General features: G+C 48.2%; 3 protein-coding genes and 1 non-coding gene across 9 annotated transcripts in view; 2 read left to right on the top strand and 2 right to left on the bottom strand.

The window, feature by feature from the left end:
* Positions 1-265, bottom strand: part of Rxra (retinoid X receptor alpha) — a 188,166-nt gene extending 187,901 nt beyond the window's left edge. Inside the window, exon 1 of the mRNA XM_036184804.1 lies at positions 247-265. The gene's annotated coding sequence lies outside the window, so the exon portion shown is untranslated. The remainder of the gene's footprint in view (positions 1-246) is intronic.
* A 31,164-nt stretch (positions 266-31,429) lies between these two features.
* Positions 31,430-31,555, top strand: LOC118583312. Its single transcript, XR_004944896.1, has one exon. It is a non-coding gene; the product is annotated as a U6atac minor spliceosomal RNA (small nuclear RNA).
* Positions 31,556-35,626: 4,071 nt separating this feature from the next.
* LOC118581699 (transcription factor BTF3-like) lies at positions 35,627-36,166 on the top strand. The gene has a single exon (XM_036184159.1). It carries the CDS (start codon positions 35,689-35,691, stop codon positions 36,163-36,165), a length of 477 nt encoding a protein of 158 aa, XP_036040052.1. The 5' UTR covers positions 35,627-35,688; the 3' UTR covers position 36,166.
* A 406-nt stretch (positions 36,167-36,572) lies between these two features.
* Wdr5 (WD repeat domain 5) lies at positions 36,573-59,653 on the bottom strand. Of its 6 annotated transcripts, none has more exons than XM_036184154.1 (15): positions 59,551-59,653; positions 59,108-59,209; positions 55,922-56,006; positions 55,282-55,390; positions 54,936-55,009; positions 54,366-54,455; positions 54,128-54,217; positions 53,881-53,964; positions 49,032-49,087; positions 44,943-44,989; positions 41,066-41,141; positions 40,197-40,230; positions 39,789-39,863; positions 39,204-39,291; positions 36,573-38,312 (listed from the first exon to the last, which is right to left on the bottom strand). In XM_036184154.1, the coding sequence occupies exons 3-15, from the start codon at positions 56,000-56,002 to the stop codon at positions 38,212-38,214; spliced, it is 1,005 nt and encodes a 334-aa protein (XP_036040047.1). In that variant the 5' UTR covers positions 56,003-56,006; positions 59,108-59,209; positions 59,551-59,653; the 3' UTR covers positions 36,573-38,211. The 6 variants fall into 6 exon arrangements, with proteins under 6 accessions (XP_036040047.1, XP_036040046.1, XP_036040050.1 ...); XM_036184153.1 differs by having other exon boundaries at positions 55,922-56,089; XM_036184157.1 differs by lacking the exon at positions 59,108-59,209.
* Positions 59,654-63,913: the final 4,260 nt, after the last annotated feature.

A 63,913-nucleotide genomic window follows, 5' to 3' on the forward strand; every position in this document is an offset into this window, starting at 1 on the left:
GCTCCTTTGCCAGTGGCCCATTCACAGGCAGGGAGAGGGTGGGTTCGTCTGAGCAGGTTCTCAGAGCCCCTCATCTAGGCACATACCTTCCCATGTGCACACATCAGCATCACCCATGGAGCATCTGTCGCACCCCCAGTGCGTCACACAGGTATTCCCAAACCTTTCCTCCTCGGCCCTCAGAGGCCTGCCAGCCGTTTATACCCATCACTCAGGGGGAAATAATGTCATTTCTATAACACTCACCCTCTCCACAGAAGTGCTGTAACCGTGCAGAGATGACATTGCGGGCAGCTCCGCTTGTGTGAGTGATGTAATCTTGGGGCGTTGCCTAGCAACCCCAACAACGTTTGGGAGACTCTGATTCTTGAGTGGGGTAAAGTCACATTTACACAGTTCAGTTAATCAGCTTCCCGGCAACTCCGCCAGGATGATCTCATTTTATTCATGATTATTTTATGTGAAACGCGCTTTTAGCTCTAAGAGAACACAAAGATTTAATTCAACACCCGCTATTGCTCTATGTTTCCAGGGTGTCGTTAACACGGCGTCCATGCAGATAACCATGGCAACACATGGGTAATTAGTGTATATGACGGGAGGTATTAATACAGAGCCGGCAGGCTCCCAATCAGCCCGATTACCACGTGTCATTACTGCAGTAATTACCTGCACTAACACGCAAATTGAACTAAATGGTCAATTGAAGTAAAGTGAATGGCTTTTTATTCTAGTCCCTAAATAATGTGTCTGCTTGGCTGAGTAGTTCAAGGTAAATAAAACTCTTAAATTGATGGCCTCGCTGCCACCCCTCCCTGGGTGGGAGAACTAGGCTCTGAGGGTCCCCAAGGGTCCTCACAGTTTTAGCAGGAGGTAATGTTCCCTTCCTCCAGGCTCTGTACCACCTCTCCACAAGAGGAAACCCGCCTCCGCTGTCCATGCAGAGCTCTGGTCCTCATTAACTATCCTCAGCCAACCCGCAAGGGTATCTCAGTCACCCCCAAGGGAGGGCATGGAACTTTCCAGAATGAGGGTGGAGGGCAAAAGGCAATGGCCTTCCTCCCAGCGATGTTTCCTTGCTCCCCTCGGGTAGGTGGGGCAGAAGCGAATCTCTGGCTTCCTGTTACAGGATGTTGGGGAGGAAAGGTCAAAGGTCACCCTGCCTTTATTAACAGAGCGTTTCTGAAATTCCATAAACTTAGAAGATCTTCAAACAGGAAGTCACACTGGACCTCTCAGAGAAGCACGCACATTCCAAGTCTGAACGCTGATCCCTTCACAGGGGATGGGGGGGAGAGTGGGGACATCAGCCGGGGGCCCTGGTGAGGAGACAATGAAGTCAAGACACAGAAATGGGGTCTGAGCATGGCAGTTTAGTCCAAAGCTCGGAGTCTTTGGAGTCCTTAGGTTTCTTCCAATGGGCCTGTCCCTGGGGCCACCTTCAAGGCTGGCCTAGAGGCCTAGGCAAAAGGATACCTTGAAGGCAAAGACCGGGTACAGGCCTCTCTGAGGAACCCTGCTTAAGCTGGAACAGGGAGGGTGAGGGCGGCTAAAGAACAGAAGAGACCTAGAGGAATGGGCCTCTGTGTGTGGGGTGGGGTGGGGGCGATGACCAGGTGTCCTGCCACACGGAGTGTGCAAACTCCACCACAGCCCTGCTGCTTCCCAGGATTGCAGTGTAGAGGTCATGGAGGGAAGGTCCTGTCTCTACGAAGCACACTAAGGTCCTTAGCTCTCCGAGTGAGGGCCCATCTGCCAGAACTGAGGTGACAGAGGACCAGAAAGACGTGAAAGTCACTCCATTGCAAAGGGGGTCTGTGCACAATTCTCACCTCACGGTCCCTGCACAAGGCATTGTGCACGCACAGATCCGTGACACGCCAGAGGTTACAAGGGTACTTACAGCAGTACCATCCTCCCCACAAACCTCGCTAGCGTGGTAGGCACATCAGCCTACAGGCTTCAGGTTAAGACGAAAGTGAGCCTGGACCTAGGACATGCCTTATGATCGGTGGGGACTGTGACTAGGGAGACATACAACACAGGCTTATGAAAGAAGAGAACAGAAAAGCCAGCAGCCCTGGTTCTGCATGTGACATCTGGGGACACTGCAGCCTGAGTGGGTAGCCACTCAGAAGAAGACTAATACCACTTCCAAGCAAGAGGCCTGTGCCCACGGGACAGGTCCACTCTGTGCCCAGTATCACAGCACTGCAGAACGCAGTAGCTGTTGACGCCAGATGAGGGGCCCAGGAACTAGGCTGGTGTTACTGAATAAATGTCCCCCACAGGCCCATGTGTTGAACTCTTGATCCTCAGACGGTGGCAGTGTTTAGGGAGATTTGAAAACTTTCGCAGGTAGGGCCTTGCTGGAGAAAGGAGGTTACTAATGGGTATCATGTCTCTGGTGCCTCTCTGTCTCTCCACTGAGTTGCTCAGCTGAACAACTCTGCTCCACATGTTCCCACTGCCACAATGTCCTGCTCAACAGCACGGGGGCCAGGTGACCAGGGAGCAAACACTTGAAACTGTCAGTCCAAATAAACCATCCTCCCTTTGGTTGTTTCTAGCAAGGGTTTCTGTCACATGACCTGAAAGCCAATTAATAACAGTCAGGGAACACCGAACTCGATAGGGCTAGGCAGGGCAGGACACATAAAGCAGGTGGAGACAACTCCTCCAAACCAAAAAGAGAAAGAAAGATTTTAAAACAGGAGAAGAAACACCAGGATCTGGGAAGATGGCTTGGTAAAGTGACTGCCACATAAGCATGAGGACCTGAGTCCGGATCCCCTACATCTGTGTAAAAAGTTGGGTATGATGGTGTGTGTCCATAGATCCAGTTCTGGGGCATAGAGACAGGCAGATTCCTGCAGCTCATTGACCAGCCAGCCTAGCCAAATTGATGAGCTCTTAAAAAATAAGGTGGAAAGGGTTGCAGAGAGCTCAGCAGTTAAGGGCACTAACAGCTCTTTTATAGAGGACCCAGTTCAATTCCCACGAGGAGGCTCTAAACCACCTTAACTCCAGTTCCAAGGGATCCAAACATCTTCTGGCCTCTGTGAGCACTGGAATATACGTCGTGCACACACACACACATGCATATAGAATCTTCAAAAAAAATAAATCTTTTTTAAAAAATAAAATAAAGAGACTGGAAAGATGGCTCAGTAGTTAAGAGCACTGGCTTCTCTTCCAGAGGACTCAAGTTCAACTCCCAGCACCCACATGGCAACTTGCAAACATTTATAACTCCAGTTTGAGGGAATCAGACACCCTCTTCTGACCTCCTAAGACACTGCACATATATGGTACATACATAGACATAAGAGAGAGAGAGAGAGAGAGAGAGAGAGAGAGAGAGAGAGAGAGAGAATCCTTAACACAAGACCTGAGGGCTATATCACTCACCTGTAAATTCTACTTGTGGAAGGCTGGCCACAATTCTAATCTTGCCCTGACTTTTCCAGAACACAGATCAGACACACTCTTTGATTGTATTGTGAGAATGACATAGTTTTAAAATTAAACTAAAAATAAATGAGACTGTTAAAGCCAGAAGGTAAGCAAGGGGCCAACGACTCAACATTTAGTAATGCAGTCAGGAACAGAGCAGAGACAACATATACTTTGTGCCCCAGGGACTTTGTGTTCGCAGCCCTAGAAAAAAGAGTACCTACGTATAGAGACGTGAACACACTGATCAAAAGATGAGAGTGGGATTCAACAGTGAGAAGAGCGGCCATGGAGAGCTGGTTTTACATTAGAGGCACAGATTTTATTAAAAAAGAGATTGGTGTAAACAACGCAGGAAGGGAGCAAGAATCTTATCTCAAAATTGCTGGGGCACACACCTTTGAGCCCAGCACCCAGCAGGCAGAGGCAGTCGGATCTCTGTGAGTTCAAGGCCAGCCTGGTCTACATAATGACAGCCTGTTGTTGTTGATGATGATGATGATGCTGTGGCTGGTTTTAAGTAAGATCTAGAGGATGAGGAGGATGTTGCCAAGCGCAGTCTTCTGGTCATGAACTCACTGAGGCTGTACTTACCTCCACCAAACCTACCCAAGATAATGCCAACAGGATCGGTCAACATGCCAACAGGCAGCACTGGCTGCATTCTGGGAGGGAAAACAAGAACAAGGAGAGGGCTTGAAGAGGGGAGGGAGCCTGTTGGGGGGACGTCTGGTTGGTTGTTTAGGAGGAGTAAAGGGAGAAAGGGGTGGGACTAATTAATATCCACTGTTTACATGTATAAAATTCTCAGGGCTGGAGAGATGGCTGAGTGGTAAGAGCACTTGCTATTCTTTCAGAGGACCTGGGTTCTGTTCTCAGCACCCTCAGGGCAGCTGACATCCATCCCTCACTCTGGTTCCAGGTGGTCTAGTACCCACATCTGGCCTCGGCAGGAACCAGGCACTCAGGCAGTACACTTACATAAATGCAGGCAAGATATATAGGCACATAAATAATTTTTTATATCTTTAAAGAATCAATAAAAGATACTCTATTTAAAAAGAAAGATCTGAAGAAGCCATCTTTGGTGGGAGGATTTGAAAGCTTCCCCTCTGACCCCAGAAAGGAAGTATTTCACCTCGTACTGTGTCCCTTCAGCACTGCAGGAGCAGCTGTGGCCAGTGCAATAAGATAAGAAAAACAAATAAAAGGTGGAAAGACTCCCAAAAAAGCAGGGACAAAACTGTCATTTTCACAGGTGGCAGGATTGTATACATAGACCTGAAATAACCTACTGATCAATCATCAGAAATGCTGAGTATAGCAGAATGTTGAATGCAAAATCAATGCACAATGTCATATTTGTACGTAACAGGACTCAACAGTGAGCTGGAGAGAGGGTTCGGTAGTCCAGAGTGCTTACTGTTCCTTCAGGTGATTGAAGTTTGGTTCCTAGCACCCATGTTGGGTGGCTCACAACCACCTGTAACACCAACTCCAGGGGATCTGATGCCCTTTTCTGGCTTCCAGAGTGCCTACATACATGCAGCACACACTCACACAGACAAACATTCATAAAATAAAAAATAAAGTAAGTCTTTAAAATACAGAACTAAGCAAATAGACCTTTTTTTTTCAAGGTTAGGGCTAGGGATGTCAGTGGAGAAATGATTGTTAGCGGGCTTGGAGCCTTGGATTCGATCCTCGACATGAAAATATATATTAAAATGATACAACTTAGCACAATATCAAGATAGCTCAGCTTCCTAGAAGTAAATCTGATTGAAGACTCAGGAAAAGGTTTGGAACTTTATTAATCAGTGCCAATGAACACATGAGTGAATGGGGAACGTGTGTCATACTCACACTGCAGGAGGTTCAATACCATGCACATGTTTTTTCTAAGGTTTTTCTTTTTTTCATTATTATTTCATGTGCATAGTTTTTTGCCTGCATGTATGTCTGTGCACGATATGCATGCCTGGTGCCCAAGAAGGCCAAAAGAGAGGGCATCAGATTTCCTGGAACTAGAGTTACAATTATGAGCCTCCATGTGGGTGCTGAGAGTCAAACCAAGATCCTTTGGAAGAGCAGCCAGTGCTTTTAACACCTGAGCCATCTCTCCAGTGCCCCACCCCCCCCCCCATTTTTTAGACAAGGGCTTATATAGCCCAAGCTGGCCTCAAAATCACTATGTGGCCAAAGATGACCCTGAACTTCTTTATTTTATTATGAGGTGAAGGGAGGCATGAATACTACTCTGTGGAGGTCAGAGGACAGCTTTTGGGAATAGGTTCTCCTTCCACAGTGGGCTCCGGAGAGCAAACCTTAGCCTGCTAAGCCACATTGTTGGCCCAGCCTTGAACTTCTGACTCTCCTACCTTCACCTCTCAGGCACTGGCATTACAGGCATGCACCACTAGACCCGTTTTACAAGGTGCTGGGAAAAGAATGGAGGACTTTGAGCATGCACAGCAGCTGCTCTGCCCACTTAGCTACAGCCCCAATTAGCTCCCTTCTCCCCACTTCTTAAGGTGGCCATTAAGATCACTGGTCTCAGTAAATAGATAGATAGATAGATAAATTAGTGAGTGAGTGAGTGAGTGGGTGGGTGGGTGGGTGGATGGATGGATGGATGGATAGATAAGTGAGTGAGTGAGTGAGTGAGTGAGTGAGTGAGTGAGTGAGTGAGTGAGTGGGTGGGTGGGTGGGTGGATGGATGGATGGATGGATGGATGGATGGATGGATGGATAGATAGATAGATAGATAGATAGATAGATAGATAGATAGATAGATAGATGATAGATGGATAGATAGATGATAGATAGATAGATAGATAGATAGATCACTTGTCTCCTTTTAATACAATTATTTTCTTCTATGAACTTCCCTTCATTTTTTTTTAAGTGCCACCACAACATCACACATTATTAGACCTTAGTTTTCATTAGCGTGGAGTGTTTTGTCAATCTCTTGGTCTTAACCATTTCCCTCTACAAGCTGTGTGGTCTTAGGCAAATAAGATGGAGGGGTGTCTGGAGCTTCAAGCTGACTGAGGATACACACTGCCCTGGGCCAGTCAGCTCAGAGGAAAGCTGAATTCCACTTCATCAGACCACCCTGATATCCTCTTCAGCTCAGCCCTTCTCGCAATGTCCTACCAAGCATGGTATTAGGACCCCAACCTTCCTGCTTCTGAACCTTCTTCTTAGTGACCAAGAGCCCAAAGAAAGGAACTTTCACCTCTGAGGCTGTGTCCAATGGCCCAAGAAAACAATGGTGAAAATGGTAGAAGCTTCCAACGTCCATCAGTGACCAGGGGCTGGGACCTGCTAGTCACCACCAGACCGCATTAGCCAAGATCACCCAGCCATAAAGGTCGTAGGTGAAAGTGGATGTGCAGGTCTCATGTTACTGGTTGACTCACAGGGGTGCCCAGAGCTCAGAAAATGCTTGTTGAAGGATGAAGTGAAATGAGGGGACCTGGTGGGGGTGATCTGTGGCTCTGGGGCATAGCTCAGAACCTTCTCCCTGCAGATTCCCTACCCAGTTCCTTCCACCTAGAATGAAGGTTGGCTTTGTGCTACTGAACCAAGATGCAAAGAGGCTTTTATAGAGGAATGTCAAGTCCTGACTCCCAGTTTCACCCTACCACCTGCTGTGGCCTGGCCATGGGGGCTGGCTTCTGTGCCAAGCTCACCCCAGGGCCTCCTGCTCTTCCTGGTGCATGGGATGAAAGTACCAAAGGATGAGCAAATAGAGGGGACTTAGAGCTCACGATGACCATAGACACAGTCACTACCCTCAGCATCTACCCAGGCCCATTGCTTCAACAAGCTAGGACCGGGTTTGCCTTTCCCACAAACCCCCAGGGTGCCAGGCAGTGGTGGCACACTTCTTTAATCCCAGCACTCAGGAGGCAGAGCCAGGCAGACCTCTGTGAGTTCAAGGCCAGCCTGGTCTACAGAGCGAGATCCAGGACAGGCACCAAAACTACACAAAGAAACCCTGTCTTGAGAAAAACAAACCTGGGAGCTGCAGGTGCCATGCCAGGGTCCTGGCTTCAGGAAGTGGCTGACAGATTCCAATCCCTTCCACGCCCGTGCCAAGCCCTTTGTCCACTGCTCTCTCCTGCCCCCCTTCCTGCTACATTTGAAACGGGCCTTGTACTGTCTCTTATTGTCTCCAAAATGCAAAATTACTGGTGGCATCGTGTTCTTGTACCAAATTAGCCACACTTAACTCAAGTGCCTGCCACCGGCAGCTACTGCGAGTCTGGGCACGCCTGAACGCACTGCAGAAGCTGACTCACTCGATTCCACTTGAAACCCCAGGCAGCAGCATCTTGTCTTGGCTCTGCCCTGGCTCATCCCTGGCCCATCATCCCGAGCCCCAAGCTCTGCAATGTCTCACAGGGAAAGCAGTTCAAATTAAGGGAGTCTAAACACATAGGCGGGGCTCTGGGATCTCCACCTCTAGTCTCTTAAATGCCAGGTACCATAAATAAATAAATAAATAAATAAATAAATAAATAAATAAATAAATAAATAAATAAATAAATAAAGCAGAGTCCCAAGGAAGGGGTAGGCACTCAAACTCTGTCTGATGAGAATGGGGCTGTAAAGAACAGGGGAAAACAGGGAGGGGCTACTCCGGCTTCTACAGCTCACTTTCTCCGAAACTTGTTTCTGGTGACATGGTGACATGCTGAAGGAGAAGGACAGGGGAATCTCTCCAAGGATGTTCAGAAAAGGAGAGCACCATCCTCACTCCTTCCTTTGGCCATCCCTTTGCCTCCTCGCATCTCTGCAACTCACCTGCCTCCTGCCTCTAGATTTATTATTCAGGCTCTGATCTCCATGGCTCTCCACCCAGAGAACCCTGGGAATCTCTCCAAAACCTGTCTGACCAAAACCCTCTGGTTCCCACTCCTCCTGTGAACCTTTGAGTCTCTGCATTGGCATCTATACCCTCTCCATCTGCAGGGCTACCTCCCCTGGAAGCAAGACTGGATAGTGCCTACCGATAACAGGAGGCATGTCTGTATCCTTCATCAGCTCTGCAATGCCTCTCCCATTCAGTCTTAGCTTTGTTGGTTTTCTCATCTCTCTGGCAGGGAACATGCCTGTCCTCCCTGACTCAGGACACGGCTGATCAGTGAGTGTGTTACAACACAGCTTCCCACTCCCCACATCGCCCATTCTTGGACAGCTGAGCCTCACAACCCTGCTGAAGAGCCCAGGGATGTGGAAGCATCTGGTACACAGGACACAAGCTGGGAAGGAGCTAGGGCTCAGCCATATGTTCTGAAGGGTACTCCAGGGTGAGGCACCTCTCCTGATGTATGCTAGGCTTACACACCCCTGAGTGCAGGAAAAGCCCTGCCTCTAGAAGAATAGTGAGACCCTGAACTACAAGCTTGAGAGTCACAATCCTGCTGGGCATGCCTGGCATCCAACACACACTAGGTTCTCGGTAAGCACTTGCCCTGTCAGAAACCACATCACATCCTGAGGGACTGGAATCAGCCTTGGGAAGGGTACCAGAGAAGCCCTGAAGGAATCACCAGGTTCAGATGTGAGATCATGAAGGGAGCGTGCTGGAGTTTCCGGGAGACCAAGTGAGGCTCTTGTAGCTTGAGTTTGAGAGTACTGGAGAGCAATGGAAGACTTGAGGCATGGGAGGTAAAGAGCAAGTCAGATAGCTTCTGCAAACCCACTTCCCACCACCTATAAATCCCCAATACAAGGATACCCTCACCTGGACAGTCCAGCTCCAATTGAACCGACAGGTGGCTTCAGGAGCAGCAGTGATTCTGATTCTAGACATTCCAAGAACTGGGCAAGACCATACCACGTTTATAACTGTCCTATCCCTCCAGGACCCAGCTCCACTCAGGCTGCCCAATACGAGTCAACAGAGGGACCCAGGATTCTGCCCAGAGCTGAGCTGGTGACTAAGATGATGACAATTTCCCATTGTCTGGTTGCCCAGGTCCAAAGTCAGTTCCTTGGAGTCTGCTGACCTCTCCAGTTGGGGTACAGGAAAAAAAAAATGAAGCTTAGAACTCATTAGAATTGTGAGTTCTTCCTCTTCTTGAAGTCACCTCCAGTCCCAGCTGTGCTAGCTCCTGACCTGTAAATAAGAACTTTCCCAATGTCACAGATGTGCCATCAGATCTGAACAAAGGCTGAGCCTGGAGAGACCTGGACCTTTACTGCAGAGACAAAGCATGGTAGCAGAGCCACATCACCTGCTGATGATCATCCTCAAGCACCAGCAGGGGCCAGTCATGTGCAGAAGCTGTAGTCACAGACCTGGCAGGAACTCCAGAAGCTGTAGTCACAGACCTGGCAGGAACCCCAGAAGCTGCGGTCACAGACCTGACAGGAACCCCAGAAACTACGGTCACAGACCTGACGGGAACCCCAGAAGCTGTGGTCACAGACCTGATGGGAACCCCCTGCAGAAGGTGGTTCCTCGGGGCTAGAGAGATGGCTTAGAGGTTAAGAGCACTGATTGCTCTTCCAGAGGTCCTGAGTTCAATTCCCAGCAACCACATAGAGGCTCACAACCATCTGTAATAAAGGTCTGGTGCCCTCTTCTGGTTGGTCTCACATGCTGTATACATAATAAATAAATAAATCTTTATTAGAAGAAGAAGGAGGAGGAGGAGGAGGAGGAGGAGGAGGAGGAGGAGGAGAAGGTGGTTCCTTATCATCTCAGGCTGGGTGGCCACAGTGGAGAATTCAAGACGTTTGGACTCTATTACTGACACGAGGCTCACCCATCTCTTGTTTGTTGTGAGATGCATCAGCTGTTCACATGTTCTAGGCTGGGGCCTGTGAAGATGACTGTTGCCTGTCAGATGGAAGGAATCTAGAATCACCAGGGAGATGGGCTTCTGAGCATGCTTGCGGGGATTCTCTTGAATACATTAATTGATGTGGAAGGACCCATCTTCACATAGGTGGTGTCATTCCCTAGGCTAGGGTTCAAAGAAAGGGCTCAGAGCAGCAGCATGCATTCATCACTGTCTGCTTCCTGATTGTGGATTCAACATGACCAGCTGCAATAAGTTCCTACAGCCTTGGCTTCCTCACTGCAATGGACTGTACCTTGAACTGTGATCTCAAATAAACCCGTTCTCCTTTAAATTGCTTTTGTCAGAGCGTTTTAATACAGTAACAGAAAAAAAAATTTTTTTTTCAGGGTCCCCATGGCCCAGGTGAAATGTTTAGGGGTATGGAGGTAGCTGGGCTTCAGGATAAGGAGACAGGCAGCAGGATTCAGGGACACATATTGAAGGCACAAAGCCAAGGATGAAAGGGTGTGACCTCAGGGAAGGTCCTCAGGACCATGGTCAGTCCCTGTGTGCATCTCTATCTTGACAAACTCTCCTGCTCGGGTTCTCCTGGGCCCCGTGCCCATGAAGTGCCTGGTCTGAGCCTGCTTGATCATGCCTTGCTTTGTGCTGGAGAGGGAGGGAGGGGCAAAGCCAAAGAGCCTCATGCAGCCTCAGGGCCAGAAGCCAAGCTATCCCACAGCTGCTGCAGGGCCAGTAGTGACACCTGCCCCTCTACGGACACCCTCCTGACAGCCAGGAAAAATAAAGAGCCAATTAGCACGCATCTTCCAGAGATCCTGCTACAGATCTGCTGTGCCATAGTTGTGACTTTTCACACCCCCTGACTCTCCTCCACCTCTCTGTCCGCCTGTCAGTCTTGGCAGGGGGTCAGGGGATGCCACATAAGCTCCCCTCTTTTCCTCTGCCCTCTGTCTCCCTGTCACCAGTCTAACAGCAGCAGCTGAGAGGGCAGCCACAGCACACGGTCACAAATCTTCCATGCTATTCCCTCTCCTTTATTTACACCGGGCGCACAGTAGCAATTCAATCTGAAAAAGCACCGTGTTTTCAGAGGCGTGCGGCCCAAGAAATTGATGTTTGTGTTAATCAATCTTGTAGGAGCCTGCAGGGCTCAGAGAGGTGCCACACGAAAGATTTCCTCTATTGATTGATTGGAGCCCAAGTAGGGAGGGGTGGGGAGAAATCAACGCTCCCAGAGCCTGAAAGCTGGAGAGCTGGGTCAGAGTACCCTGAGAGCTCAGCCACACTCTGGGGGCCCCATAGTTTCTCCTCACTCAAAGTTGGGGCAGGTTGGCTGACAGGATTCCTGACTCCAAAGGTAGGTCTCTATGTCACCTGTTTCCCATCTAAGAGGCCCGGGGACAGCCCTACCTTGTGTCATAATCCTGCTGCCCATCTGGGTGGGTCTATGGCCTCCTGACGTTCCAAGCTCAGTCCTGAAAAGATCCTGCTCCCAGGCATCTGGTGATTGAGCTGTGGACAGAACAGCTGTGGGGCCTTGGTTGGGCTCCTCCACCATGGAAAGTCCCTGGGCACTGTCCTAGAGTCTGCCTGCTGGCTCTGCTGCAAGTGGGGGGGTGGCACACAGGCAATGAAGCCAGCTTGGTCACCTCTGTACTGGCAGCAAACCCAGAGACCTGGTCCCTTGCAGCAGGGGGCCTAGACTGGGACTCCATGGTTGGCTTTAGGAGTTTTTAATGACTCCTGCCTGGGTCCTGGGAAAAGCAAAGGGGGGACAAGGAGGGCAGGGGAGAGTTGACAGTGACACAGAAAGGCTAGACCATGCACCCATGCACCCATGCTCCATGCATCCATGCACCAATGTTCCATGCACCCATGCTCCATGCACCCATGCTCCCGTGCCAAATACTCAGCATTGTGTGTGTGTGTGTGTGTGTGTGTGTGTGTGTGTGTGTGTGTGTGTGTGCCCCGCGCGTGCACGCACAGGAGTGTAGAGGGGGGTGGTATACACTATGAGTGACCACAAAATCTAGCTGTAATCCATGATGGTCTCTGACTTATGAGGGGACCCCACTGTGTTCCCTAGACCCATGGTAGGGAGAGGAACCCAGAGCTCCCATAAGTGGCCACTCACCTACAGAAGGGCAGATCCAGGGCCTAAAACCAGGGCTCAGAACGCAGGGCTAACCCATCTGTTTCCAAAAACTGGGTTGGTGCCTTGGCACAAGCCTTGGCCCTGAGCAGGTGAACTGACTTCAGGGTGCTTAAGAGGCCAGCAGTCTGACCACTTGTCAGACAGACAGCTGGAGCATTACACCTTGCAGGGGTGGGGAAGGCCAGTGTCCAGAGCTTACAAGCAGTCCTCCCCTAGCTAGAGCATCTGCTCTGCGCCGCCCCCGCCCACCATCATAACACTGCGACAATCACAGAACACAAATGAGGCTCATGCCCACCATACCTTGGTCACCACTGACTAAACACCCACTGTGTGCCAAGGACTGAGTTCTCAGTAGCTAATATAATATAGAAAACAAGGACCATGTCCCAGGAGCAATGTCCAATCTCACAGGCCAAAAGCTGGAGACCAGAATGGCCGTGTCTCCTCAGTGGGAAGCTGAGTCCCTCTTGAGGACCCTGTCCCCAGAGATCTTACAGCATCCCTAGAACACTTTTGCAGGCCTGTGAGGCACCCCAGGCAGGAGAGGCACCTTCACACTTACTGTGGCCCCTCCCGGAGGCCCCTCACGATGCCTGTGTTCTGAGCACTCAGCAAAGGTACTCCACCACTCAGCAGACACTAGAGGAACTAGATTCTTAGCAATGGTCAAAGGCTACATTGAGCCTGCTAATTGGGTGACTTTTGCCCCATTTCCTCACACACAGACATATACACACTGTCATATCTTGTTGATTTTCCAACAAACAAACACGATTTCTGATTCTGTAACAGAATGTCCTGTTTAGGTCCACAGGAGCCAAAGGGGTGACCCTGAACCATTCACCACAGGACTCACTTCCAGGAAGAGGTCACTAGAGCCGGCGGAAGCCCCAAAGCACAGCGCTGTCTCAAAGAGCAGCTGCATTCACTGCAGCGCAACCACTGTGCCTTGCCCAGGCCTCCGCCTCCAACCTAGGCCACACACAACACAACCACCAGGCAAGAAAGAAGCCCTGACTGTGTAAATATAAAGATTGACCTATGGAGCTGGAAAGATGGGTTGAGTAGGCACCAGCATTGCTCATGAAGGTCATGAGAGGACACACCTGTAATCCTGACACTCGGAAGGCAGAGGCAAGTGAGTTCCAGGCCAGCCTGGTCTACATAGTAAGTTCCAAGACAGCCAGGGCTGCACCATAGTGACACCTTGTCTTCAAAAGACAGAAACAGGGTTGGGGATTTAGCTTAGAGGTAGAGCGTTTGCCTAGCAAGCGCAAGGCTCTGGGTTAGATCCTCAGCTCAAAAAAAAAAAAAAAAAAAAAGACAGAAACAAACAAATGAAAAAATTAAAAAGAATGAGGACTGCTCTTGTCCAGGACCCAAGTTAAGTTCCCAGGACCCACATTAGGTGGCTTCACTACTGCCTGTAACTCTAGGGGACCCAACACATTCTTATGGACTCCACAGGCACCTGCACTCAAGGACACACACACACACACACACACACACACACATACACACACACACACACACACAGCATACACATAATTGAAAACAAATCTAAAAGAAAAAAAGTTTGACATGTGGGGCTGGAGAGATGGCTCAATAGTTAAGAACACTTGTTCTTGCAGAGGACCTAGGTTCCATTCCCAGCATTCACATGGTGGCTCACAACTATCTGTAACTCCAGTTCAGGAAATTCAACACCTTCTTCTGACTTCTCCAGGCACCAGGCATGCATGTGGTTCACATACATACATAAAGGCAAAATACTCAAATGTATAAAATAAAATAAATCTTTTTTATTTTAATATGAGGGTGCTGGAGAGATAGTTCAGCAGTTAATAATAAACTGCTCTTCCAGAGGACCCATGTTTGGGTCAGACAGCTGACAACCACCTGCAACTCCTGCCCTGGGGAATTCAACACATTTTCTGGCACCTACAGGCATGTGTACATACTTACAAATGTACACAAAATTTTTTAAGTAAATTTTAAAATGTAAAATAAAATATTTAATAAAAGTTGCCATGGGCTGGAAAGATAGGTCAGTTGTAAAAGTACCCACTGTGCAAGTATAAGGACCTCCAGTGCCCACATAAAGAACGGATGGTGCACAGGAAGGCATGATGGTGCACGCTGCAGACCTGGGACTAGGGAGCTGGAAAGAGAGGGACCCTAGGAGCCTGGTGGCCAGCAAGGCCAGCCCAATGAGTGAGTGAGCTCCCAGGCCCCAGTGAGAGACCCTGTCTCAAAGATCAAGGTGGGCAACTGCTAAAGAATGATACCTCACATAAAAAAAAAAATGACATGAAAAACAAAAAATATAAATCAAGAAGCTAAGCCAACAAAGGAAAAGCAAACTGGAGGAAAGGAAAACAAAGCTTTCACAAGAGACAACAGAAAGAGATTTTATTGACATACCCGGAATTCCAACAAACACACACAGGAGGAGGCTCTCCTGCTGGAGGGAAAGCCCATCACAGGCATAGCTGCCCACAGCGTGTTTGTAATATTTATCGTCTCAAAGTGCAAAATGTAAAAAATGAGAGGACAAAGCCTGGGGGGGAAGGGCAGGGCAGGGGAGTGCGTGCCTATGGTCCCAGCACTCAGTAGGCTGAGGCGGGAAGATCTGTGAGTTTGAGCCCAGTCTTGGCAGCACAGTGAAAACAAAAACAAAAAAGTGGCTGATACCTCTTTACCCCCACCCAGTTGGCAATGCCTTTAGTCAATCTATAAAATCAGCAGGAAATGGTATCCAGTGTTGTGTCTGGGGAAAGAACTGTAGTCGTTACTGCTATTACCAAACACTGACAAGAAGCAACTTGAGGGAGGAAAGACACATTTTGACTAGAGTCGGTCAGCAGTGCCTCATGATGGTCAGCAGTGCCTCATGATGGTGAGGGCACGGTGTGTGTGTGTGGGGGGGGTGCTGCTTGCTCGCGCCTTGGTAGATCAGGAGGCATAGGAAGGACATGCTAGCACTAAGTTGGTTTTTCCCTTCTCCCTTTTAATTCAGTCTGGACCTCTAGCCCCATGGATGGTACCACCCACATTCACAGTTGGTCTTCCTTCCTCTGTTAAGCCGCTCTAGAAACACATCCCAGACACATGCAGAGGTGTGTCTCCTAGGTGATTCCAAACCCCGTCAAGCTGACAATGAAGTTAGTCATCACAAGTCCACCCCTTGTTGATACCCAATCGTATTACTCTTAAACAATAACAGTCCAATTTTGGTTCCCACACAAAACATGTTCAGTCCAACTTCAAAAGTCCCTATAGTCTTTGAGGGTGCCAATTTGCTTAAAAGTGCAGTTTCCTCTGGTACTCAAATTCTTAACTAAGAACTCAAATTAAATAATTTTTTAATTTTTTAAATATGTATGAATGTTTTGTCTGCATACATGTCTGTGCACTTCATACATGTCTGGTACCTTTGGAAGCCAGAGAAGGAAGGCACCATATTTTCTGGAACTGGAGGTACAGCATACAATAGAGTTACAGTTGGTTATGAGACATCACATCAGTGCTAGGAATTGAACCTGGGTCCTCTGCATGAGCTGCCAGTGCTCTTAACCACTGAGCCATATCTGCAGCCCAACTTATTGATTTTTATCTTGTAGTTTTGAGTGTTTTACCTTCATGTATGTATGTGTACATGCCTGGTGTCCATGAAGGTCAGAAGAGGGCATCTGATTCCCTGGATCAGATAGTTGTGAGGCACCATGTGGGTGCAGAAATAACAAGTACTCTACAGCCCTAAATTAAATTTTTGAAAAATGAGTTCTGGTTTTATTTGTTGATTTGTTTTTAACTTTTTATTGATTGTTTTCAGATTTCACATTATGCATCCTGATCCCACCCATCTCCCCACTGTCAACCCCCACCTGCCCTCTGCCCTTGCAACTTGCCCCTCAAAACAAAATTTAAAAATAAAACCAAAAACCAAACAAAACAACCAAGCCAAATAAAACAACAACAAACACAAAAGGAGAAGGATCTCATTGTGGGAGCTGTGGTATGACCCGTTGAGTCACACAGTCAACCCTTCAGTCCATTCATCTTTACTTGCAAGTGTTCATTGCCATGAGTCATTGGTCTGGCTCGAGGCCTCTGGCTTCTACACCATCCATAGTGGGCTCTCACTGGGGCTCCTCTTGGATATCCTGTTGTCCTGTGTCATGGGGATCCTGCAGTTTTGGATCTGTAGGTCTGTCCCCTTCATGTGTTCCAACAGTTCATAGATGAGATGGAGGTTGGGGTGGGTCAACTCATAGGCCTTGTTCTGGGCCTGGGTGGTAGCTGGGCTGGTCAGCCTGCCAGCTTTCCCCCGTTGTCACCAACCAGGTGAGCTCTCCAGCACTGCCTCAGCCAACCCAACGCAGCCTGCAGCAAGGAGCAGGGCCAGTTCTCCTGCTCTCAGGTCCTGGCATCTGGCTTATCCACACTCACACCAGCAGAGCCAGCTCCACTGTCTTGCACAGGCAAGGTTCAGCACCCTCCCCTCTATTGCCTCTCTCTCTCTCTCTCTCTCTCTCTCTCTCTCTCTCTCTCTCTCTCTCTCTCGGGCTGGGGCTGGGAGGGAGAGTCAGCTCTCCCCCCCTCATGTCCTCAGTGCCATCTCACCTGCGCCCCGAATAACAGGGTCAGCTCTAGTGTGCTGTCCAGGTGGGATGCAGGGCCCACTCTTCCATGTGCTTCAGTGGGTGAGGGACAAGGCTAGTTCTCCATCTCTCACGATCCTAGGGCAAACTCTCTTGCCTACCTCAGGTAGCAAGGGGTGGGAGAGAGAGGGCATCTTTCCTTCACCCATGCCACTACATGGTAGATGAGGAAGGCACAGGGTCAGCTCTGCTGTTCTCATGTCCTTGGGGATTGCTCATCTGCATCCCGACAACAAGCTCAGCTCTAGTGTGCTCCCCAGCTGAGATGCACACCATGATGAGGAGTGTGACCATCTTTCCTGATGGGGGGGGCAGTTCTTCTGCTGCAGTATCTATCAAGGGGCAAGAACAGCTATCCCATGACAAGTGAGGGGAGGGACCAGCTCAGCATGGCCCTTGGATTTCAACACACTTGGTTCCTATGACCCCCTGTGGTAACACATGCCATGGATATCAACACAGACCCCAACCACAGCAGGACCATGGACCCAGATGTGGCCCTCAGCAGTAGCCCAGGCCCGAGTGTCACCATGGTCCAGGTAGCAGCACAGGCCAACCAGATCAGTGTGGCCCTGGTAGCATCATGGCCCTCTGACAGCAGTGTGTTCTCAGGTGGCAGACTAGACCCAGGTATCTGCACAGCCCTTGGAGGTAACAGGGGCCATGGACATCAACTCAGGGTTTCTCTGTGTAGCTTTGCGCCTTTCCTGGAACTCACTTTGGAGACCAGGCTGGCCTCAAACTCACAAAGATCCACCTGCCTCTGCCTCCTGAGTGCTGGGATTAAAGGTGTGTGCCACCACTGCCCAGCGATTTATTTTTTTTATTTTATAGTTATTCATTTTTATGTGTATGACTGTTTTGCCTTCATATGTGTACATGCATCATGTGCATAAGAAAGTCAGAAGAGGGTATTGAATCCCCTGGAATTGGAGTTATAGATGGTTATGCACCACCATGAGGGTGCTGGAAGTTGAACCCAGGTCTTCTGCAAGAGCAACAAGTGCTCTTAACCACTGAGTCATCTCTCCAGCCCACCTCATTACTTTAGAGTTGAATTCCCCTCAAATGCTTATGACTTGGCCAGATTCTTTACCAAAATGTAACATAAAATGGCCTCCAGTCCAATTCCCAATAGCATCCTCTTTTCCCATTGAAAACCTGTGAGCCACACTTCCCTGTCCATGTTTCTGTATTGCTTGCTTTTCTCACGGTTGGGGCCTACAGCAGATGATCAGGCTCAGGGCTAGGGAATGAGCCCCTCGGTCTCATCCCACATAGAGATTCCAGAGTCCCAAGGCCATGGCCAGTGTGGTCTCCCACCAAATAGAGGCAGCTGCAAGGACTGTTCCTGGAAGACTGAGAGCTCACACAGAAGGACAAAGGAAACAGAGTCTCTGTCAGCCACACTGGCTGACCCTGCTAGGAGCCTTGGCAGCGCCTAGGACAGATGCTGGCCCTGTCCTGAAGAGAAGAGAGCTCACAGAAAGAACATCTGGGCTCAGGTGTTCCAGAGGACAGTCTCTACTGTCCCAGACCAGCCTGGACTCTCTACACTACAGAGGAGCCTGAGACCAAGTCCTTCTAGTGGATCATGGGGTGGTGGCTTTGCCTCTTTAAGACATTGTCTGTCATAAAATGAGTCCCCTGATGCTCAGCTGCAAGGAGAAGTGGGGGAACAAGCGGTCATATTCATCCCCACTTGAGGCATGGCTTTTGGCTAAGGAAGTTAGACCATTTCAACCTCCCTAGAGACCAATATACAGTGGGACTGCAAAGGGATGGCCTGGAAATGGTGCTTGTCCTCTGCATCCCTCAATCCATGCTCTAGTGGGCATGGCTCCTCATGGGGCAACCCTGCAGTTCATGGGACTTTGCAAATGTGAATGGGTCCAGGATCATGAAAAGAGATCAGTGTGGATTGAAGGCCCTAACTCAAAGGACAAGTGCCATTATAGGAGACACCCAGCATGCAGGGAAGCAAGAAGATGCCGTAAGAGGAGGAAAACAAAATTTATTGACACATTCTCAACCCCAGGAGTACAGGAGAGACAGGAAAGACCATCTTTCCAGGAGCCTTGGGGAGGGCCAGACCCCCCCACCCCCAAGCCTTGATATTGAACTCTGACTTTCAGAACAGGAAGAGAATACATTTGTAGTGAGCTGCTCAGCTGCAGTTTGTGGACCTTCAATGATGCAGTATCAGGCAGGATGCTCAGAGACCTGTATCTGCTCCAGGTAAAACAGGAACCCTGGGAGGACAGGGGAATCCATGACTGATATGTAAAATTAAATTAAATTAGAAATTTTTTTTTAAAAAAAGGGAAAAAAAAAACAGGAACCCAACCTAGATGTGGTGTTCCAAACTCAGGGCCTGGGCCCCGAGCTCCAGGTATCACTATCTGCTGACCTCCCCCGCAAAAAAATGGGTAGTTTAGGTGAGCAAAGCCAGGTACCTTCAGTTCAGGTTTCTGAGCACCCAAGTGTCCAACTGTTCCAGTAGGTGTCCTGGAACCTCATGTAGCTTGCAGCACATATAGTCTGTTGCTGGCTCTTCCCCTGTGGCTCAGTGAGTGTGGAGCTAGCAGGAAGCAGACATAAACAGGCAGGCCCCACTTCAACAGAATGGGACATAGCAGAGGCTACCAGGGACCACAGGACAAAGTCACTGTCACCTTGGGAGAACCTAGCTGACAAGGATTGGGGTGCTTGGGAAAACCCAAAAGGAACAGGGTGGCTAAGGGGCCTTCTTGGAGAGCTTCAGTCGAGAACTGCATGTGACTCTAGAGCAGTGGTTCTCAACATGTGGGTCAGGACTCCTTTGGGGTTGACTGACCCTTTCACAGGGGTCCCCCAAGACCATTGGAAAACACCGATATTTGCATTACAATTCATAACAGTAGCAAAATTACAGTTATGAAATAACAACGAAAATAATTTTATGGTGGGGGGTCACCACATGAGGAACTGTATTGAAGGGTCGCAGCATTAGGAAGGTTGAGAACCACTGGTCTAAACAGATGATAGAAATCTGATCCTGCCCCTGGATCTCAGCCTTCCTGCCTCTCCAGCACAGCTAGGTCGCCAGAGCTAGAAAGAAGTTATCTCCCTTTCTGTCCCCAGCCAATAGCCACTAACTCCACAAAAACAGCTGAATGAGAGAGAAACAGAGCGAGCCCCCTCATCCTCATCCAGGCTGCCTCTGGGTTCCACAAACAGAACAGGACACCAGGGTAGCCCAAGAAGGTTCTGGAAGAGCCTGGAGGGCAGATGACTTGCATCTGAGTCATGCCTGGTCTCAAGGGCCTGGGGCTCTGTCCCTCCCTCCTTCAGGCCCTTAGGACTCTCCCAGGGAGCTGGTAGTGGGATATTTATATATTGGAGGAAGGGCAGCCCCAGCTTGGTCCATGCAGAACTTCCGGTCCTCCAGCCAAGGGGCCAGAGCAGGATGGGAGCACTCCAGAGGCGGCTGGGTCAGGCACGAAAGGTCTCTGGACAAACGGCGACCCTGGGAATGCTGTGCCCCTCATCTGCCTGCACGTCCGGGGGTCAGTGGTTGTTTTATTAATAGAGGGCCCCAAGGAGAAGCCTCACCCCGCTGGATGGTCATTCACCTCCCTGTAGAAGCAGAAAAGCATCCAGGGCAGGCTGGACCAAAGACACAGGGGCATCCCCTGGAGGGAGCACAGGCTTGCTCCCTATCGGGGGCATCTCCCAGAGAGAGCCTAGCCTCGGTCACTCTCTGCTGTGAGAAACAAAAAGGTAATTTGCCAGATCTCTGGCTCCCTCAGACAGCAGCTACCCCTAAATAGACACCAGTCTCACTGAGACACAGGACAAACAACACATAGCCTGCAGAGTCACATAGTAACACAAAGTCAGCATAGCCTGGGCAATGGTCTATCTACAAGACACTGGCATAGTCACAGGTGTCCACAGACAAGGTCCTGTTAAGCCACCTCAACTGGTCATTCACACAAAAATCTCTAGCCTAGCCCTTTGTCCCCTGCAGGGACTCAGCTGAGCCTTCAAAACCACTGGTTGGTTGTATCTTTCCAGAGCCACTCACAAGAAACAGACAACCATGTTTACAGAGATACAAACTGTGTCCCTCAGAAAATCTGGTGACTGGACTGGGCTCTTTGGTTCACATCTCTTTGGTTTCCATCTGTCTCCTGGGTGGCATGAAAAACATACGGTGTACCCGTTATTTTCCTTGTTGCTATATAACTAAACACCTGACAAATGCAATATAAGGAAGTATTTGGGGGGCTCACAGTTTGAGGGTGCAATCCATCACAGTGGGGACAACGCGGCAACAGGAGCGTGAGGCAGCTGGTCACGTGGCATCCATACTGAGAAAGCAGAGAGAGAGACAGATGATGGTGCTCAGCTCACTTTCCCCTTTTTATTCAGTCTCAGACCACAGCCCATGAGACAGTGCTGACCACTTTCAGGGTGGGTCTTCCTACCTGGATTAACATCATCTAGAAGATTCCTCACTGACATGCCTAGAGGTTTGTGTCATAGATGACACTAGATCCTGTCAAGCTGACAGTCAGTCATCATCCATGGGAACTGCATGCGTGCACAACACAGATGCAATGGGATGTGACTGGTCTTACTGGGTGACAGCACTTACTGGGAACCCAAGCCACAAGTCCAGGGCATCTCCTAACATCTCAGGGACCTCTAGGGATGTAGACCCCAGTTTGGGTCATGCATGTCAACCAAAGTGCTAGAAAAGGATCAGAAGACTCCGAAAGTAGCTGGTGTCACCTCCCCTCCACCCTGTGAGCATTCCAAGCCTTGATTTCTCCATCTAGAAAATAGGACAGCCATAGCTGGCCCTCCTGAGCCTGCCCTAGAGCCAAGCCCTAAGGTCCACATTATGTAGCTTATGTAGCTCTCTGATCAAGTCCCCTTGGGAAAGAAACTGAAGCATAGTCTGAGTAGGCAACTTGTCCCAGGCAGAGAGAAGAGAGAGTCAACAAATGCAGTTCTGCCCAAGGCCAGACTGAGGCTTGGAGGCTGGGAGCAAAAGTTCCTTTGCCCAGGACGCAGGCAGGACCCAGGACCAGGTTGGCTTTTCCAGAGTCTCTGCACCCTGAGTGGTGCAAGCCCGCCCCCAAGTGGAGACTGATGGAATTTCTGGAGACCAATAGAAGGGTACAGCAGCCCACAAGCCACCACCAGACAGGGGCGACCCGATTCTAAAAGCCACTGTTCAGTGTGACAGCCTTGCAGTGGCCTTGAAGCTGACCCTCTGGGCTCCAGTGGCCGTCCTGAAGGGCTGTGACAGCACAAGGAAGGAATCAGATCATCAAGGCCTCCATTTGGAGAGGGTGTGAGTGGCTCCTTAGGGTCTGCCCTGCTCCTAGGAATGTCACCCTGGCTTGAGCCTCTCAGGAGCTCTGCAAAGTCCCGAGGTTGGCTGGTGGTAGAGGGCTGTGAGGTGGAGGCTGGGCTCTCCTCTCTCTGCTTCACCTGTGCAAACCACAGACACTGCCAGGAATCTCGTCTCCTGGAGAAATCCTCTGAGCTTAACTACACCAGCAGCCTCTCCTTGAGGAGGATGATTCCCACTGCTCCAGCCTGGGGACCCAGCCTCCTTGGCAGGTGCAGAGAGCTTCAAGTTAGGAGGAGCAGGTACAGCCAGGCCATCTGCACAGCCTGGAGAGGGAGGTGGCCCCAACTACCTCCCTCCAAGCCCACATTGCCCTCAAATTTCCCTCCAGTTACCTGAGTCCTGATTCACTGACCTTCCTCCAGATCAAGAACAGAAATTGCATTTGAGATCTGAGAAATTCAGACTCTCTAAAGTATGGAGGTAAGTGTTGTAATAGGCTGGAAGAGCTTTCTCGTCTGAATGATCCAGGCCCCGTGTGCTGATTTGAAAGAAAATGGCCCCCAAGGGGAGTGGCACTATTAGATGTGGCTTCTTTGTTGGAATAAGTGTGGCCTTGTTGGAGGAAGTGTGTTACTGTGGGGTGGGCTTTGAGGTTTCATATAAACTCAAGCCACGCCCAGTGTCTCAGTTTACTTCCTGTTGCTTGTGGATCCAGCACCATGTCTACCTGCACGCTGCCACATCCCACCAGGATGATAATGAACTAACCTCTGAAACTGTAAGTCAGCCTCAATTAAATGTTTTCCTTTATACGAGTTGTTGTGGTCATGATGCCTCTTCACAGCAATAGAAACCCTAAGACATCCCATCTATACCTTGAATCCAAAGCACCATAAACATGTGGGATAACTGTCAGAGGAATCAAACTGGATAGATTGGATTGGTTGGTTGATAAAAATAAGCAGAGATTATAGACTCATCTTCGTAGCTCAGGGGCCATAGAGTTGTTAAAGATGATCCAACAGTTTGACTGGTTTCCTGAAACGTGGCCCAGAAGGTGAGTGACGCTAAAGTTGAAGCCCAGGACTGCTCTGGTGACAAAGTGTAGCAGTTTGAATGTAACTGTCCCCATAGACTCATAGAGAATGGCACTCTTGGGAGGTGTGGCTTTGCTGGAGTAGGTATGGCCTTGTCGGAGGAAGTGTGTCACTGTGGAAGTAGACTTTGAGGTCTCACATATGCTCAAGCCATACCCAATGTCCCAGATAACTTCCTGTTGCCTGTGAGATCAAGATGTAGATCCTTCTCCACTCTCCGCTCCTTCACCAGCACCATTTCTGCCTGCATGCTGCCATGTCCCACCATGATAATAGACTAAACCTCTGAAACTGTAAGCCACCCAATTAAATATTTTCTTTTATAAGAGTTGCCATATGCCGGGCAGTGGTGGCACACACCTTTAATCCCAGCACTCGGGAGGCAGAAGCAGGTGGATCTCTGTGAGTTGGAGGCCAGCCTGGTCTTCAGAGTAAGATTCAGGACAGGCACCAAAACTACAGAGAAACCGTCTTGAAAAGCCAAAAAAAAAAAAAAGAGTTGCCACAATCATGGTGTCTCGTCACAGCAATAGAAACTCTAAGACACAGAGGAAAGTGTCCAGGGGCTCAGTGATATTGGAATGTTACACTAGATTTATCTGTTCACCCATGCTGGGTGGTCCAGAGGACACTGCTCTTACCATGACTGTGAGAAGTCATTTTTCCAGGGGATCTCTAGCATCAGTGGGGAACACTGTGTTCTTTCCCCATATGTCAAAATCACAATGTGGAACCATTGCCATGCTGGGGCCCATAGCTGCAATACGGATAATTGGATGGGCATAAGGATCAATAACAATATAACATGGGTGTGGTGACAATAAGGACAGCAAAATCAGACAGTAGTAAAAATGATCTGACTCTGGGAGATTTGGGGTTAATTGACAGACGTGTCCTGAGAGGAGAAATAGATGGGCAGTCTACATGTTATTTGATTGAGAAAAAGCTTCAAAGTCAAGTGAACAGAAGTCTAACTCAGTTAGGTAAGAGAGTTGTAACTTCTCAACTAATTGCCTAATTTGAACCGATCTATAAGCCCAGAGGTCTTGATGGCACTAATGTCTTAAATTCCTTTTGATCTTTTTAAAAAAATCTTTAAAAACATTTTTCACATTTACTTTTTTTGGGGCATACATCTGCTGTGGCCTGCATTCATGTGGAAGTCAGACAACAACCTGTGGGAGTCATTTCTTTCTTCCCAACATGCTGGGCCCAAGGATCCAGCTCAGGTCATCAGGTTCAGAGGCAAGAACCTTTACCCAGAGTCATCTTGCTGGGTGTGGTGGTTTGAATAAAAATGGCCCCAACAGGCTCATAGGGAGTGGCACTATTTGAAAGGACTGGGAGTTGTGGCCTTGTTAGAGGAAATGTGTCACATGGGGGGTGGACTTTGAGGTTTCAAAAGCCCCAAACCAGGCCCACTGGCTTTCTTTCTCTTTCTGATGCCTTCAGATCCAGATGTGGAACTCTCAACTGCTCCAGCACCATGTCTGCCTGCATGCTGCCATGCTCCTCACAATGATAATAATGGAATAAACTTCTGAAACTGTATGCAAGCCCCATTAAATGTTTTCCTTTATAAGAGTTGCTATGGTCATGGAGTCTCTTCACAGCAATAGAACACTAACACTGAAGCTGGTACCAAGGGGTGAGATATTGCTGTGACAGGCCATGCTGCTTGTTGGTGGAATGTTGTGGACTTTGAGACTTTGGATTAGGAAAGTAGATGAATGCTTTAAGCGGAGCCTAATGAGCCATGCTACTAGGAGCATGGAAGACAGTGGTGCTGGGAGCAATGTAAACTATAGTGGCCCATCTCAAGATGTTTCAGAGAAGAATAATATTATTTAGTGGCATAGAGACCATTCTTGTGATATTTTGGCAAAGAATGTAGCTGCTTTTTTGCCCTTGTCCTTAAAAATCTGACTGAAGGGTTGGGAGTTTAGCTCAGTGGTAGAGCACTTGCCTAGCAAGCACAAGGCCCTAAGTTTGATCCTCAGCTAAAAATTAAAAAAAAAAAAAAATCTGACTGAAGTTAGAAGAGTTTTGGATTAATGGTGTGGGCAGTGGAGATTTCGAGACAGCCAAGTATTTGACTGTACCACTTGATTATTAATGGTCTGATGCAGATCTATAACGAAAGGGGCAAACTGAGTAAGGAAAAACACAAAATGTACAATTTAAGGAGAAAAGGAATACTAGGAAATAAAGTAGAGCTAAGTCCAGTGTTCAAGGAGATAAAGAGTGTAAAGAAAAGTCTGATGCTAAATGGACTAAGGGAGTGGTGACCTCAGAGTAAGACTCTACCTAGCTAAGCTCCCAACCGGTGTAAAGGAGTTCAAGAAAAGCTTAAGTGCCAGGCAGTGGTGGCGCACACCTTTAATCCCAGCACTTGGAGGCAGAGGCAGGCAGATCTCTGTGAATTTGAGGCCAGCCTGGTATACAAAGGGAGTTCCAGAGCAGCCAGAACTGTTACACAGAGAAACCCTGTCTCAAAAAAATAAAAATAAATAAAAAGAAAGAAAGAAAGAAAAGCTTAAGCAGTAGAGGAAAACATTGAAAACAGACAGAAAGCTTATGCACATGTCATTGAATGAGGGGGCCAAGTTCCGGCCCCAGCAAGCAGCAGAATTTGGAGGCTTCAGCCACATAGTTCTGGCTTTAGAGTCAAGAATACAAGAAAGGGGTTGTGGAATCTCCCTCTATAGCTAAGGAAAGCTGCTGTGTGTCAGGGCATTCCCTACAAGGAAGACCAGAGAGATTGCTGAATGAAACTGTGGAGGTGAAGCCTGGATTCATTAGAGACCCCAAAATGTTAGTCATCAGAGTCATGGGATATCTTCTGAGGAGAGCTGCAGACTGGGTGTGGAACCAGGCCAAGAGAAAAAAGTGTTCTGAGGTTAATAAAGCTGAAAAGAGAGATCTGAAGAGCACTTTGACATCAGACATGGGGATGCAAAATTTGGAGTTTGCCCAACTGGTTTTCAGTCTTGCTTTGGTCCAGCATTTCCTCACTATGCTCCATTTCCTCCCTTTTGGAATGGCGATGTATATTCTGTACCATTGTGTGTTAGAAGCATGTGATCTTCCTTTTTATTTTGATTTTACAGGGGGTTACAGTTAAGGGATTTCCTTTAGTCTCAGAAGAGACTCTTGAGACTGAAAGACTATGGGGACTATAAAAGCCCTACACTTTCATTTTTTGAGACAGGGTCTCTTACTGAACCTGGTGATCACTATTTCAGCTAGGGTATCTGGTCAATGAGGTACAGGGACCTGCCTGTCTCTACTACAACCCCACCTCCACTGTCTCCAGCTCTGGGGTTACATATGTGCCACAAGACCTGGCTTTTATGTGGGTGCTAGGGATCCAAACCTGTTCCTCATGTTTGCACAGTATCTTACCACTGAGCATCTCCAGTTTGCTTCTGAGTGACTCTCTTTATCTGTTTTTCTTTTTCTCACCAGATCTTGATTGCTTTAGCACTTTACAAACTCAATTTGTATACTGACTGATGTCACTTAGGTCCATAAGAGCCTCTTCTATCTTATAACGATCATGACCACCAGAGGCTCAGCAAAGCCACAAAAGCATAACACTAATACCAAGGTTCCTGATGAATTCACTTCCTTCACAACTGGGCTGGTGAACAGGGCATTGCACCACACTCAGGCCCACCTTGTTCTTCCCAGGAGTCCAAGTCTTGGATCCTAGGAGGGGCTCTGTAGCACAGATGTAATTTCCATTCTCTTCCCCTCATGCACAAGCTGAACTTAGATGGTGCCCTGGTTTGCTTTCTGTTGCTGTGATAACACACCCTGACCAAAAGCAACTTAGGGGAGAAAGGGTTTACTTCAGCCAGTGGTTCCAGGTTACAGTCCATCATCAAGAGGAAATCACATCACATCCATACATGAATTTGAATAAATGAATGTACCCATGCTGCCTGCTTGCTGCTCATACCCAGCTAGCTTTCTTCATTTATATACAGTTTGTGGGTGTGTGTGTGTGGGTGTGTGGGTGGGTGAGTGTGTGTGTGTGTGTTTGCATGTGCTTGCTACTCCTGCAAAGGAGCCTGGTTCAATACCTAGCATCCACATGGCACCTCAGAAGTATTTTAACTCTAGTTCCAAGGGATCAGACACTCTCTTCTGGTCTCTGCATGTGTGCTGTACATATATATACACGAAGGCAAAACACTCATACACATAAAATTAAAAAATAATAGAAAAATTTGAAAATACAGGACATTCCACTAACTGTGAATCTCAGGTAAACAGTTTAGTTTTAGTGAAATGTGTCCTGTGAAATATTTAGGACATACACTTGTGTAGTGGGTAGCCGTTCCAGCTTTGATCTGGAAGTTCCAACTCCCATTGAGGCTTTGGTAACAGTCACACCTACAAGGCAGGGCCAAGAGAGGACCCTGAAGACCCAAGATCCAGATGTGCCAGTTCTCTTGGTTCCTGGACCCTGGATGCTAGAGGTAGACGGAGCAGAGTTCTCCAGAGAACACCACCGGACTGCGCTACACCTTTCCCAGACCCTGTAGCCTATCCCTTCATTTGTAAGTTAACCCATAAAATAAACCTCCCTTTAAATTACATGTAATAGTAAAATCTGAAAATACAGGACATTCTATTAACTGTGAATCTCAGGTAAACAGTTTAGTTTTAGTGAAATGTGTCCTGTGAAATGTTTAGGGCACACACTTGTCTTACTGTTGTGGGATATTTGTACACTGTGTGAAAATGTATTGCTGTGATTGGTGTAATAAAAAGCTGAATGGCCAACAGCTAGGCAGGAGATATGGGCAGAACTTCCAGGCACAGAAAGAGGAAGTAGGAAGTATTCGAGGCACAGGTAGACACCAAAAAGACATGGAAGAAGTTGGACATAGAGAATGAAAGAAAGGTAAAAGGCCATGAGGCAGCAGGGTGGTAGTGGCGCACACCTGTAATCCCAGCACTCGGGAGGCAGAGGCAGGTGGATCTCTGTGAGTTCGAGGCCAGCCTGGTCTACAGAGCTAGTCCAGGACAGGCTCCAAAGCTACAGAGAAACCCTGTCTCAAAAAACCAAAAGAAAAAAGCCATGAGGCAAAATGTAGGTTAATATAAATGGGTTAAGTTATAAGAGCTAGTGGGACACGCTTAAGCTAAGGCCAAGTTTTCATAATTAATAAGAAATCTCCATGTCATTATTTGTGAGCTGGAGGCCTAAAGAAAAATCTATCTACATCTGACATTCCAGTTTAGTTGTGTATGTTGTATTCCATCTAGCAATTGCACCATGATTCCAAGTAGGAAAGAACTCAGGCCTGGATCAGCACCACAGCTAGAAGGGAACCCACACCAACTCCTCTGTCCCCAGTACCTGGGAGTGGGTTAGCTTAGTCCCATCAAACCGCTTTAATGACAATTTTCCAGGTGCCTGAATCCCATATGACAAGTTCCCCCCTCCTTCAGTTTCTGGTCAGTGAGATGACCTGAACATTTTTGGCTTCTAGAACTTTCTCTGTATGTAGTCCCTGACATACTCAGGAGCCACCGATCCAGAAGTGATCTTTCTAATTGTCCATCTTCCTGCCCCAGACTCTAGGCACATGGGGGAAAAAAAAGCCAACTCAACCTGTATCCCAGCCCAGCCTGCTGGCATCAAGCACTTTCTCATTGTTTCTAATGCCCTAGGAATCAGTGAAGATTTGTCATGGCATAGTTCATGGCAAGGACCTCCGTGAAGGAAGTCCTATGCTAGCCAGACATATATTAAACAAGCCCTTTGGGCCTTCCTGTGAGTAGGTGCTAGGTTTAGCCCTGCAGTATGGTAGACAACAGGACAGAGGAGTTTTCTCACAGCCCAAGGCCCAGAGGTTCCAGCAAAGTACCCTCTGTTAATGAAGCCAACCAAGAGCCTCCCTGTTTCTCTCAGGTTCTGCAGGTTGTCCAAGAAAGAACTGTGGCCTAGTCGGCCCTCCCAGCTTGGTCTCGACCCTGTGAAGCCCCTCTAGCCATCTTCCCTTACCCTGAGGCACTTTAGCTTTGTCCCCAGATGGGGAAATGACATCCACCTGCACCAGAGGCAGAGTCAAGTCACAGTGGAAGGAAGCACAGAGGGCTGGCAAGAGGAAATCAGTGGGTAGAGGCATCTGGTGACCCCATGATAGAACTAGCTCTGAAAAGGTGTCCCCTGACCTCTCTACAGGTGTGCCATGGCACATGAACACACATGCATGCACACACACAAAGTAAATGTCTTTGTTTTTGCTTTGTTTTTAAAGTTTAAGAGGCCTGGTCTAGTGTTCCTGTGGAGCCAGATGCCCCTTCCTCCTACCATGCTCAATGAACTTGAAAACCCACAAGGTGGATGGAGCCTTGCTAGTGCCAAACCAAACTTGCCAATTCATTCTCCCAGCTCCAGGCAATACTAGGCCTTCCAATGCCCCGAAAACTCAGCCAAGATCACCCAAGATGCCACTTCTGCCTCAGATCCCACCTCCGGGAAGTTAACCCAGTCTTCTCCCAGATCCTGGGCCATGCTCTCTCATACAGGCAATCTGCAGTATGACTTGCTCTTCCCTTCTGTGATCAGTTTTCCATCTGTAACCAACGAGCTTAAATGATAGACTGTGGGACATGGTGGTGCAAGCCTTTCATCCCACCAATGGGGAGGCATAGACAGAGTTCAAGGCCAGCCTGGTCTTTATAGCAAGTTCCACAACAGCCAGGGCTGTGTAGAGACCCTCTCTAAATAAATAAGGCTAGTTAATCCAGATGCGATATACACAACACTCCCTGCCCTTCTTCCCCCTCCAATACCTAGCTGAACTGATTCCTCCAGTGCCTGGACATGAACCTGCCCTGACAAATTACGTCCTGTTTGTTTCTGAGACCCGTCTCCTTTACCTGGACTAAGCTGACCTAGAACTCAGTCTTCCTACCAGCACTTCCCAGCTACTGAGAGTGCCATGCACCGCACATGCCCAGCTAACTACTTAAGGCTGTTGACGAAAAAGCACTCCTGGGAACACACAGCCCAAAAGACGCAAAGTAAGCATAGCAGATACATACAGCAGGGTCCTTCACTGTTTGTGCACTTATGTGCACACGTGTGCACTAGGCCATGCGTTTGTAAAAATGTGCATGACACTCGTGCACGCGTGGACATGCCTGTCCCTGTATAGACACGTGTACATTCGTACCACGGTGTTTTTACGAAAGAGGGCTGGTGCCACCAGGCTGTTCTGGCTCCATGGATTCTTCTATGAACGGGACTTAACCAAGGACTCATGGGCGTGGGCACAAAAGCAGGGAACGCCACCATGGCATAGGATAGCCATTCCCTTCCTCATATACTGGGCGCCGGCAGACACGCAGCCAGCGGTCACTATGCATGCGCGGATGGCAGAGTAACGCGGAGCATGCGCAGACACGTTGCACCACTTCCCCGCCGCCAGAGCGCCCATCGCCCGGCATCCGGAAATCCGTGGAGGATTATCGGACGCTCGTCCTCTGATTCGTTCCGACCATTTCCACTTCCTGCCGTCGGTGAGCGTGTCCCCGTTGGATGGGCGCCAGACCTGTTTTGTTTCCGGGGGAATCTGTTTTTCTGAAGAACGTCACAACTTCCGGTACTCTCTTCGGCCTTTGATTGGCTAGTTTTATGAATAATTAAAGCATAGTTGGGATAAAATGGATAATTTTTTTCTATCATTGGATTCTCCTACCATTGAATAAAGTTAAATTATCAGGCAGATGAATAGAATTAGAGTCCCTCTCCAGTAACACTTCTTTGTGGGCTATAAAGAAAAATCACCATTATCAAAAAGTGTTAGGAATATTAGCCTATAAATACTGTTGTGCACAGAAGCAGGTTTGTGTTGTATGAAAGGAGAGAAGGTTAGCACTCCCCTTGACAAGGATGGAAGAGGCCCTTGGGCCTAACAACACACATACGGTTAAGGCATTGCCACCTACTTCGTGGCATCTAACCACTGTTTTTTTGTGTGTGTCTGGTTTTTGGTTTTGGTTTTGTTTTGGTTTTGTCCGTGTGTAAGATTTGGAGAAGCTCAAGGCTGCAGAGGACGTACTTTTGTACATCCTACAGTCTTGCTCGAAACTTCTGATTATCATCCTTGGCTCTCTGAACCATGTATGTGTACATGCCTGGGACAAGTGGGACTACTTCAAAGGGGCCGTTTCAGTCTGAAGCCTAGAGGGCTGCCAGGTTTGGTAACTCAACTTCCCATCTGCTGAGAGCTTTTTGCTCATCACCTTCAGATACTGGGGCTTTCCTGGTAGAATTCTTGCACTTAATGCTCAAACAGCAAATAGACCCCAAGTGCTGCTCCAGACATGGAGGTGGCTGTGCCTGGGAGCTCCTGTGGGCTCTCCCAAAGCAGGCTGTACCAGGAGGTGGTATCCACACTGGCTTCCTTAAATTGACTGTGGCACCTAACTCGCGCATTCTGTGTATTTAGTAACAGTGTGTACATGTCTATGTGTGTACTGCGTTTGTGCTGAGGTGCATACCCATTTGAACTATATGCTCATATGATGTGTACACAAAGCACAAAATTTACCTCAGTGGTAGAGTGCTTGCCTAGCAAGCGCAAGGCTCTGGGTTCGATCCTCAGCTTAAAAAAAAAAAAAAAAATTTAAGGTATTAAGACAGCTGAGCCCGGCGGCGGCGCCCGCCTGTAATCCCAGCACTCAGGAGGCAGAGGCAGGTGGATCTCTGTGGGTTCAAGGCCAGCCTGGTCTACAGAGCGAGTTCCAGGACAGACTCCAAAGCTACAGAGAAACCCTGTCTCAAAAAAAAAAAAAAAGTGAAATCCCATACTTGTCTTGATCTCAAAAACAAATTTGAGAAAGACCTGTGACATTTATGAAGTAGGGACAGGAAGGTGCAACATACTGCTCTCTCCACTCTACACGGTTGAAAGCTTCTAATAGTCTTGCCTTGTCTCTGGTAGGCAAGGTCACATGTAGCCCAGGCTGATCTTGAACTTTATGGTGCTGAGGGTGGTCTTGAACTCCTGACCCTCCTACCTCCAATTCCTAAATGCTGGGATTACAGGTTTAACACCACCACATCCAATGATTAAGTTTTTGGTTTCTTTAAGGGGGTAGGGGAAGTGTGTGAAAACCAGTGCTTATCAAGATAAAGTCTACCACTAATCTCCATATGCACTCCTAAGATGCTCTGGCTCTGCGATCTAGGCAGGCCTTAAACTTTACACCCCCTTCTGCCTCAGTGACTGGAGTAAGTTCATTATAGTCCTGCACCACACCTGCCCCTCACTTGTTTGTAATGGATATACTTCAAAACATTTCTCAAGATGCTAGTGTAGAGCATTGTCTTTGCATCCATTACTTTGAAATTAACATAAATATGCAATCTTTTAAATTTTTTAAAAGATTATATATTATATAACATATTATATATTGTATATATTATATAAAAAGGTTATTTTAGCTTTTAAAATATAATTTTTATTTTTATATTTTATTTTGTTTGATAGTCTTGTTTTACATTTTATAAAATCTTTGACAAATAATTCACACAGTATACAATTTGCCTTGTTTGCACAATTTGATAGACTTTATTTAGTCCAGCATTCTCAAAGGCCCATGACACCATCACCACTTTCTAGTTTAGAACATCGCTGTCTTCAATTTCATACACACATATAATGTATAGTGATTACATTCCACCTTTTTTTTTTTTTTAAGATTTATTTATTTATTACACATACAGTGTTCTGTCTACATGCCAGAAGAGGGCACCAGATCTCATTACAGATGGTTGTGAGCCACCATGTGGTTGCTGGGGATTGAACTCGGGACCTCTGTAAGAACAGCCAGTGCTCTTAACCTCTGAGCCACCTCTCCAGCCTTTTTTTTTTCCAGAGCTAAGGACGGAACCCAGGGCCTTGAGCTTGCTAGGCAAGCGCTCTACCACTAAGCTAAATCCCCAACCCTCCACCTTATTTTTTTAAATGAACATAATATTTGCAATTGTAACCTTTTTTTATTAAAACATAAAAACAGGTTATAATTCAAAAGTCCAGGGTTTTTTGAAACAGGAAAATATTTTCTCTGTAGAAAATAGTAAAAATGATAACATTTCCCAATAAGCCCTTTTAAGCCAAATGATAGCTGAATTATACATACAAATATTAATTAGATTCTGGGATACAGAAGAAACCTATCTTCACCTATTCAGAGAGCTATGTTTACTTAAGTTGTGTGATTCCTATTCATCTTCCCCTTCAGAGTTTGATTTATGGCAGCCATTTTTCTACAGGCTAATCCATAATCTAAAAAGATTTTAGCCTTCCCTCCTCAAAGTACTGCCAGCATTTTCTTTCATCAGCTTGATATGGTACAAATTCTTATCCTAATAGTGAAATGTTTCACTAAAGCTTGCCCAGTGATTGGGCAAAACCAAAACTTCTTATTAGCCACAGTCATCCTAGGGTCCCCCCTGCTAGGCAGCCTCCCTGGACCTGTGGGTTGCAGTCTGATAGACAAAAACAAAAACCACAAAGGAGTTTCAAAGCGCAGAATCACCCTGGGGACGACTGGCCCACCCACAAAGTGGTCAGATCAGCAGCCCTCCTTGCAAAGGTAGTTCATTTGGCCTGCTCAGGCACCTGCTGTGGGTAGAACGGCCAGACAGACATATGGGAAGTTGGACTCAGGGCCACATTTGCTCTAAATGGTATTGCTGAAACCAAAGGGAGAACACAGCTCTTGTCCAAATGGAGGGTGTAAACCTTTAAGGCATTGTGCCAGGAGCAACTTCTCTTGGAGGTGCTTACAGAGGGTGGAGGGACTACAGAACAGAGAATAGAGGAAGGCAGTTCCAAATACCATCTAAGGCCATGTGACCAGCTACAGAAATGAGGAGTATAACTGACGTGAGTGCCTCTGTTCTATTTTGTTCAGAATGTGTGTTTTCTTTCAATTTCCTTATCATATGTTGTAACACCAATTAAGAGAATATTAGTGGCTATCATACGTACGTTTGAGATACTAAAAGGACACTCCCCCAAGGACGTTACCACTATTCTAAATTTGTGTTTGGGTTGTACAAGGGTTATATCATGTTAGGTGTAATTATGACCTGATTAGATATATAATGTGTCTACAATTGTACATGGGAGTTGTTGCTGTGATTGTTGTAATAAAAAGCTGAACAGCCAATAGCTAGGCAGGAGGTATAGGTGGGATTTCCAGGGAGAGAAAGGAAGAGGAGGAGTCAAGGTATGCAGGAGACAGAGAGGAAAGAGGAGGTGCAAGATGGAAGAGGTAAAGCCATGTGATAGAATACAGACTAATATAAATGGGATAAGTTATAAGAGCTAGTAAGGAACGAGCCTAAGCTATAGGCCAAGCTTTCATAAGTCTGTTTCATTATTTGGGAGCTGGCTGGTAGGACACAAAAAGACTGGTTACATTCACTGGCATTGGAACCTATTTCTTCAGGACTCCAGCATATATAGAAGACCACCCGGCTTCGTGGGACTGAGCAGCTACTAGATTCTTAGGCTTTCCTTTCACAACTAGCCATTGTTGGACTGTAGCCTGTCATTCCAATAAACTTCCATATATGTATGTGTGAAATTCACTCCCTAAATTCTGTGACTCTAGAGATCCCTAATACAGACTGTGTCTCACTATATATCCCAGGCTGATCTTCAATATATCTGGTGTTGTGATTACAGGGTGACTCTTACTTCAGACTTCCAGAGTTCACTATCTAAATGCTTACCACATTCTTTGTGCATTCCCAGCAGCTTCCTGCTTCTCTTGGTGATCTTTGGAACTCATTAACTTAATAAAGCATGCATCACCTTGCCTGGTTAAAAATTTAAGAAATTCTTTTTTCAAGACAGAGTTTCTCTGTGTGGCTCTGGCTATCCTGGAACTTGCTCTGCAAACCAAGCTGATCTCAAACTCTGCCTGCCTCTGCCTCCCGAGTGCTGGGATTAAAGGTGTGTGCCACCACTGTCCAGCTATGAAATTCTTATAGAGCCCCACTGTGTGTGCCTTATCTCAGCTGGTCTGCCCAAGACCCCCTCAGCGCAAACCCTAGTCCCCCGCGCGGCCCCACTTCCACTCCGACAAGATGAAAGAAACGATCATGAACCAGGAGAAACTGGCCAAACTTCAGGCACAAGTGCGCATTGGTGGGAAAGGACCTGCTCGCAGAAAGAAGGTGGTTCCCAGAACAGCCACAGCAGATGGTAAAAAACTGCAGTTCTCCTTAAAGAAGTTAGGAGTGAACAATAGCTCTGGTATTGAAGAGGTGAACATGTTTACAAACCAAGGAACAGTGATCCGTTTTAACAACCCTAAAGTCCAGGCGTCTCTGGCAGCAGAGACATGTCTTCACCACGCTGAGACAAAGCAGCTCACAGAAATGCTTCCCAGCATCCTAAACCAGCTTGGAGAGAACAGTCTGACTAGTTTAAGGAGACTGGCTGAAGCTCTGCCCAAACAATCCGTGGACGGAAAAGCACCACTTGCTACTGGAGAGGAGGAGGATGAAGTCCCAGATCTGGCGGAGAATTTTGATGAGGCATCTAAGAACGAGGCAAACTGAACTGAGGCAACTTCTGAAGAAGATGACGCCTGCAGCAGTTACAGGAGCTGCTGTTTGATATCATGACTGCTTTTTAAAATGCTTTTGTTTATGGATCTCATAAAACCTAGATCACTAATTTTTTAAGCCCTAGCCCCTTGGACACCGCAGCTCTTTCAGTTTTTGCTTATTAAACACAATTCATTCTTTGCAGCAAATTAAGCTAGGAATAAAGTTTGGAAAGGGGTTAATAAAATACTTTGCCTATTTAAAAAAGAAAACGAATTCTTATAGATAGAAGTGTCAGCAAAGTGGCTCAGCAAGTAACAGGACTTGGCACCAAGCCTAGTGAAGAGCCTCATCCCCAGCATGCAACATCTCTATTACACAAAATACACTCCTGTAAAAGAAGTTACATGGGACAAAACTACAAGACATGAAAATCTTTTATTTCCAAAAAGAGAATGTATTTTTACATAAATCTACAACAGAGTTCAACTGTAGAAAAAATAAACTATACTTGGGGATACTGCGCTCAGCATGGCAAGCAAGCTCCCTCCCTCAGGAGGGGCTGCACACCAGGCTACAGTTGGAAGGACCTCAACACCCCTCCAGAAACCCCACAGCAACATGCCCACAATGCTGACCAGAACCCAGGCACATCTACCCAACAGATGCCATGGGCCCCAGGACCCATGTCAGTGACAAGCCACCCTCTTTAATCCCATGTGCACATCGTCTCCCCAAAGCAGGGGACAGGAGTGTGTAGGAAGTACCTTTTCCAACATCTTTTAGGATTCTTGTCAGGATGGAGTGGCCAACAAAGGGCTGTCTGGACCATGGGCTGAGGACAGGCCCTCAGCAAAGACAAAGCAGAGTAACCACAGACCAGGACAACCTGGGTTCATAGAGACCTGTTGGTTATGCAGGCTGCAGCAGCCAGAGCAAACCCAGAACCTCTCCAGAGCCCATGCCTGTGCCTAGCAGCCTCACCCACCCATCTGGACCAGAAATAACCATAAAGCCTCTGCACCGTTACCATGGCAGGCCACCCTGGGTATAGCCAGCAGTTGTTAAAATGCTGTGCAGCTCTGAGCCTGGCCATCACCTCTTCCTAGTCTTGGTCACGTGGAAGCCAGGGCAATAGAGGATCCATTTGGGGCAGCGACTGTGTGGCTGGTGGGTTTAGTAGCCAAGGGAGGAGGCTGTACTTGCTGGGATAAGCACCACAATAAACCCCTCCCTCCTATAGAGGTGACCCTGAGCCTCACCCAGAATGGAGAGGACCAGAACCATCCTACATGATGCCTGTCCAAGATTTCCACTTTTTCAACTGAAGGTCTTCATCCCATCATGGGGAAAGAAGAGGCACAGCAAGGAGCCAACTTCCCAGAGACCTTTCCAAACCCTGCCCTGGGGGAACTTTCTAAAAGCCAGGTGCAGATGAACTCCCATCTGAACTCAGGCCACAGAGGATCCAAACCCACCTTTTATTACAGTGTGTGTAGCTTACTGAGTGACACCAGTGAGACAAGAGGACACTGCAACCACAGAGAGGTAGGTCAGCGTTGACCTATGAACTCCAAAAATACAAGGGACTTGACACGGATACAACTTCAAACCTTTCTGTTTCCAGCAAGCCCTGGAAACACACGGGTACTATTACAGGAAGGGAAGTGAACAAGCAGGCCACGGCTGGAGGCAGGGATGGGAGTGGGGTACAGGTCCTGCTCCAGTGTGCACTGGGCGATACAATACCAAAATGATACAGAACAATTACTGGGGAAAACAACAACCCATGACGAGTTGAACTCACTCTTGTAATAAAAAATTAAAAATCTGCTGCCTCTGAGCACAGAACAGACCAGGAATTCCCCAGGCAGGGACAGAATTGGCAAGAAATGTCACAGTGGCTATCAAGACTCGGTAGTGTGCACTCCCCTGACCCGACATCTTCAGAGAGGAGGTGCACCAGGCCTGTCACCCTAGCCTGGCCCCACACCTCTGCCCCACGTGTGTTTCTTGCCAATCCAGGCGGCTTCCTGAAGTCGGTTATGGAGCCAGGACTCAGCAGTCACTCTTCCACAGTTTGATTGTTTTGTCATTCTCTAGCGCTGCTGAGGCAATGATGTTCTCCGTCGGGTGACAAGCCGTGGAAATCACAACATCTGAAAAAGAGTCTGGTGCTACTCCAGGAGCAGCACATGCCTGCTGGCTCAGGAGCACAGGGAGCACCCCAGGGTTTGGGGGCAGTGCTCAGAATGCCAGGAACACTAACACGCACCACAGCCTTCGTCTGCTGGGCACAGGAAACTTAGTGGGTATCCAGCGGGGTCCTCATTCCTGTCTACTGCCCTCCTCACTGGTCCCAGGGCTGACTACTCCCATTGCCTCCTACCACCAACACAAACTTCATGAGGTTGCTCTCCCTGAGCAAGAGGTAACCATATACCTGGGCTGGGCATGTGAGGGCCACTAACTCTGCCTTCCCTGAGTGCTCAGGAATCACAGGAAATGTAACCAAGCCACAGATGAGGGCAACTGCTCTGTCAGAAACAAGAGCTGCAGAGGGGCACATGCTATCCCTGCCCCCACACAGATAATGGACAGGCAGGAACAGCTAGAACAAGCAGGTGAGGTTACCCCAGAGCTAGACCTCAACCTCAGAATCAGGTGCTGGACTCAAAGCTGAGCATCCCTGAAAGGTGATGGGCCCTCTAGGAAACACAGCTCACCGTGTAGCTTAGACACTTTTCATATTCACTTTTGGGTCGCAGTGCCAGCAGCTGTCAGGCTCCACATGCCTGGTCTCCAGTGAGGAATACAAGCTACATTCCCAGGAGGCCTGGATCTGAGTCAACATCTATAACCAACCAGGCCCAGGACCCCAGACGAGAGCCCTTCGTGCTGCTTCCAAGCTAGTCGAATGCCCTCTTAGGCCTGCAGGGCTGGGATGGCAGGCAGAACAGAGTAGCAATGCCTGCCTGTGTGCCCCTAAATTGCAGAGACAAACCAAGCATTCGGAGGACTGAGAGACTCCCCTGGGTGGCTCCACCCACCTGTGTGACCCTGCAACTTCTGCACAATCTCCTTGGTTTGCAGATTCCAGATATACACCAGGTTGTCTTCAGAACCAGACACGATCCACTGCAGCAGCACAGCAGCAAGGACAGGCAAGACACCAGTAAGTTATGTGCTGAGTAGGCAGCGACAGGCAAGCTGCCTGGCACCACTCTGACCCCTCGTGCCTTCAACTCGGGGACATGCCAAATGCCCCCCATGCCACCCCTATCCAGTCACCACTTGCTCTTAGACCTTCAACCGATTCAAGTGCAAGACACCACAGTTCCATCCAGGAGGGGATGTATGGGTTTGCTCCATAGGCTCAGGGAAGCTTCATAAAGACATGAAGCCGGACTGGAGAGATGGCTCACAGGTTAAGAGCAATGACTGCTCTTCCAGAGGTCCTGAGTTCAATTCCCAGCACCCACATGGTGGCTCACAACCATTTACAATGACCAGGTGCCCTCTTCTGGCACGCAGTCATACATGCTGTATACTTTAAAAAGGCATGAAGCCACCTGTGATGGGTGGCTTCTCAGGAGAGAGCTGGCAGGGTAAGAGCAGCTCAGTGGAAGACTCACCTTCCCACCTGTTACGGAGAAGTTGGCAAATATGCAGTACTTCTCATTCTTGTGGCCAGTGTACGTCTTCAGGCACTGAAAAGGTGGGTGTGCATTGTTAGCTCTGTGGTCCTCTTTCATTCCAGAGGATTCCAAGTTCTGGGCACACATATCCAACTATTGCCTAAATATATTCTGAAAATACTCTAGACACATACAATGACAAAGCCATAGGCCCCAACTTTGACCTGCAGACTAGCCATTCATACAACACCATGTCTTTAAAGGCAGTTGTACCAAACTTGCTTATCAAAAGAAGATGGCTCTTAGTCTCTCCTGCTTCAACTTCTGGGTCTGCTGCACCAACCACCCTCAACCTGTTACCTGGGCTGGTACACAGGCCAGGCCATCCGAGTGCCTGAAGCTCACCTTCCCCTTGCTGTAGTCCCACAGCTTCAGCGTGCTGAAAGAGAAAGAGGGGGAGTGAGGGCAGCCCATCTTTGGCCATTCCCAGCCTCTGATGCCCAACAACCATGGGTGTCAGGATAGAGGATCCTTTAGTCCATCACGTTCAGCCACTCCATGACACACAAGACAAACATAAGGAACCTAGTACTTGTAGTTTCAGAGACAGACTGAAGAGGTTGTGGGCTATCTTCCCAAAACCAGTGGCTGGCCACAAGCAGAATGTGGAAAACCTCATTGGCTCCAGAAACATCCAGGACAAACTTCAAGGTAAGCATCTCCTGCTTGTCCTTGGGACAGAGGTTCATGCTGACCATGGGGAGAAGTGGTAGGCTAATCAGGATAATGCCAATCAAGCAGCTCTCAGAAGGGTGACCAGGCAGGGTTCCTTTAAGACTTTATACAGTGTGCCAGCTTAAATGAACACCTAGAAAGGGGTCAGCATGTGTGACAGTGAGATTCTGCTACATGAAGGTGCTCAGAGACTGAACTGCCTTAAAGCCAGCCTCACCTGTGTGAAGCCATGGGCTCCAGCCCTGCACTGAAGTCAAACAAGGCAAAAGTCAAGATCTCAGAGACCCAGGAAGGCCTTCAGAGGTCACCAGTCCTGTGTAGGAAATCTTTGGCCTGCCTTGCAGAAACAGCCTAGACCTCAAATCCTTCTCATATCGCAACAGGCTGGAGTGGACAGTCAGCCTTTCTTCAGCCCCTCAGCCCACAGTCCAGGGCCGAGCTCTAATGCACAAATGTAAAAGCCCTTAACTAGGCTACTGGAAGAAGACAACACAATAGGAGAGGAACTCCACCAATGAAGGCCGTGGTAAAGCACTCACTTGTCCAAAGTTGCAGCCAGGATGTATTTGCCATTTGGAGAGAACTTCACGAAGGACACTGGAGGATTGTCATCATCTACACAGAACAAAGACAGGCTGACTCTTGGCAGAGTAGAGAGGCACGACAGCTCCCTGTCACCCATGCAGTTGTGAGGCCCCTGCCACCTATACTATTACCATTACCTTGAAGGCCCTCCAAAGCCTGACATTCCATCTCCCATCACCTTCCTGGTCATTCACATTAATGATTCACCCCAGTGCCCTGCCAATACAAGGCTTCACCACTTGTGAAAGGAGACCCAAAGCTCCCCAGCAGAGGACCCCCCCTGGAGAAAGCTGCCTGGCCTAGGGTAGTCCTATAGAGACACATTCCCATTCTGCAGTCAAGCAAGCCCTCCTTTCATGATGGTCACGCCTCTGCCTGCTGAAGACCAGGCTGCTGACTTTAGCCTTAGCATTTGGTAAGGAGAGGTGGGGGGACTGCTGCACTGCTGAAGAGCCAGGCCTCCTAGAATTGCCCACATAAATAAAAGCTGCTTTCCAGGGCACAACAATGCCATATCCTCCTTCACAGTAGAAGGGTGAGAAGGGTGTGTCCTGGGGTGTGCCTGCCTGGCCAGCCAAGGAAGCCTACCAGGCCCTAAGATGTGCATACAAAGACTTCTGCATCCTGACACATGCATTACCACAGGGGGTTCGCAGGGAGACTGGTTCCTTGGGACTGGTCACACACACTGAAAGGGACACGAGAGAGTGAGGCCAGATGAGGCCATTAATTGAGTCTCAGTCAACATGGAATAGTACCTGTGCTCCTTACCCAGGTCACCTCTGAAACAGATCCCTGCAGAAACATCACTGACCTGCGCTGAGTAAGTCTATTCATAATCTTATTTTCTCTAGCCAAGCGGTGATAGCACACGCCTTTAATCCCAGCACTGGGGTGGTAGAGGCAGGCAATCTCTGAGTTTGAGGCCAGCCTGGTCTACAGAATAAGTTCCAGGACAGCCAGGCCTACACAGAAAAAGTCTTGAAATACACCCCCTGCCAAAGAAAAGAACCAGTTTCAAAACCTGAAGAGACATGGGGAAAAGAAACAGACCTTAGGCCAAACAGGCCTGCCTATCTCAGTCTAGGGCTTACCACCCAGATTTAAATCCTGGCCCTATACCTGGCTGCCCACCACAGACCAAAGTTTAGCCAACAAGTAATATAAAACAAAGCATTCTACGAGTTTCAAAACCCAGGGCTATTAATACATGGGGAGGTGCTCAGTCTTACTGCAACTTGATATGCCATGTTTTATTGATACTCATAGGAGACCTGCCCTTTCCTGTATGGGGACAGAAGGGGAGGGTGGGGTAGAGAATAGGAGAGAGAGACTGGGAGGAGAGGACTAGGGGAAGGGGAAAGGCTGCAGCCAGGATGTAAAATAAATTTAAAACAAACAAACAAACAAAAAAATCTTGGGGGCTGGAGAGATGGCTCAGAGGTTAATAGCACTGACTGCTCTTCCAGAGGTCCTGAGTTCAATTCCCAGCACCCACATGGTGGCTCACAACCATCTGTAATGAGATCTGGTGTCCTCTTCTGGTGTGCAGACATACATACAAACAGAACACTGTATACATAATAAATAAATCTTTAAAAAAAAAAAAAAATCTTGGAAAACAAAAACAAAAACCCAGGGCTGGTAATACAGCTCAAACAACTTGCTGCACAGGCCTGATAACCTGAGTTCAGACCCCACAGGAGGAAAAGAGATCGAACTCCTGAAAGCTGTACCCTGACCTCCACATATGTGCCACAAAACACACATGTGTTGCAGGTGTGTACTGGGGGGTGCATGGGTTGCGGGCACACAATACAGGTTTTTGTTTGTTTGTTTGTTTGTTTGTTTGTTTGTTTTAAGCACAGAATTTGCTGGGCATAGTATTGCACACCTTTAATCCCAGCACTCCAGAAGCAGGTGGATCTCTATGAGTTCACAACCAGCTTGGTCTACAAAGCAAGCTCTAGGCCAGCCAGAGGTATACAGTTGAGACCCTGTCACAAAACCAAAACAAACAAGCCCACAATCCCACAAAACCAAACCGAATTTAACTGTTCCCTAGGGCAACTGCTGAAGGTAAGTGAGTGCAGTAACTCTAGCATTCTCCACCCTGTGGCAACTTCTTCAAGCTGCCTATGATGGCTGCACCGAAAGTGGATGTGTACCTGCCTACCCTACATCATCCCAACAGTTCAGTACAGCAACCACCTCCTGGTATGTCATGTTCATACACCCAGTATTTTAAACCACCTCAAGTTTTAAACCACAGGAGGCTCTTTCTTTTCTTTCCGCTCTCTCCACCTTGGCGCGGTCCTTCTCTCCCTTTCTCTCTCTCTCTTTCTTTCTCTCTCTCTCCCTCCCTCCCTCCCTCTCTCAATAAAGCTCTAGAATGGTTTTAAAAAAAACCCACAGGAGGAGGTACACAAGTCACATGCAAACGCTGCATCATCTCAAATAAAGGACCTTGGGATCTATAAGGTCCCTCTCCCACAGATACCAAAGGACGATTGGGCTTGCTATGCAGCTTTCCAGCTAGCTGACCTCTGTACCTAAGATGTTACCCTATGAACTAAGGATGATACCCTTGCCCACAGGGTAGCAGCCGGTTACACAAGCACTAGGTTTGTTACAGTATCTGCTGCATGACTTAGAACCAGAGAGGTCCCTGGGAGATGGCTGGGAGTGGCAGGGATAGGACAGCCTTACTACCTGACATCTGTGACTGCTCTGAGAAATCAGGAAGCCAAGGTTGTTCCCACACAGCAAGAAAAGCATAAAAGCCATTATGCCAGGGTGAGCTGTGTCCTCAAACTCATGAAGTCCACCTAGAGCTACAGCAAAGGGCTGTTTTGGAAAGATCACACATGTGATAGTAGTGGTGGGGTGTTAAACGTGAGCATGTCATTAAGAAGTTGAAGCCGGGCGGTGGTGGTGCACGCCTTTAATCCCAGCACTAGGTGGATCTCTGTGAGTTTGAGGCCAACCTGGTCTACCAAGTGAGTTCCAGGAAACACACAAATCTACACAGAGAAACCCTGTCTCGAAAAACCAAAAAAAAGTTGAGCACAGAGAAAGACAAGGGTGTACATGGCATCTGCAGGCCAGAGATGTCAGGAGAAGCCATCCTGCCAATGCTTGTTGCTTGGCCACCTAACTCCAACTGAGAATGAGCTCCTGACTTCTCTGCCAATTCAGGCATTCTATCCTAGCAATCCAGAAGGCCAGAATGGCCACATTAGTTTTCCTAACAGCCTAGGGAGGTAGCAACTCATCACAACAGCCTAGCTACCCCTAAAACCAGACTGGCAAAGAATGGCCTGCCCAACCTTCACATTGCTGACCTAAAGTTCTGAACTCCAGCCGAGCCAAATAACACCCCACCCACCCCACCCACCTGTGAGCTCAGACCTGTCCTGCTCCCAACACTCTGCCCACCCTGCAGTACCCTAGTAGGTGAGCATGTATTCCCAACTCCAGGGAAGAAGGGGCCAGGGGCAGGCTAAGGCTGATGAGCACAGGTGGAAAGTGCAGGGCCCCAAATAGCTATGAAGGACATTATTCAACAATGTAAAGCACTCCTAGGATCCCATGTGAGCACGAGAGATTTGGTGGTGGGAGGCAAGTTCCATGGGCAGCTTTATTAGTTAGTAAGGATGACAGGGTGGACATACCATGAGTCCTCCAGAACAAGGAGGTCCAGGACAGAAGGGAAAGATGACGTCTTGAAAACAGATACTCTATAAGGACCACCAGGACATGGCAGGCTGGGGAAAGCCTGCCCCACCCTCTTCCACCCACATCCCCCACTAGACAGAACGGAGCACTCACCGATGAGCGTCTTCAGACACTGGCCAGAGGCAGTGTCCCAGATGCGGCTGTCAAGCAAGAATATAATATGTGAGCATGCAGACTGCTGTGAGTACTGTCACCAATCACACTGAGCTCTGGGAGGGCACTTCTCCCAGTTCCCACAGCACTGCACTGCATACAACAATTACTCTGTCTCTAGAGACTGAGTAAAAACTACATGTGCACACATGGGTGGGCTTCCCCTGACCCAGATTGTCTCCCAACCTGGCATAAAGGACACCTGTCCTCCAGGCAGGATTACAGAGAAACCCTGCCTCAAAAACAAAAAACAATACAAAAAACAAAACAACAACAAAAAAAAGCCAAGCAGTAGTGGTATACTTCTTTAATCCCAACAGAGGCAGGTAGACCAGGTAGATCTTTTTTTTTTATTATTTAGTTTTTTGAGACAGGGTTTCTCTGTGTAGCTTTGCACCTTTCCTGGAACTCACTTGGTAGCCCAGGCTGGCCTCAAACTCACAGAAATCCACCTGGCTCTGCCTCCCGAGTGCTGGGATTAAAGGCATGTGCCACCACCGCCTGGCTGGCAGGTAGATCTTTGAGGCTAACCTGGTCTACAGAATGAATTCTGGGACAGCCAGGGCTACACAGAGAAGAAACCCTGTCTTGAAAAACCAAAACCAAACAAAAAAAAGATGCCCGTCCTCTCTACATTCTAATTTAAGGGCCACCAATGGCTAGTGTGTCCCACAGAGGGCTGAGTTACTACAAAATAAAGACTGTAGCATTTCCTAGATATCCCCACAGGTTTATGACAAGGAACTTGTTCAGAGATCCCCATCCCAGAGAGGATATGCCAGGCTGACATGGTTCCAGATACGAAGTTCTATGACTTTTGCTAACAATCCACACACTTCTTCAGCAGACCCCTGAGCAGGGACACCGGCTCTTTGCCAGGCTTCTTCCCAATCAGATCCCCCATGCTGTCACTGCATCTAAATCTTACCCAGGCCAGGCCCCATATACCATTCCCCAAAGTGAAGCAATCCCCAACACATCCACATCCAGCCCCTCCACATCTCAAGGTTTCCACTCTTGGGACAACCTGGTCTGATCTCAGCACATGCCCAGTGATACTTCTCTGCAGACACTTCTTTATTTTTTGATCCTCATCCCCAGATGACAGACATAAGCTGCCACTACTGGAATCCTCTGTGGATTTCTTTTCTTTTTTGCTATATTCTCACTACGTACCTCTACCTGGCCTTGAACTCACAAAGATCTGCCTCTTCAGTGCTGGGATTAAAGGCTCAAAGGCATGCACTACCCACTGGCCTCTTTTAAACTCACTTTTGTACAATAGCAAAAATATTCTAAGGGACTGAAACCCAACCGCCTACTGGCACACAGGCTCAGAGTGACTGATGGTGACTTGTAACTCCATCCTGAACTCCCCAGGGTGTGTGCTCAAGCAGTCTCATTCTCCATTGCTCCTCCCCTCTCTTACCAAAGCATTCCTAAATATCCTAGCATTTAGTTGTCAACAGAGCTCTTTTTCCATCATCTTCCTGGTTAACTCCAGGCAAAAAAAAAAAAAAAAAAGTCACCTTAAAACCTGACAAATATGTAATAATCCCACACATCAGACAGCAAGCGCTGAGGTTCCGAAGAGGATGGGCAACGCAGCTGACTCAGAAGGGGGATCCTGGTCTGTCATTACTAGCTGAGGGACAACTGTCAAGTATTTATGCTTACCTACACTTCCCAAGTGACAAATGAGGATGGCAAGAATTTGATATGGCAAGAGAAGAAGGACCACATAGGTGGCTTTTATTTGTAAGTATTTGCATTTCAGTCCCAGGGCTGCAAAATGAGACCCTGTCTCTAATAAACTAACTAATCGATTAATTTTAAGATCCCAGGACCCCAAGAGTAATCTCAGACTATTAACCACTTCCTCTGGCTCTCTTTAGGGTGGCTGCCTCCATCACACATCTCCAGGGTCCACTTAGGAAAAGAGGGGTCAAGCGCAGTGCACTGCTGGTGCTCCTGTCCTCTCCGAACTCAGGGCACCACCTCCCTATTGCTCATGTTGCTCATCTTTACTTTTGAGTCCTAAGTTTTAGCTCTTTACCTATCAAACATGCCTTTCACAACTGGTTCCTGCTTCTCTGCACTACACCACTTTTTCCATCTTCTTTTCTGACAGGGTCTCACCATGCAGCACTAACTGTCTTCAAATCCTCAACTGTACTGGCTTCTGCTCCCAGAGTGCTGGGATGAGGGTGTGCTGCTTTCAACTTTCCAAGCTCCTTCTTGCCAGTTTCTTCAATAAACTGTTTCTAACTTTTTGGAAAGTTTCTTAAAGCCAAGTCTACACATGGTCTGAAGCCTATCCCAGGCTATAGGCCACACTGTTGAGCACCAAAGGCTGGTCAACATACTCAGGTGCCAGAAGGGCAGGACACTTGGGAGTACAGGGGCTGTGTGCCCCCAGACTTCTCTCCAGCATCACTGCCACCTGGTATTATTCTCTGTGGCAAACAGAAGAATGGTCTCAAGTGGATTGTAGTTTTTACTTTGGCCACTAGTGACAAGCACAGGGCCTGAGACGGGGGACTTTGTGCTATAGCACACCTGGGTAACCACAGCCCCAAATGCTATTACCACCTGGGCAGAGTAAGGTACACCCTGCCAGACAACAGCCAGGGCTCAGGTATTTATCTCCCATTAGCATATCCAGCCCCATGATGAGGCTGCGTGCTGGTTGCAGACTAGCCCTGGAGCTCCACAACCAATCCACACTCACAGACCTGTGGTTCTCCTGTTATCATCTCCCCAACCTCCCGTGCTCTGGACTCATTCTGGAAAATTCAAGTTTCAAGTGTGTTTCCACCTGAGGTCTCATGGTGCCACTATGCCAATGACAGTGACAGCAGAGTAACACACACTGGACTGGCAAAACTGAAACAAGTTGTAATGAACTGATCTTTCTTTGGAAAAAACTGTCTTTTTGCTAAAGTCTGTGCCACCCCAACGAGAAAGAAAATGTTTAGTTTACACCACTCAATACTCTGTATGCGCACAGTAAACAAATAATATTGCCAAGTGACTTCACTAAGTCCCAGCCCAGCCCTGTTCAGTCAACGTGATGAAACTCAGGCTGAGCAATTGCAAGGCTTGGTTCCACCTGCAGCTCCGCAAAAAATAAGTAAACTTAAGTAATCTCATCTGTTATGTCTAGATATTAATCTCTGCTTTTTGGTCACAATACTGCTTGGGGACCCACGGGTTTCCAGTTCCTTTGGTTCACTCCAGGCCACACTGCCCAATCCTATCTTCACATCAGTTCTTGGCTGCACAGATGTCAGTCACCTGCCCCGCTCAAACACTTCATTTTAGGCATCTTTAATTTTAGGTATAGTTAAATGCATCCAAAGTCTTTTTAACCTCAGAGCCATGGATGGCCTTTAGTGAGGGTATTTCAGCCGGCCCATCAACCCCTCCATACACTAACAGCATGCTTCACTCACCCACACAAGACTCACTCTGTTCTGTATCAGCCTCTACTTCTGCTCAACACAGAGCAATGATCTCCAAGTTCAGGGTGTAACTAGCACTTTAGTCCTAAATCTGCCTCTTATGACCTACATTCTCCCTTGACTCCTAATGAACCCTGAGCACTTCTACCCAGCAGCCAGGTCTACACTGCCATCCACTGCTGTAAGCTCTGCAGACCACACCTCGGGCTTTTCCTTTCACACAATGGGATCTGGTGGTTCACCTGCTCAGAATCATGGGCTCTGTGGACAGGGCCACTTTACTTCCTTTCTACAACTTTGAAATGGCACACTCAAGAGGGGTATGCAAAGCTCACAGCTCTCACTCTGCCCAGGGTGGTCTCACCTCTCAGGCATCTCTACTACCTCCTTATAAAAGCTTTTTACCCCTTGGATTATGCAATACACGTCTGTCAATGTCCTGCAATCAGAGGGCACAGACTTCTAGGTGAGGCACATGCCCCCTTTCTGCTGCACCACCGAGCTGGAACAATAGCACAATGAGCCATAAACAATTGTTCACTACATGAAGACAACTCTCACTTACCAGAGGCCATCGTAGCTACTGGAAACGATCAATGATCCATCACGGTTAAAATGAACCTACAAATCAGAGGAGGAAAACAAGCTGACTTCCTAATCAGTAGCATGTGGCTCTGGATCCGAGTGGTCTCCTACCCACAGAACTCACCACAGACCTTCCCTATGGGTGCCCAATAAGGCCAATACAACTGAGGGCAGGAGGGAGGACCACGACACCTTTCCCACCAGCAAAATATACCTTAAAGTCAGGAGAGACACCCGGTTTTCTGGAATGGTCCACAGGTGCTCTGGTGCTCACTCACTAAGCCTGAGTCTCTGGTACCTAGATCACTGCCACTCCAGATGCTCAATGGGACAGACCAGCCAGGAGACTCAGGCCACTATGCAAATTTCACTGTGAGCCCCTGGTGCCCTCAGGAGACTCTAGGCCGTCTTGTAACTGACTTGGGTGTTTCCTTCTTATTTTCTGAGACAGAGTCTTGTGTAAGCTGTGGTTGACTCTGAATTCACTGCTTAGCCGTAGCTTTTATCCCCTACTCTTCCTGCCTCTGCCAAAGTGCTGGGTGATGGGCATAACACCATGCCTACGCACCTATGCTTTTGCAATACTGGTGATGGAACCCAAGGACTGTGGTGCAGGCTGGGCAAACACTCTACCAACTGGGCTACATCTCTAGCCCTGCTTAAATCTTGGTGTCAGGAGTTGAGTCTATCTCTGGAATTTCTGTAACTCAACTGAGTCTCTGGCAGGTGTGGCCAAAGACAAACCTTTTTACAGATGAACTCTCAATGTAGGGTGTGGTGATAAGCTTAAGAAATACTCCAACTCAGCTTCCTAAGGGCTAGGCTCACAGGCATGTGCAAAAACTTACAAGCCACCTTCAGATTTCAGGGACTCTTGCCATCATGGACCTGGTGGACCAAGAGACCTCTACAGCACAAGAGCCACAGAGGTCACTTTTTACTGTTGACAAGTATGTGCCAGATCCTGAACAGTCATTCAACCGTAACTGTCAGCCACTTAGAGCTCCTTCCTTAATTCAAGATAATCCAACTACCCACATTCATACCCATTATGGGACAAGGAATTGATATGGGCACCTGACATTAATTTCCACACAGCTAATATGCAGCTAACACCTTGGAGAAGCAAGTTAGCCCACATGGTACCCAGACCCACCCTGGACCAATTAACAGGACTATGCTAGAAGTAAGACACCGCAAATAGTTAAGGGTCCCATCAATACAATGACAACACACAGGCCAAGGCTGCAGCTAGGAAGAATATAGGAAGAATCTGAAGTTGAGGCTAGGCCTAGACCAAGGTGATGAACTCTGAGGGGCATCCAAAGGGGGCATTAATTAAATCTCCATTCCCAGACCCACCAGCTCAAGTATCCTGTGAGTGTGAAAAGCCGTGCCAACAGACCCTCTCTTTGATAGAAGTGCTAAAAATGCTTTGAGGGTACCCAGACAAGTGTTAGCCCAAAGTGGGTCCCAGGAATATAGATGTACATGGATACCCAAGAGGCTCTTCTGAACCAGATAACAATAAGACAGCAGTTAGGCAGTCCCAGTATCACTTACTTAAAAGCAAAGCATGAGGAAGGGTGGGTGTTTTGTTTTGTTTTGTTTTTCGAGACAAGGTTTCTCTGTGTACTTTTAGTGCCTGTCCTGGATCTCACTCTGTAGACCAGGCTGGCCTCCAACTCACAGAGATCCACCTGCCTCTGCCTCCTGAGTGCTGGGATTAAAGGTGTGGCCACCACTGCCTGGCGAAGGGTGGGTATTTAAACTGAAGGCCAAAGCTGAGTACGGCGGCCTATACCTTTAATCCCAGTATTGGGAAGGCAGGAGCTGGCACACTATCTGAGTTTGAGGCCAGCCTGTTCCAGCCCAGCCTGAGCTACATACTTAGACTCTGTCTCTAAATTACTTAACTAATTTTCTAAAGGGTGAGGAGGGTGGCACTGCAGAGATGGCTCAGTAGACAAGAACAGTTGCAGCCTTTTCAAAAGACCCCAGTGTGGTTCAGCATACCCACATGTCGGTTCACAACCACCCAAAGCTCCAGATCAGAAGTTCTAATGTCCTCTGACATTTGAGGGCACCGGGCACACACATGGTTCATATAAATGCAGAAGGAAACACTCATAAGTATCCTATGAAAAAATCTACCCCCACTCAAAAACAAAAAACAAACCAGAAGACCCCAGAGGGGCAGAGTCCAGCTGACCCAGGGGCTGTTACAGGTCTGCTTCCTACACCTGCTGCCTTCCTGAATTCAACTTGCACATAGTTCCTATAGGAGACCAGATGGGAACCTTCTTCCTGTCTCTTATAGCCATTCCTGACTCATATCCACGCAGCTCTCTTTACTCACACCCCTCAGTCAAAGTTAGTGTTCAGCTAACCCCCAGTACAGAAATGAGTTCAACCTCACTTTGCCCTATGTAACCCCAGAGGGTGGGCAGCCAGCCAGCAGTCAAGCTGGGCCTATGTGACAACCAAGTTACAGTAGCAGTGGCTGTAAGCCATGGAAGCTATGTGCACACCAGGACTGCTTGCTATGGGTGGTCTTGCTGAGCCAAAGGATAAAAGGCTTACGACCCTAAACTAACAGGGCTTTAGTAAGCAAGTGTCAGTCTGGCCAGTCAACAGAATGCTGACACATGCTTATTCTGCCATCAGGCAGCTATGACACAGGACCCTTTGAGCCCTTGCTTTCTTAGGGGCTGGAGAGTTAAGTCCAGGGCCTCAAGAATCCTAGGTGAATATTCTACAATGGAAGCTTTTGTCTCTCTATAACACAAGCTGGCATCTAACAGAGCGATCTCTATAACTGGCACAATTTAGGCTGGGGACACAGCTCAATGGTAGAACACTTGCCTAGTGTGCACCAGTCCTGGGTTCAATACCCAGCACCAAAGTAAACAAACAAACAAACAAATAATAGAAACCAAGGATCCAATCAGGTGTGATGGTACACACCTATAATTCCAGCCTTCTGAAGATGGAGGCACAAGGAACACAAGGTTAAGGTCATCCTCAGCAAGCCTCCACGAGACCAGCTGGGGGTGGGGGGAATCATCAATATCAATGAAACGTATAGTTTGACACTTGTTACTTGTTCTGTCCAGAACAGCAGCTGGCTAACACAAGAGCACAGACAACACTCGAGACTAGATTAGAGGGCCCTGGCATCAACAGCTCACAGCTGTTTTATGCCACCTGTGCTGGCTGGTTTTTGTCAACTTGACACAAACCCAGACATATCTGGAAAGAGGGAATCTTAATTTTGAGAACATGCCTCCATTAAGACTGGCCTGTAGAAGTCTCAGGGTGTTTTCTTGATTAATGACTGTAGGGCTTTAAGTGTGAGTGATGCCACCTTTATGCAGGTGGACCTGGCTTGTATAAAAAAGTAAGATGACCAAGCCACAAGAGCAAGATAGTAAGCAATGTTCCTCCATGACCTATATGCAACAGTTCCTGTATCCAGGTTCCTGCTCTAACTTCCTTCAATGATGGGACTGTGATAAGAAGTATGAGATAAAATACACCCCGGGCAGGGGTAGGATGTGCCTTTAATTCCAGCACTCCGAAGGCAAATGTGGTGGTTTGAATGAAAATGGTATCCATAGGCTCAGGGAGGGGCACTACCAGGTGTGGCCTTGTTGGAGGAAGTGTGTCACTGGGGGTGTCATTCTCTTCCAGCTGCCTGCCCATCCAGATACAGATTTTTCTGCTCCTTCTCCAGCACATCTGCCTGTATGCCACCATCCTTCCTGCCATAACAAACTTCTAAACTGTCAGCCAGGCTCAACTAAATGTTTTCCTTATAAGAGTTGAGTTGGAGCCGGGCGGTGGTGGTGCACGCCTTTAATCCCAGCACTCAGGAGGCAGAGCCAGGAAAATCTCTGTGAGTTTCGAGCCCAGCCTGGGCTACCAAGTGAGTTCTAGGAAAGGCACAAAGCTACACAGAGAAACCCTGTCTCCAAAAAAAAAAAAAAAACAAAAAACAACAACAACAACAACAAAAAAGAAAAGACGAAATAACCTTTCTCTTCCTGTACTGGCCTAGTTTTATTGTCAACTTGACACAAGCTAGAGTCAGAGGAGAGATCCTCAAATGAGAAAATACCTTCATAACACTGAGCTGTAGGCAAGCCTGTAGGGCGTTTTCTTAATTAGTGACTAATGAAGGAGGAACCATTCCTGAGCTGGTGGTCCTGGGTTCTCTAAGAAAGCAGGCTGAGCAAGCCATGAATGAAAAGCAAGCCAGTAAGCAGCACTCACTCTTTTGTGGCCTCTGCATCAGCTCCTGCCACCAGATTCCAGCTCTGCTTGAGTTCCTGTCCTGATTTCCATCAATGGTAGATGATGATGTGAAAGTGTATGCAAAATAAACCCCTTTACTCCCCAACTTGCTTTTGGTCATGGTGTTTCATCACAGCAATAGTAACCCAAAACTTAGACACTCCCAGGCTGATTTTGGTCACTGTGTTTTGTCATAGCAACAGAAACCTTAGGATGCTACCACACCCACTAATTAAAGCTACTCTACTCAAAATTCTCTTGACCTGTGTTTAGTGCCCATTGTATGGCTCTCTGTTGTCCAAACACACTCCTTTACACTTAGCCACCCTGATCCTGTGAAAGCCCATTCCCTTGAAAATCCCTGGCCATCTACCTTCCAGACCACAAAGCGTCCTATAGTGCTCCCCACTGTACCCCACCCACCCACCCACCACAGTACACAGGACCAAGAGATGTCTTGGCTTCTGGTCATCTGGATGCTTTATGTGAGCAAATAAGTTCACTCATGTAGGGTACATGTCAGGAGGACTTACGGCTGAGACTGGGTCCGAATGGGCAGGCAAAGTCTTGAGGCACTTCCCTGTCTTCACATCCCATATCCTCACACTTTCATCAAACTAAAGATGAGACAGGACATTAAAGAGACTCTACAGGAACAGAGGAGCACCAACAGTGTAGTTCCTGAGACCCAAAACCTGTCCCCACCCTGCCTACCCCACACCGGGCTCCAATATGCGACAGCACACCCATCGCCCTCGGAGGAGAGGCCCACGCACTTACAGACCCTGAGACGATGAGGTTGGACTGGGGGTTGAAGTTGCAGCAGAAGACATAGTTACTGTGGCCCTTCAGGGTCTTCAGACACTTTCCCTGGAGAAAGCACAGCACAAGCTCTGAGATTCCCAGGGCTATATCTATCCCCAGACAGAAGCCCTAGACTTCCCAGCATGTCTGAAGACCTCCCCCAAACCAACTCATCTCAACTATGGTAACCCCTGGGAAGACCAGTGACACTTACAGAACTCACGTCCCATATCTTCAAAGTTTTATCATCAGAGGCAGACACAAGGAGGTTAGAATCTGATGACCAGGCTACATCAGATATTCCCTTGGGAAAGAAAAAAGTTAGTTACCACCATGTAGATCAAAATCCAAATGACCAATTAAAAGATCAGCCCTACCTAACTATGCACCATGCCCTCAGGAAATCTTCTAGCCAGCATTAGCCAAAAGCCACTACTCTCAGCTCTGCCAGGCTTCCTAGACTCCCTCACCTATGGAGGCCCAAAGTGCTTGCACTAAAAATAGAAAGCAGCCAGGTGTGGTAGTGCAAGCCTGACTCTGAGGCAGGATGACTGCAGTTCCAGACCAGCCTGGACTACATAGTAAGACCCTGTACCCATCAGCCTTGAAGACAGGCCTGACAAGCTGGATCATGGTGGTGCACGCCAGTAATCCCTGCACTCAAGAGGCCAAAACAGGCCAATCTCTGAGTTCAAGGCCAGCCTGATCTACAGAGTAAGTTTCAGGACAGATAGGTCAACCAGCCTTCCGGCTCAACAGCCAGTCCACCTCACAAGAAACCTACCAGCTTGTGACCAGATATGGTTTTCTCGAACTTTCCATCATATGCTCCCCATATTTTAATGAGTTTATCAGCAGCTAAAAGAATTGAAAAGGAGCTGGAGTTAGAAAAGGTATTCCACTAAAATACAAGGGCTAGGTCACTCAGTGAACTATGTGTGGAAGTGTGGGACCCACCCCCTCCCCCCCCCTCACTGTAGAGTGGCAATGGCATATGAATAAGCAATTACATTCTGAATGCTAACAAACTTACACGCCTATGGGAGCAGTAAGAAGTAATAGTCCCCCCCCCCCCCCCCCAGCTAAAACTCACAGCCTTTCCATCAGCCAGAGGACTGAAGGATACTCACATGAACTTGCCAGCCACTCCCCATTGGGGCTGAACTTTACAGAGGATACAGCTTTTGTGTGGCCAGCCAGAGTGAACTTCAGAGCATAGTTTGGCTTAACAGGTGTGGGCTGTGGGAGACAGTACAACTTAGCCAGAGGTAACTACCCTAACCCAATCAACTCACTTGATGCCCAAAGAGTAATTAAGTATTCGCTGGTTCCAAACTCACACACAAGAACTTACTACCTTACCTGATGTCACCTTCAAACTGTCAGTGTGCACCTATCACTCTCTTCAAGGCCCGACTTCCTCTGGAGTCCCCACCTCAGCACACCAAGAACTTGTAATTTTCTGGCCAAGTGTGGTGGTGTATGTCTTTAAATTAATCCCAGCACATGAAGGGGAGAGGGAGGCAGACGCAGGCATATCTGTATAAGTTCAAGACTAGCCTGATCTGCACGTTAAGTTCCTCACCAGCCTCAAACTGTTGTTTTTGTTAAACCCCATCCCCACCACCTTAAGTCTGGGAATCTCTAATGCTGTGTGATCAGAACTCACACTGGCAGCATACCTTACTGGGCAGAGCAGCCTGGACTAATGAAGTAACATCCCTGAGAACTTCTCCAGCCTGCTGCCACAGTGGTCCCTGTGGTACATACCTTGCTCTGCGTGGCTGATGAGGAAGGGGTGGGCTGTGCTCTTGCAGCCTCTGTTTCTGGCTTCTTCTCCTCCGTGGCCATGGCTCTGAAGCCCACCAGGCAGGACACCGTGAAGGGAAGTCACAGTGGAAGAGGCTGTCAAGCTAAATCGTACTCTACAGTTTGGGGCTACAAATAAATCCTTTCTTTAAAAAAGGTTCCTGGGAGGGGACTGGATGCTGTTCCAGAGGACCTGAGTTTGAATCTCACTTGTGGGCTTACAACCATCTCTAAGACCAGTTCAGAGGATCTGACACTCTCTTCTGGCCTCTGTAGGGACTACATGCATGTGGTATGCAGACATACACGCAGATTAAAAAAAAAAAAAAAGACAAAACATACACACACATAAAATAAATTTGGCTACTCATGGTGGCGGACACCTTTAATTCCAGCACTCAGGAGGTAGAGGCAGGCGGATCTCTGAGTTTGAGGCCAGCCTGGTCTACAGAGTGAATTCCAGGACAGCCAGGGATATACAGAGAAACCTGTCTCAAAACAACAAAAAGGTGTTGAGGCTGAGCTATAATAACTCATTAAGAGAGCATTCACCTAACATGCATAAGACAACCCCCCACAAACTGGGCGGTGGTGGCGCACACCTTTAATCCCAGCACTCAGGAGGCAGTGGCAGGCGAATCTCTGAGTTTGAGGCCAGCCTGGGCTACAGAGTGAGTTCCAGGACAACCAGGGCTACACAGAGAAACCTGTCTCGAGAGAAAAAAAAAGCCTCCCCCCCTTAACAAAAAGCAGTAATTCTCAGGAAAAAGGGTAAAAGGGAAAAACATATGCACTACATTGAACCCTGCAGCAAATTAGCTGCTCCAAGCTCTAGATGCATGTAAGCTTTACTTCAAAGTGTCTTAGACAGGTTTTTGTTGTTGTTTTTTGGGCTGGCCTCAAACTCACAGAGATCCACCTGGCTCTGCCTCCCAAGTGCTGGGATTAAAGGCGTGTGCCACCATCGCCTGGCCTTGGACAGTTTTAAAAAGGCTTTCTGAAAGAAACTGATAGGCCAGGTGACAGGAGGTGGACCTTATGTGCAGAAGTTTGGGGGCTTATCCTAAAATACACCCAAGGAATTTGACCCCCAGCGGCCCCCACCTCATCACAGGCTGCAGGTACAAAACTGCCTTCTAGAGTGCTAAGAGCTGACAGAGCCCAAGGACTCGGTGCACACAGTACTACAAAAGAGGTGCAAGAGTAAACCAGAGTGGCCACTGCCTCCACAGGAGGAGCGGCAGGACCAACAGCAGTTAAACTGCAAACTACATGCATGCTGCAGCGCAGAGGAAAGTAATTATTCCAGTTGGCTTGACAGCACTCAGCCTGAAACGTGTGCGCCTGCAACAGTTCATTCCATCGCAGCAATAGGTCCCATCACCTGAATGCATCGCACAAAGCACACCACGTGACTGGGAAATGAGTACTCCTCAAAGGAGAGCTACTAACACATGCCTGCAAATGTCATTGGCTGTGTATTCCTCTGTCACCGATGTAAGGAGGAAGCAGGATATAAATTCCAGCTTTGAGATTAAACCTGAAACCTCACACAGACCTCATGTAAGACTAAGACAAATGAAAGATTAAAAAAAAAAAGTCTCAGTCTTCAATCCTAGAGGAAGGAACAGTACCACCACCCCACCACACAGGGCACAGGTGCAGCCAAGCTGTTTTACCTGCAGCCAGCTCCATCAAGGTCATATCCTGCTGTAGCTCAAATCCAGGTGCAAGAATTGTAGGAGAGTAGGTACCATAGGCCTCTCCAGGGAACAAAGCCCTGGTGCCCAGGAAATACCAGCTGCTTGGTGTTTTTAGCTTTTTTGTTTGTTTGTTTGTTTCGAGACAAGGTTTCTCTATGTAGCTTTGCGCCTTTCCTGGATCTCACTCTGTAGCCCAGGCTGGCCTCGAACTCACAGAGATTCGCCTGCCTCTGCCTCCCGAGTGCTGGGATTAAAGGTGTGCGCCACCACCTCCCGGATGTTTTTAGCTTTTTGCACACGGGCTCTAGCTATGTACCTGATATTCAAAAACCTCCTGTTTTAGCCTCTGAATACAGCTGGTCTAGCAAGCATATATCAACCATCAGGCCTGGCCTGGAGCTTATTCTTAATGCAAATTTGGCCATACCATGGGTTCCCATAGCCACCACTTTTGTTGACCATACAGGTACCAGGAGGAGCTGAGGAGGCTGGTCCCCTTCCAAGACTAGCACATCTCCCTACTCAAGTTAAAGGAGAGGGCAACAGTGTAGGGCAAGTCTCTCGGGTGGGAAGGCTCTGGAACTAATAAGCAGCTTCTTTTAGCTTATAAGGAGATTCACCTAACAGTGAATGGATGACCTTGCAAACTAGTGTGCATCAGCACCACCCTCCCCACCCCAGGATGCCCCAGGGACAGGATCTTCCCTTCAAGATGCCAAATATTAACATATGAAAGCATCAAGCTGGGCATGGTGGCGCACCCTTTAGCTCACATTTGGTAGGCAGAGGCAGGAGGACCTCTGAGTTCAAGGCCAGCCTAGTCTACAGAGTGAGTTCCAGAACAGCCAGGGTTACACAGAGAAACCCTGCCTTAGGGAAGGGGGGGAGCCCACACACACACCCCTCACATCAACTTTAGCCAGTCAGCCTCACAGCATTCAGGAGGCAGAGTCTCAGGAGTTCAAAACAGTTACAAGTGAGGCCAGCCTACATCTACATGAGCCTGTCTCAAAAGAAATCACCAATTCCCGAGTCCACTGGGTGGAGTCCTAGACAGAGAGTGTCCAGGTGTTCAGGTTTTAAGCCTGCAGGAAAGCTGGATTGAGGGAGGACAGCTGAGAGGGAGGTATGTTAAACAGGATACTCAGGCAGGAGGCTCAGGGCTGCCCTCCACGGCCCACACCCACAAAGGAGGTGGTCAACTGACACAGGCACAGCTTTATACTAGAGTGAGCCTAACCACGGAAGGCAGAAGCCACCAATCAAATGCAGATTCCCTGGGTGCCACCCCAGACACTGAGTGCACAAATGTGGAGAAACCTAATGTTTCAGTCACTCAGGTGATTGCAGTTGGTCAACCCAACAAAGAGCTCCAACCCATCCTCTCTGGGTTCCTGGATACCCTGGTCCTAATAGCCCTAGCTTCACACCACTGTGTGCTCACCTGCCTGGTTGATCCAGACAATGCTTACAAAGCCCTTGACCAGAACGAGGCCTAGTCAGGTAGAAACTTGCACTGGAACTCACTCAGGTGAAGAAGGTTGTGCTGGTAACACAAGAAGAGGCGCCAAGTGGCCAAGGAAACCTGGGAAATACTGGCTGGTTGTCCCCGACGAGAGACCGTGAATCCCAAGCCCAATGACGCCAACCAGAGGTGGGCTTCGAGGAGCTCGCACAACTAAGGGTCAGGGAGCTCGGCGGGGGGTGCCGTGGGAGGAGCTGGCCGTGACGACCACAAGGGGCGGTGGGGTCGGGGCGCGGACGCAGAGGCGGCGCCGGGCCCGGCCCGAGGCCCACGGAACACGTGCGGCGCTGTGGATCCCGGAGCCCGCGGTCCCTCGTGGCCGCCGCCCGCCTCGCGCCCACAGGGCCGGGTCACCCTCTTACCTGCCGGGGCCGCGGCGGCGGGGCCGGGCGCTCTGGCGTCGCGTCGGCTGGCCCTGCGCGCGCGAGCAGAAGAGCTCCCGGACTAGGCGGCAGCAGCGCGGTAGGCGGGCGGCAGTGCGCGTGCGCGAGGGGGCAGGGCAACGGGCGGCGACGAGGGACAGAAAAATTAGAGGAGGCGGAGTGCCTTAAAGGGGCCGCCTGTGGCTCTCGCTTCCTGTTTGACAGCTACTGGGATTCAGTGGCTGCGGACTCATGGTGTCTGCAGTGAAGGATGGGAGAGAATGTGCTTATGTGCCTCTCCTGTTGTCCCAGGCTCCGTTGCCAAGCTGATGGTTACAGCTTGGCCGTCCCGGCCTGTGCCTGCGCTGGGGTCTTGGGAACGTTCTCGGTGCCACTGGTGGACGTCCACGAGGTCCGGAAGTCCGTAGCTCCTGCAGCCTCCCCAGCTTACCGCAGGGCGGGAGATTCCTGCCGCTGCCAGCCACGGCTCAAGTTGGACACGCTTACCTCTCCTCTGAGCTGGGTGACAAGGAGGCTGTGCTGAGCAGTCCCATACTCAGAAAAAGGTCTTAGAAACTATCGCGGCGGGGAGAGCTCTGCAGCAGTGTCCAGGGAAGGCAGGAAAAGGGGAAGCCTACATGCTGACAAGAGATGAGCTACCTGATATAGAAGATAAACAAGAATGTGGTCACGAAAGGCAAGTGTCCCTAACACAAGGCCTCCACGTCCTCTCGCTATGCATGCATCTGGAACCACTGCACCATTGGTTGCCCCTTAGCTTAGGTGCCCAGAGCTCGCATTCCAGGCAGCCGGGGCACTCACTACAATCTGGCTCCGGTTTAAAGACTGTCTTCACCGTAATTCTCATTTTCACAAGATAGGTCCTGGCAGGCAGGCAGTCCTCTCTCCTGTAGCCACCTTTACTCCTGTCACAAATGGAGGAAAGACCCAGAGAGGACACAGGGATATAAGGAGAACCTAGAGCTAGGCTGCACCTTCTCACCTCACTGTCTAACACACATAGTCTTAGAATCTTGGAGGTGTCCATGGCCTGTGCAGCCTCTTATCTTTCAATGTGGGAATATCAAGTATAATATGGGAACCTGTGCAAAGGGACTGAGCCTCTGAAGCTGAGAATGTGTGTGGTTGCCATAGCTAAAGGGTGAGAGAAGAGTGGCAATTGGCCTAGAATCCCCTTCCAAAGACAGCACAGAAACAGCTCACGTGGACTTTAATCCCAGCACTGGGAAGCCAGGGGCAAGCAGAACTCTGTGAGTTCGAGGTCAGCTTGATCTACATGGTGAGTTCCAGCATAGCCAGGTCTACATAGAGAAACTCTGTCTCAAAAACCTAAAAAACAGGGAGGGCAAAAGTGCTATAAGCTAAGGCTGGGGAGATAACCCGGCTGGTAGAGTGCTTGCCTAGCATTTGAAAAATCGCCCTGTTCAATCCCTAGCACCACGTAAGTGGGAGTAGTGGTGCATACCTGTCTCCCAGCACTCAGGGAGGTGGAGACAAGCAGATCAGAAGTTCAAGGTCAGCCTTGATTACACAGAGAGTTCAGGACCAATCTGGGGCTATATGAAATCCTGCCTTCATCATCATCATCCTCTCTGCTTTGCTGAGTGAGAATGAGGATCATCATCATCATCCTCTCTGCTTTGCTGAGTGAGAATGAGGACCACAGAAGAGGGAAAATGTTAGAGACTATTGATTCACAATAACTAGGCTTTGACCAGGGGTAAGGTGGTAAAACTGCTTCAGGGAGCAATGCTTTTTTTAAAGATTTATTTATTATGTATTATTTTTTAATTATTATTATTATTGCTTTGTTTTGTTTTGTTTGTCGAGACAGGGTTTCTCTGTGTAACTTTGCACCTTTCCTGGAACTCCCTTTGTGCCTATGCCTCCCAAGTGCTGGGATTTAAAGGCATGCGCCACCACCGCCTGGCAGTGTTTTATTTTTATATGCTGGTGTGTGTACCTGCATGAGTTTTTATGAGTTTTATCACATGTCTACACAAGCCAGCAGAGGGCAGAAGAGAGTGATGGATCCCCTGGAATGGGAGTTGCATATTGTTCCCAACCTGAAATGTGGGTGCTGGGAATAGAACCAATTCTTCTACAAGAGCAGCAAGTGTTCCTAATTGCTGATCCACCTCCTTAGCCCCCTAGCAATTCTTATAAATACACCATTTCTAGAAAGTTCTTCTCCCCTCCCACTCAAAGCTCTCCTATCAGCCAAGCAAACTCCCAATATCCACTTGGACTTGCCATCTTGATCCCCAGATAAATGAGTGTTGCAGCTGTGTCTCCACAGCTCCTTCTGCCCAGTAACCTCTTCTTTCACTGCAGGTCCTGACTCAGTGTTCCCTGGGCCTGGCTGTGGTGGGTCAGAATTCTCACACAGCAGTCTTGGCAGTTGGCAATGAAAAGGAGATGGAGGAGTACCATCTAGTAAATACTGAATGCTTCTACCCCCTCCTATAAATGGGTGGGTGAGTGTATGATGGATATCTAGACAGATGATTATGTGTATGGGTATGTAGCAGGTAGCTGGATAGGTGGGCAGATAAGTGTCTAGATGGATTAGTGGACGAATCGGAGCCTAGATGGACAGATGGGAAGATGGATGAATGGATATTTGGATAGATGGATAAGTGGATAGACAAGTGAGCATCTGGGTGAATATGTAGAGATAGGTGAGTGATGGGTAAGAGGGCACAGGGTTCTTAACTCACAGATAAGCACTAGGGTGACCAAGAATGTTACACATGCAGGGGTGTCTCCTCAAATGGAGGAAATAAAATACTGGCTTTCCACCCAGAAAGCTGGGAGTGGATGTTTTTAATGACCTGGTGACCTTTGTTATTTATAGTACCAGACCCAAATCCCCAGAATGTTTATCACAGACTCTCCTTTCCTCGACCTTTATCTTTAGCTCTTAGTTAATGGGATCCATCCTTAGGGGATATGTCATATGTAGACAAATTTCTAAAGGGTCTTACCTCACCTCACCCACTCCGCAGCTTCCAAAGGTGAGCTACTTCCTGTCTACCCACCAATATGCCTTTTTGTTCTGTTCTCTCATTTGCTCTCTCAGCCCAGGTACATCATTTCCTCTTCCTGTCCAGCCCTATCACTTCCTGTCTGTCTGTATAGACCTTCAGACCTCCATGGTTAACTAGTGTTGGAATTTAAGGCATGTGCCACCATGCCTGGCTCTGTTCCCAGTGTAGCCTTGAACTCACAGAGATCTAGACAGATCCCTGCCTGCCAAGTAATAGGATTAAAGGCATGTGTTACCATTGCCTGACTTCTATATAGTGGCTGGCCTTTTCCTCTGATCTCCAGGCAAGTTTTATTTTCTTGGAAGACACAGTATATTGGGGGACACAACACATCACCACAGTCATATGTACTGTATAGCCTGCTGACCTCTATGCTATCTCAGTCAGAGACCATACCAGATCCCAGGCCTTTAAGCTATAGACCTTATGTTCAGGGGTTAGGGATTTAGCTCAGTGGTAGAGCCCTGGGTTCGGTCCTCAGCTCTGACAAAAAAAAAAAAAAGAAGAAGAAGAACCTACGTTCAAGGTCACATGTACTTTGCAAAGAAGTTTCTATGTCGTCATGCCTTAAGCTTTATTATGGACTTAGAATTGGAATAATTGTTGCCTAGAAACCCTTTTCCAAATTGTACTGTGTTTAAATATGCCTACAGTCATCATGCCTTAAGCTTTATTATGAATTTAGAATTGGAATGATTGTTGCCTAGAAACCCTTTTCCAAATTGTACTGTGTTTAAATATGCCTACAATAAACCACCTGGCATCAGACTCCTAAAATTTGATCCAGACTGACAAAGTCAGGCTGAACCAAGTTATTATTCTCACCTCTTTGTGTTTTCATTTCCCTGCCTGCCAAGACACTTGAAGGGATCCTTGCAGGTGGGTGGGGAAGAAGTAGGTGAGTGGGTGGATGGATAAGTGACAACAAACTGTTTGGCTCTTCAAGGAAGAGAGCATCCCAGGTGAACAGGCATAGAGCTGGGGAGTCTAGTTGTGACAGGGCTGAAATGAAAACCATCACTTGCTACAGACCTTAATTTTTTTTATGGAAACCTCATTTTGTTCCCTAGTGAAGACTATTTTCTCAGCAACAGTGGACCACCCAAACTCAGAGAGGATGTGCTGAGGAGCAGCCCAGTGGTGGGAATGCTGTGCCCTGCAACAGGGACACAGGGAACTCTGGCCCTTTAACTGAGCCCAGAGCTCTGAGGCAGGGTAGATTCCGATGGATGGCAGTTGAAGAGGGCAGGTCTGGAAATCAAGGGACCCTAGGTCCCGGGGGTTCCAGGAGC

Source organism: Onychomys torridus, chromosome 4 (genome assembly GCF_903995425.1).
Source record: "Onychomys torridus chromosome 4, mOncTor1.1, whole genome shotgun sequence".
In the NCBI taxonomy this organism is placed as follows: Eukaryota; Metazoa; Chordata; class Mammalia; order Rodentia; family Cricetidae; genus Onychomys; species Onychomys torridus.

Coding starts and splice junctions, on each gene's coding strand:
- LOC118581699 (XM_036184159.1), top strand. CDS start 35,689: ATGAAAGAAACGATCATGAACCAGGAGAAACTGGCCAAACTTCAGGCA.
- Wdr5 (XM_036184157.1), bottom strand. CDS start 56,002: ATGGCCACGGAGGAGAAGAAGCCAGAAACAGAGGCTGCAAGAGCACAG. Junction 54,218..54,365: donor AGATATGGGACGTGAGTTCT/GTAAGTGTCACT, acceptor TGCTTTCTCCAG/GGAAAGTGTCTGAAGACCCT. Junction 39,864..40,196: donor GGGACTACAGCAAGGGGAAG/GTGAGCTTCAGG, acceptor CCACCTTTTCAG/TGCCTGAAGACGTACACTGG.